Here is a 71,030-nt window from a genome sequence, read left to right as displayed (position 1 = left end):
TTCTACCGCATACCAGACGCCGTGGTTGCCTTCCTGCCAAAATCTCCCTCCAGCGATTTGTTCCCGTAGGTGGAAACTGAATGTAGGTCGTGGAACAAGGAACATACAGAGATAGAGAAAAATGTTTGTGCCTGTGGAGGATAAGGTGGGGAAACTTTCAGCCGGGATCTTGTGCCCGGATCCTACTTGTAGACTTCTGGGGGCCAGCAAAACCTGCCCCCTGTGGCCAGCTGCATCCACCCAGCAATCTGGTGCCCGCTCCTCAGCCTTGGGGCGGTGAGTTCCGCAGGATAATTTCAGACCCGCCGAGTGTCCCTATTTTCCAGGGACAGTCCTGGACTTACAGAAGCCATCCTGGTTTCTGATTTGATTGTGGAATGTTTTGGTTTTCCTTGGAGGTCCCTATTTTCATTGGAGAAGTGTTGGAGGGTATGGAGTTATGTGAGCCAAGGAGATAAGCAACTATACAACCTTTAGAGGACATCTGAAGGCAGCCCTGGATCGGGAAGTTTTTTTTAAAAAACCGTTTAATGCTTTATTACATTTTTATATATGTTGGAAGCCACCCAGAGTGGCTGGGGCAACCCAGTCAGATGGGCAGGGTAATAATAATAATAATAATAATAATAATAATAATAATAATACAGTCATACCTTGGGTTACAGACACTTTGGGTTATGTGATTTCAGGTTGTGCACCGTGCCGGACCTGGAAGTATCAGAATTGGTTAATTCTGGGTTGCGGTGCATGCTCAGAAGCACTAAATCATGCTTTGCACATGCGCAGAAGCAGTGAATCGCGACCCGCACATGTGCAGACGCGGCACTACGGGTAGCGAATGCTGCGGGTTGCGAACGTGCTTCCTGCACGGATCACGTTCGCAACCTGAGTGTCCACTGTAATACAGTAGAACCTCGGTTTTTGAACATAATCCGTTCTGGAAGACCGTTCGGCTTCTGAAACGTTCGAAACCCGAAAATCAAAGGGCTGTCAGAAATTTCAATGGGGGAAAGAGAGAAACACGCTTTGGAAGCCGTTTGAGTTCTAAAAAATGTTCAAAAACCAGAACATTTACTTCCAGGTTTTCGGCGTTTGAGAGCCAAAACGTTTCAAAACGGAGGTGTTCTAGAACTGAGGTTTGGCTTAAATATAAGACGTCCCTATTTTCATCAGAGAAATGTTAGAGGGTATGTTATTTCTTGGCCGCTCCAGGAAGCCTATTTACAGAGCATTCATCCCAATTTGCTCCCACGATGTTTACACACCTTTCTGTCAATCGTTTGTTCCCGCACACCCTTCATTGCATTTCTTCATCCCTTTCCGAATTGCAAAAAGGCTCTTTCTTTCTTTCTTTCTTTCTTTCTTTCAAATGGATTTGCTGCAATCTCCATCCCGCACGGGAGTCTGGGAGCACCTTGGGGGACAAAGGCGGGTTGAGGGAGCTGCCAGCTGCCAGCCGGCAAAGGTGCCCCCATTTCTGTGCCCCAGAGTAAGGGGCGCACGGCGGCAGGAAGCCCCAGAGAAGCTGCGTGAAGTAGGATGTCCAGGGAGGAAACTCTGGCCCCGTAATCCAATTGGGTCAATCCCATTTCCTATCCTTGGGCGGCTTCCCACCAGTGGGTAAGGAGGTCAGGGGCATTGCAAATGGTGCCAGATTCCTCTTTCACAACCACCGTTATGTGTGCTTGTGTGTGTTAAGCAAGCTGTGGGGTTCCTTCTGGCCTTCTTCGAGTTCCTGAGAAAAGACGGAGAGGATTGTTCGAGGGGTGCCATTTTTTTAAGGAGACGTCAACCTGACGGGCAACCGATTGCCCAGGCCCAATTTTCCTTTTGATACAATATCACTATACATTCTTTATATAATATGAAATATATGAAAGCACATAAACAGAAAACTTATGAATCTTTGACTTATCTTTATTTGGTTTTATGTTTTCTTTATAGCACCTCTGATGATCCACCGTTTTAACCACTTCTTATGCATTTCTTAACTTTATATTGCCTTTACATCTCTTAACAAATCGTCCTGCCCCTTCTCCATTTTTGCAATAATTCCAATAATACTCCTCACAAAACTTCTTGCAAACCTACAAATGTTGTCTGATCTTCACAAATACTTTTCAGATAGTCCGTAAATTTACTCCAGTCTTCCGTGAATTTCTGGTCCCACCGGTTTTGAATCCTTCCTGTTAGTTTATCTAGTTCTGCATAGTCCAGTAACTTCATCCTCCATTCTTCAATCGTCGATAATTCTTCTTGCTTCCATTTTTGGGCCAATAATATTCTTGCTGCTGTTATTGCATATAAAAAGAGCTTACATTCCTTTCTATTTATATCACTCCCAACAATGCCCATGGTTTTATGTTTTCAAAAGAATCCATTAAGAGTGCGTATTTTGTGACTTCCAGAGATTCATAAGTTTTCTGTTTATGTGATTTCATATATTTCATATTATATAAAGAGTGTATTTTGATATCGTATCATTGTATTTGGTCATCGTGTTGCCTTGGATATTAGCGACTATTGTTTGCAACACAGGGGTTAAATTGTTTGGTTACCAATTTTCCTTTTGCCAGAATCTCTCCAGAAGGCAGTTCCTAAGGACATAGGAAGAGCCCATCAGCCAATGGACCATCTAGTCACAGAATCATAGAAAGGGAATCCCAAGGGCCATTTAGTTCAACCCTCTGCAATGCAGGAATCTCAATTTTTTCCACGCAGGCATAATTTTATAAGCCCCCATCTTGTTGCCTGTTTACTCTCCTTTCCTCAGCGGTGTCTGAACTTTTTTCAGGGAGGGCTAGATTTGATGAACTGAAGGGCCGTGAGGGCTGACCGAAGGGCCAACCAAAGTTGTTGACCCTTTTTTTAAGATTGAAATTCTTGGGCTTTTTTAAGGATTTTACCTCAGGAAATAAACTGCCACAGGGGCTGGATTAGGTCCCTGAAACAGACTTTGGACATGCCTGCTCTACACATGGGTAGGCAAACTAAGGCCCGGGGGCCGGATCCGGCCCAATCATCTTCTCAATCCGGCCCACGGAGGGTTCGGGAATCAGCGTGTTTTTTCATGAGTAGAATGAGTCCTTTTATTTCAAATGCATCTCTGGGTTATTTGTGGGGCATAGGAATTCATTCATTCCCCCCCCCCCCAAAATAATAGTCCGGTGTATAAAACGTTCAGGGGTAAGCAAGGAAATAATAAAAGAATCAGCTGAACAATGATTAAATTATAACAACGCAACAAGACGGAAGAAGTAAAAATAAAATAAAACAAGATCACAATTGGGTGAAGGGGAACGGGGGGTATAGGGGAATTTGAAATATTATTTATAATATAAAAGCTTTAATATAACATTTCTAACTGTGTTGTATTTGTATACAGCAAAGAGGGGTTTAGAGTAATTAGGTATATCTTAATTTAGTTGTGTAATCGGTTTAAGTTAGAAAATGAATATGGATGGTGAATTGATGTTTGTAATTTTTCTTTTTTCGGATATATATATATATATTTATATATATATATAAAATCCGGCCCCCCACAAGGTCTGAGGGACAGTGGACCGGCCCCCTGCTGAAAAAGTCTGCTGACCCCTGCACTAAAAAGTCCCAGGCATTTCCAGACTCCTGGATCTTGTCCCCATAGATGGAGGCGGGGGGGGGCGGTCTAGGGCAGGGCCCTCCTTGCCCGTCAAGAGGGAGGCAGGCCGGCCCCCTCCCCAGGAAGGATGAGCAGGTGGAAAGCAGCTTAAGGAAGATCGGTCCAGCCCCCTGACCCAGGGGTGGGGGATAGAGAAGGGATTAAGGACAAAGTGATTACCCCAAACTCTCCTCCACTGCCCTTGCTCTCGTTGGATAATGGGATGCTATCCCCCCTTGGCACGGCCTGATCCTGTATGTGATCCTGGCTGTTTTTTTCCCTTGCCAGCTGCGTGAATCTGTGGTTGCACCCACCCCAATCTCCTAGAGAAAAGGGGAATTCTCTCTCTCTCCCCCCCTCAATTTTTTTTATTAGTTTTCACAATATTATAAACAAACAAACAAAAACACAAGACAAACAAACATAAATCACAGCCTTATTGAAAATTCCAGTTATTAACTTTGTTAAGTGACTTCCTTGCTTCCCCTTGGTTGAATTTCATTGCATGTCCTTTTAACGGTTTTCCAAATCCCAATTTTTATGAAATTTAACTTAAACATTAGCATCCTTAGATCTTCACCTTATGGAATTAAACATATTAATTAATCACTTAACATAAGTGTAATGGGAAAAGGGGGCTGCTCGTGCGTAAGCGTTTAAGCCCTCCAAGCTTTGCCATCAGTTCCTAAACTCTCCCAGTCCGCGGAGCCATGGGTGCATGGCTACCTCAATCGCTGGCAGAATCCGTCAGTGGGCGCTTCCGGAATTTACGCCAACATAAGAGTTCTTTGACGGAAACTCTCCTTCTGGATTCTCTGCGTGACAGTTTCCTGCGCGGAGTAGGCGTCCCCAGCGGAGGTCCTGAGCCCTCCCCGCTGTTCTCACTGGAAGCATCTTGGAGCCATTCCTCCGACTGAGTTTCTGCAGGAACTCTCCCTCTCCCCCTGCTGGTTCCTTCCTCCGCATCCGAGGGTCTCCTAGCCTCCTTGAGCCCTTCCACCACCTGACTCTCCGATGGCAGTTCCCTGACATCCACCTCCCCTCCAGGACCCCCCCACCCCCCATTTCCCCCTCTTCTCTGGGTGGTGAGGCTGGGAACCCCCGGAAAGAATCCTCCTCATCTTCAGATGACTCGAAAACCGCTCTCCACCTACTACTGTCCCTTCTTCCCCCATACTCTTCCCCATCTGATTCTTCTTCCTCTTCCTGTCCTGATTCTGGGAACCCCTCGAACTCCTCTTCCTCGTCAGTGGTGCCGAAGGGCTGAGGCTTCTTTGGGTACCGGAGATGAAACGTTCCTACTAAGACCTCATCCTCGACTGTTTCTGCCGGTAACCAGGTATTTTCGGACTCCGGTTCCCCTTCCCATGCCACTAAGTACTCCACCTGTTTCCCCTTCCACCGAGAGTCGAGTATTTCTGCTACATGACTGCTGCGCTCCCTCTCTTCTACTTGCGGTGCCGAGGGAACCTCACCTTCACGTCCCCAAAATTCCCGCCCCTCCCGGTATGGTGATAGTAATGACCTGTGGAATACTGGATGCAGTTTCATGTTGTCTGGCAGCCTGAGTTTAAAGGCCACCGTATTGACCTGCTGTATAACCTCGAAGGGTCCCAGTCGTTTTGGCCGCAATTTTTTGCAACCCCCCTTGAACGGTAAGCCTTGTGTTGACAACCACACCCGGTCCCCCACCCTTATGGTCTCTCCTTCCCTTCTGCTCCTATCTGCCTGCTTCTTGTATTCTTCCTTGGCCCTATCCAAATTCATTTTGAGCTGTTGATGTATTGCTTCCATTTCTTCCACAAAATGTTCCGCTGCCGGTACGCTCCATCTTTCCCCTCCTTCCCCTGGAAAGGCCCTGGGGTGACACCCATAATTAGCCATAAATGGACTCATGCCCATGGACACATTTTCCGCATTATTGTAGGCGAATTCGGCCAGGGCTAATTTCTCTACCCAATCATTCTCTCTGTCATTTACATAACACCTCAGATATTGTTGCAGAATACTGTTTGCCCTTTCCGCCTGCCCATTAGTTTCTGGGTGTCTGGCGGTTGAGAAATTGACCTCCACGTGCAGTAAGCTCATGAGCTTCCTCCAGAACCTGGACGTAAATTGTTTCCCTCTGTCTGAGACCACCCTCAAGGGGGCGCCATGCAACCTAAAAATGTGTTTTACAAACAACCTGGCGGTTTCTTCCACCGTTACCGCATGTGAGCAAGCTATAAAGTGGCACATCTTGGTTAACAGGTCTACCACTACCATTACCGCAGTTTTCCCCTTGGATCTTGGTAAATCCGTCATAAAATCTATGGAAACTGCCTCCCATGGCCGTTCGGGTGTGGGTAATGGTTCCAGCAACCCCGCCGGTGCCGCCCTCTCCCCCTTTGCTCGCTGGCAGCGGTCGCACCCCCTTACATACTCTCGTACATCTTCCCTCACCTTGGGCCACCAGAATTGCCTGGTAACTAACCACATTGTTTTGTGTTGCCCGAAGTGCCCCGCGGTGGGGCTGTTGTGCAGTTGTTTGAGTACTCTACCCCTCAATTCCCCTTCTGGTATGTACAAGGCCCCCTTGTAGTACAACGCCCCGTTCCTTTCTTCAACCCCCCCGGTGTTCTCCCCGGCTCTCCTGAGCCCTCTGAGCTTATCTTGGGCGTATTCATCGTTCTCTGTCTCTTCTACCAGTTCTCGTTGCCCCACCAATGCTGCCCCACACACCCAGTGGTCCTCGGGGATGACATGTCTCTCTTCAGGCGCTCCCTCCCCCTCCATATACTCTGGTTTTTGAGAGAGAGCGTCCGCCCTTACGTTCTCTGGCCCCGGTACGTAGTGAATCTCAAAATGGAATTTGGAAAATTCCTGCACCCATCGCACTTGTCTCTGGTTCAGTACTCTGGCCGTTCGCCAATAGTCCAGGTTCTTGTGGTCCGTGCACACCTGGACCTTGTGCTGCGCTCCTATTAGCAGGTGCCGCCATCGTCGAAACGCTTCATAAATGGCGAGCAGTTCCCTGTCGTACACTGTGTAGTTCCTTTCGGATTTATTCAACTTCCGCGAGAAGAAGGCACACGGTCTCCAGTCCGACGCATCCTTCCCCGGTTGGAGCAGAACCGCCCCTACCGCTCGATCTGATGCATCTGTTTCCACCCTCATCGGTTTCTGTAGATCCACGTGCAAGAGCTGTTCTTCCGAAGCAAACGCTTTCTTTAGCCGTTCAAATGCTCGCTGCGCCTCTTCCGTCCATGCAAATTTCTTCTTACTACTGAGACAATCGGTGATGGGAGCCGTTAAGTGGGCAAAGTTTTTGATGAACTTCCGATAGAAGTTTCCAAACCCCAGGAACCTCTGCACGTCCTTCCTGGTTCTGGGTGTCTTCCATTCCAGTACCGCTTGGACCTTGCTTGGATCCATGGCCAATCCCTTGTCTGACAAACGGTACCCCAGGAATTCCACCTCTCTGGTATGGAACTGGCACTTCTCCAGTTTTACCCACAGCTGGTTTGCTTGCAGCCTGCTTAGGACCTCCTGGACATCTCGGACATGCTGCTCTTCGTCTTCTGAGTAGACCAACACATCGTCTAAGAAGGCCACACAGTTCTTATAGAGCAAAGGTCCCAGCACGTGATTCATGAAGGATTGAAAGCAGGCTGAGCCCCCCTGTAATCCGAAGGGCATAACGAGATACTCAAAGGCCCCCAAGGGGGTGAACATGGTAGTTTTCCATTCATCCCCTTTCCTCATCCGTATCAGGTTATACGCCCCCCTCAGGTCCAGCTTGGTAAAAATCTTTCCCTTCCTCACCCTGGTTAAAATGTCGTCAATCCTGGGCATGGGAAAGGCCACAGGTTCTGACACCGAATTTACAGCCCGGAAGTCCACGACCAGCCTGGGTTTAGTAGTGTCTTTTTTGTCCACAAAAAACACTGGGCTGCCCCCCACCGCTCTTGACTCCCTGATGAAACCTCGTTTCAGGTTCTTGTCTATGAACTCCCTTAACTCCCTTAACTCCTGCATCTCCCTGTCTGACATGGCGTACAGCTTGCCCACTGGTAGCTGGGCTCCCGGGAGTAGGTTAATTTGACAGTCAAAGGGTCTATGCGGGGGCAGTCTATCTGCTTCCTTCTCACTGAAGACGTCACTCAGGTCGGCGTATTGTCGGGGTATTTCTCCCTTTTCCCCCACCGCCATCCCTGCAAGACTGGCCCTAGCCAGCCCCTGCATTCCTCTTCCCTTGCAGTGCTCTAGGCAATGAGCTGACCCAAAAGAGACTGTCCGCTGGTGCCATCCCACTAGCGGGTCATGTAGCGCCAGCCAGCTCATGCCCAAGATGATGGGAGGTCCCGCTAGTGTGGCTACATGAAATGCAATGACTTCCGTGTGCCTTGCCACTCTCATTGTCATGGGGACCGTCTGTTGGTTTACTTCCCCTCCCAGCAGTTCCCTCCCGTCAATCGTTGTCACCTGCAAGGAAGGACTTAAGGGCAGCGTCTGTATCTGGTGCTCTGACGCAAACTCCTTACTCATGAAATTGCAGGAGCTGCCTGATTCTAATAGGGCTTTTATCGTGAGTGGATGTCCGTTGGGTAGCTCTAGCAGCACCTCTACGACGAGAGCAGCTCTTGGGGGTTCAGGCTTGGGCACCTTCACTGATCCTTGGCCTGACTGCTGTGCCCTGTCGCTGGCAGCCAGGCGTTGGCTTTTACCTGCTTCTTAACCCCCTCCTCCTCACTCCCAACAGCCCCCACCATTCCTTGCCATCCCTTCCTTTGCGGGCAGACCCTGGCAAAATGTCCTGGCTGTTGACAGAGGAAACATTTTTTGGCGCTCTTCCCCTCCTTCTTCTGCCCTTCGTTAACATTTGAAGTTCCGCGCGCGCTCGCCGCTCCAATCTCCATCGGTTCCACTGGTGGGGAAGGTTGCGCCGGCATCTCAGGAATGCGGAAATCATTCCAACGCTCTCCTCTCCCTTCCCGCTTCTCCAGAGCCCTTGCCTCCTGGCGCGCACCAATCGCAAGCGCCGCCTTGGTCAGCTGATCCATGGACTCTGGACGGGGCACGCGGGAAAGTTCATCTTTCACTGCTGGGGCTAGGCCTTCTTCAAACAGCATCTGTATCGGGTCCGAAGACAGGTCCCACCCCAATTTATGTATAAGCATGGTAAACTGTGTCCAATACTCTCGGACTGATTGATTTCCCTGTTTGCACGCCATTAACTGTCTGCGTACCACGCCCTGTTCAATCTGGCTGGAAAACGTCAAGTCCATCGCACCAAAGAATTTCCTCAAGTCTTTTAAGGCATCATTATTCGATGCCATCAGGGGCCTCACCCAATCTCTAGCCCCTCCCTCGAGGTGTCCAATCACAAAAGCCACTCTCGATTCCTCATCGGCAAAGTCATCAAACTGCAGGTTCAGTGCATACTGCATCTCTGTCTTAAAGGCTTGGTAGTTCCTTGGGTCACCCCTGAATTTCTGTACCAACCCCGGTACCTTCCTTGTGATGGGGGTGGGTTTCCCCTGTGCATCCTGCGCCCTCCTTTCCTCGAGCCGTGCCGTTAGCAGTGCCAGCTGGTGCTCCAAAGCTCTGTTTCTCTCCTCCAGAGTTGGTCCCTCTCCAGCTCCACCTGCTCCTCCGGCTCCGGTTGGGTTGCTCATGATGCCTCTCCTTCATACAAGCAGCGTCAAGGACTGATGGATTGGTGTAATGGGAAAAGGGGGCTGCTCGTGCGTAAGCGTTTAAGCCCTCCAAGCTTTGCCATCAGTTCCTAAACTCTCCCAGTCCGCGGAGCCATGGGTGCATGGCTACCTCAATCGCTGGCAGAATCCGTCAGTGGGCGCTTCCGGAATTTACGCCAACATAAGAGTTCTTTGACGGAAACTCTCCTTCTGGATTCTCGGCGTGACAGTTTCCTGCGCGGAGTAGGCGTCCCCAGCGGAGGTCCTGAGCCCTCCCCACTGTTCTCACTGGAAGCATCTTGGAGCCATTCCTCCGACTGAGTCTCTGCAGGAACTCTCCCTCTCCCCCTGCTGGTTCCTTCCTCCGCATCCGAAGGTCTCCTAGCCTCCTTGAGCCCCTCCACCACCTGACTCTCCGATGGCAGTTCCCTGACAATAAGTAAAATCCTAAGCCCATTAAGTATCTGCAAGCTATTTCCGGTTAATTTAACTTAACATATTTTACTAAATAATCATTAAATTTATTCCACTCTTCCTGATTCTCTCTCTCTTTTTAAATTTTTATTCATTTTTCTTTTTCATTCATTACACACATCTCAAATTCTTAACATTCACTATATATTCCTCCTCTCCAAGGTTTTCCCCAACTTCCGCTGCTGGTTCGTTTATCTTTTCACCCATTTTACTATCTCTTAACAGAAAATAGTTATTAATAACAGAACATCAAACCTAACGACGTAAAAAAGTACACCATCATCTTTCACTGTCTTCTAATGCTAATAACGTGAATGTTTATTTCAATCCTGCCATCAAGTCTATTGACTTTCTTTGCTTCTGCAAATATAATAGGAATGGTTCCCAATCTTTTTCCAAAGTCTCTGTTGTCTTTTTCTCTTAGCCTGTCATTTTTGCCAGTTCTGCATAGTTCATCAGCTTCTCTTGCCATTGTTCTTTCGTTGGTATTTCCCCAGTCGAGAAAAAGGGATTCTCAACAGATACCTCAGACTTACTCTGGAGGAGAAATTGGAAGTATACATGAGCAGAAGAACGCAAACCTATACAGTGGCACCTCGGGTTAAGTACTTAATTCATTCCGGAGGTCCATTCTTAACCTGACACTGTTCTTAACCTGAAGCACCACTTTAGCTAATGGGGCCTCCCGCTGCCGCCGCACCACCGGAGCACAATTTCTGTTCTCATCCTGAAGCAAAGTTCTTAACCTGAAGCACTATTTCTGGGTTAGCGGAGTCTGTAACCTGAAGCGTATGTAACATGAAGCATCTGTAACCCGAGGTACCACTGTAATGGGGCACAGTTGGGGGTCTGCCAGCCCCATTGGGTGCCATGGTCCGAAATCCTGGCAGAGTCCCTGTTTCCAGCATCCTAGAGCCGCTCCATCAGTCTGAAAGGGTAGATTTCCAGCCATCGTGCGCCCCAAAGCTAAGCATTTAATAACAGCAGAAAGAGCAGGTGCTTCAGTTTCAAGAGAACGATGAGCAAGTTATCTCTCTTTTTTTGTATATAATTTTTATTGAATTTTCTGTTTGTTTTACCATTTAAAGTACTCCTTTTCACATCCTTTTTTTTTTTTTTAAAAAAAGAGTTTATTAGACAAACAGGTTCTTAAAACACATGGAATACAAACAAAACAACATTCACTATGTTATAAAGATTATAAATATAAAAAGGAAAGAATGGAAAAGAACAGAAGAAACAAAAAACAAAGAGAAAGAAGAATGAAAGTGTGAATAAAGGCAAAGACATAATGTTATTCACTGTTTGAATCAGGAAAGAAAGGAACTTCCGACTATGCCCATTGTACTACCGTAATTTACAATTAAACTATTATTTACACAGTTGCGTGAAGTTGTTTTTTGTTAACTTAATTTAACTTTATCTAACAAATACTTTTTATTGCATGGCTCATTCAATATCAGCCAGAAAGCATTTATTATTGCAGTACCCTTTGAGTGCCGCTGTGGGTTAAACCACAGAGCCTAGGACTTGCTGATCAGAAAGTTGGTGGTTTGAATCCCCGCGACGGGGTGAGCTCCCGTTGCTCGGTCCCTGCTCCTGCCAACCCAGCACTTCGAAAGCACTTCAAAGTGCAAGTAGATAAATAGGTACCGCTCCGGCGGGAAGGTAAACAGCGTTTCCATGCGCTGCTCTGGTTTGCAAAGAAGCGGCTTAGTCATGCTGCTCACGTGACCCGGAAGCTGTACGCCGGCTCCCTCGGCCAGTAAAGCGAGATGAGTGCCGCAACCCCAGAGTCGGCCACGACTGGACCTAATAGTCAGGGGTCCCTTTACCTTTACTTACCCTTTGAGACCCTCAGACCCCAGACTTCATGACTCCTTGCTTCCTGACCCTCAGACCCCTGACTTCGTGACTCCTTGCTTCTTGATCTTCGGACCTCTGAGTTTGTGACTCCTTGCTCCTTGATCCTTGCACCCCTGCCTTCGTGACTCCTTGCTCCTTGATCCTCAGACCCCTGCCTTCGTGACTCCTTGCTCCTTGATCCTCGGACCCCTGCCTTCGTGACTCCTTGCTCCTTGATCCTCGGACCCCTGCTTTGGTGACTCCTTGCTCCTTGATCCTCGGACCCCTGCCTTCGTGACTCCTTGCTCCTTGATCCTCGGACCCCTGCCTTCGTGACTCCTTGCTCCTTGATCCTCGGACCCCTGCCTTCGTGACTCCTTGCTCCTTGATCCTCGGACCCCTGCCTTCGTGACTCCTTGCTCCTTGATCCTCGGACCCCTGCCTTCGTGACTCCTTGCTTCTTGATCCTCGGACCCCTGCCTTCGTGACTCCTTGCTCCCTGCCTTCGTGACTCCTTGCTCCTTGATCCTCGGACCCCTGCCTTTGTGACTCCTTGCTCCCTGCCTTCGTGACTCCTTGCTCCCTGCCTTCGTGACTCCTTGCTCCTTGATCCTCGGACCCCTGCCTTCGTGACTCCTTGCTTCTTGATCCTCAAACCCCTGACTTCGTGACTCCTTGCTTCTTGATCCTCGGACTCTTGGCTTCTTGACTCCTGGCTTCTGGACCCCCATTCCTGCTCCCACCCCGTCATCTTGCCCCTGGTCCTGACATCCCCAGCTGGGACTTTGATCGCCTGTGAACCGGACCGTGACAGCATTGTGCGCTGTTGCTGGCCTCTCCGCAGCCGCCGGGGCAGCGAGGCGTGCAGTAACCCCGCTGCCCCTCAGGGATGCTGTGTGGTCCGTTGCCAGGGAGACGCAGAATCTAGAACTCTGAGTGGCATCTCAGGTGAGAAGGATGCTGTGTGCAAGCGTGACTCCAGCTTGTCTACGAGGCTGGCTGTGCTGGGGTGCGGGAGAAGAGGGGAAGGTGTTCAGAATGTGACTTTCTGGACCAGAGTGCCAGAGCTTCTGAATCATCTCACAGATTTGGCCCGGGAACCATAAATCTACTGATGGAGCAGCCTCCAGACAGTAAGGAAGAGGGGTGTGCTTTGAAGGTCAGAGAGAGGGAGGGAGAGAGAGAGAGAGAGAGAGAGAGAGAGAGAGAGAGAGAGAGGGAGATGGGATTGTGTTTGGAGAGAGGTGTCGTAGACACTGACGATGGTGATGAATTGAATTTGTATACTGCCCTGTACCCGTAGATCTCAGGGCGGTTCATCATGTAAAATTGCAACAGCAAAATCACAAAATAAATAAGTAAGTACCTTGGGTTAAGGGACGCGGGTGGTGCTGTGGGTTAAACCACAGAGCCTAGGACTAGCTGATCACAAGGTTGGCGGTTCGAATCCCCGTGACGGAGTGAGCTCCCGTTGCTCGGTCCCAGCTCCTGCCAACTAGCAGTTCGAAAGCACGTCAAAGTGCAAGTAGATAAATAGGTCCCACTCCAGCGGGAAGGTAAACCGCGTTTCCGTGCGCTGCTCTGGTTGGCCAGAAGCGGCTTAGTCCTGCTGGCCACATGACCCGGAAGCTGTACGCCGGCTCCCTTGGCCAATAAAGCGAGATGAGCGCAAAACCCCAGAGTCGGCCACGATGGGACTTAATGGTCAGGGGTCCCTTTACCTTTACCTTGGGATAAGAACTTAATTTGTTCTGGAGGTCCGTTCTTAACCTGAAACTGTTCTTAACCTGAAGCACCACTTTAGCTAACGGGGCCTCCCACTGCTGCTGTGCCACCAGAGCACGATTTCTGTTCTCATCCTGAAGCAAAGTTCTCAACCTGAGGTACTATTTCTGGGTTAGCGGAGTCTGTAACCTGAAGCGTCTGTAACCCGAGGTTCCACTGTAATAAAAATAAGAACAAAGACAACCCAGGAACACCCCTTCTCACAACACGTTTAAGAGGGCATCGGGTAGGTGAGGGGTCAGCAGCCTTTTTCAGCTGTGGGCCGGTCCACCGTCCCTCAGACCATGTGGTGGGCTGGACTATATTTTTTGGGGGGGAAAGAATGAATTTCTATACCCCACAAATAACCCAGAGATGCATTTTAAATAAAAGCACACATTCTACTCATGTAAAAACACGCTGCTTCCCGGACTGTCCGTGGGCTGGATTTAGAAGGCGATTGGGCCGCATCCAGCCCTCGGGCCTTAGGTTGCCTACCCCTGGAGTAGGCCCAGATTTTGTCTTTCCTGCAGGCTCAGAGCTGAAATGCTCTTTAAGTTTGTTTTGCACCTCTGAAAAGGTTTCTCTGCTGCCTCCAGCTGCTGTCGCATGATCTCTGCTGCCCCCTGCTGGACACAGTGGCAAATGCAGACATAGTCCCGGACTGCAGTTGGACAGTTATCCCTGTAGGGCCGGCACACTGTCTCAGGCGGCCGGATCAGTAGGGGCAGCAGATCTTTAACTCCCCCCACCTTTGTTCCTGATGTAGATCTTAACTCACCTTTCTTCCTTGGTGGCAGGGGCAGGGGGGCAGGGGGAGATGTGGGGGTGCAGGGACAAAAATTTAATAATAATAATAATAATAATAATAATAATAATAATAATAATAATTTATTTATACTCCTCCCATCTGGCTGAGATTCCCCAGCCACTCTGGGCGGCTTCCAATCAAGTGTTAAAAACAATACAGCATTAAATATTTAAAACTTCCCTAAACAGGGCTGCCTTCAGATGTCTTTTAAAGATAGGATAGCTGCTTCTTTCCTTCACATTTGAAGGAAGGGTGGGCGCCACTACCGAGAAGGCCCACCTTCTGGGAACTGCCAGAAGGCCCTCGGCGCTGGATCTCAGTGTCCAGGCAGAACGATGGGGGCGGAGATGCTCCTTCAGGTATATTGGACCGAGGCCATTTAGGGCTTTCAGGGTCAGCACCAACACTTTGAATTGTGCTTGGAAACGTACTGGGAGCCAATGCAGATCTCTCAGAACCGGTGTTATGTGGTCCTGGCGGCCGCTCCCAGTCACCAGTCTAGCTGCCGCATTCTGGATTAATTGCAGTTTCCGAGTCACCTTCAAAGGTAGCCCCACGTAGAGCGCATTGCAGTAGTCCAAGCGGGAGATAACTAGAGCATGCACCACTCTGGTGAGACAGTCTGTGGGCAGGGAGGGTCTCATCCTGCGTACCATTTGGAGCTGGTAGACAGACGCCCTGGACACAGAATTGACCTGCGCGTCCAAAATGACTCCCAGGCTGTGCACCTGGTCCTTCAGGGGCACAGTTACCTCATTCAGGACCAGGGAGTCCCTAACATGAGGGGACCGTTCAAGAGTCCCACCCCCACCCTGCCCCCCTATGCCTGAGAGTTGCATCCAGCCCCCTCCTTGACAGGCCAAGGAATCGTGAATTGGGTGGCACATAGGAAGCTGCTTGGTCCTGAGCTATTGTTCTGCGTAACCCAGTGTTGTCTACCCTGGCAGGCAGCTGCTTCCAGGGTGTCAGGGCAGAAGGCCATCTGCAGATGCTCCTCCACTGAGCTCAAGCCCTTACCCAAACAGGCACACCTGAAGATGCCTGATACTCAGCCGCCCATCATCACAGTGATCCATGCGACGGTCCCCTCCAGGCTTGACTACTGTAATTCGCTCTACGCGGGGCTGCCCTTGAAGCTGTCCCAGAAACTCCAGCGGGTACAGAATGCTGCAGTGAGGCTCCCTGCCATGGGAGCATATTCACCCAGTGCTTTTCCAGCTGCACTGGCTCCCGGTGGAGTACAGGGTCAGATTTAAGGTGCTGGTTTTGACCTTTAAAGCCCTTCACGGCCTAGGACCCTTGTACCTATGGGACCGCCTCTCCTGGTCTGCCCCACGGAGGACCTTAAGGTCCATAAATAGCAACACCCTAGAGGTCCCAGGCCCTAAGGAAGTCAGATTAGCCTCAGCCAGAGCCAGGGCCTTTTCAACACTGGCTCCAGCTTTGTGGAACGCTCTGTCTCATGAGACCAGGGCCCTGCAGGATCTGATCTCTTTCCGCAGGGCCTGTAAGACAGAGTTGTTCCACCTAGCCTTTGGCTTGGAGCCAATTTGATTCCCTTCCCTTCCCTTCCCCTCTTTCTTTTTCCTTTTTCCTTTCTCCTCCTGTGATGAGGCTGCATTTTAATATTTTATGTTTATTTTAATCTTGTTTTTAAGTTGTATTCATTCAACTTGTTTTTATTATTGCTTGCTAGCCGCCCTGAGCCCAGCCTTGGCTGGGGAGGGCGGGGTATAAATAAAAATTATTATTATTATTTATTATCTAGCTCAGTACTGTCTAAACTGACTGGCAGCAGCTGTCCAGGGTTTCTGGTGGGGAACATGCCCAGTCCCACCTGTGGACTGAACCTGAGCTATATCCCTTCCCAGATAGGAACGCGGGAATCAATGTTGAGTCCATGTAGCTCAGTATGGGCTGCTCGGACTGGCAGCAGCTCTTCACGGGAAGGAAAATACCTTGAGCATTCTGTAGTTCCAGGCTGCCATCCTAGTTTAGGCTAAGAGGCAGAGACTACCCCGGCCACCACCAGCCAGGTGGATTTAAACCCCGGCCTCTCCCAGGAGGTCCGCGCGGGTGCTTCGAGTTTGCGTGCCGGGTGTTTGTGTGTGCCCAGTTGGGGACAAATGTGGGGCTGGGCTGTGGGTCCCGGCTGGTGCTCAGCTTGCTCTCCTACCGTTGGGTGTGCGTGCCAAGCGGACAACGCCGCCTGCTCCTTGGTGCGCGTCGATTCGAGCGCTTGCGCTTGGGAATAGCAGAGCTCGCCAGATGGGAATGCGCATTTCGAGCGCTGCGCGCGTGTCTGGGGGCATGTCTGAGTGCCGGGAGGTGGGGGAGAGCCACGCGCTGATGCTCCCCGGCTCGGGACATCTGCCAGGATGTGCGAGTGTATGCGCTGGCCCCCTGCAAAAGCACAGGCGTGTGGGTGGCTCTGAAGTCGTGAGGTTTTAACCTTTGGCTAAAGAGCAGGGCTCGCCAGAAACGCCACGGCCGGGTGTCCATCTATGTGCGCGTTTTGCGCTTTGTTGCGAGTCCTCCACAGCGGTTACGCGCGCGGAATGGCGAGCCGGAGACGCCTCCGATGTTTCCCGCTGGGCACCCGGGCGGCAAAAAGCTTGGCAGAGCGCTCCTGGGTACCGATTTCCAGCGCGCAACGGAAAGCATCTTTGGGTACCGGCGCGAGCGCGCCAAAGAGGTGTCGCGTTTGGGTTGCGCCAGCCCGGGTTGTGAGGATGGGCTCCGGGTAGCGCCAGCCCTCTGTCTCTCTCTGTGTGTGCGCCTTCCGCCAGCCTGGGGGTGGGCCCTGCCTCCTCCCCCTCCCCCGCCTCCTGCTTCCCCCTCCCCCCCTGCGTCTGCTTTTTCGCTCCAGAAACAGCCATGGAGGCAGCTGAGACGCAGCTGCTTGGGAGGCGGACGGAGAGAGCAGGTCAGTGATGGGGGGGTTGATGGAGAGGAGGGGGCGCAGCCCCAGCTCCCGCAAGGACCTCCGCAACCCCCCTGCTTCCCTCCCCTTGCATCACCGCAGCCTTTCCGTTGCGTCCCCTCCGTCCATCTCCCTTCCAAGCGCCTTCACCTCTCCAGGGTCTCTTCTTCCTTTCCTCCTTCCCGTACCCCCCCTCTTTCTCCTCCCCCTCTCCACTTTCCACCTGTGGCTGCCCTTCCCCCCACCCCGCCGTCCTGTGCCCATCTTCAGGGGCACACGCAGTCCTCCCCGCTGCGACCCTTCTCCACCCATCTCTCTCTTTGCAAAAATATAGTCACACCTTGCGCTGATGACATCACGGGCGGTGGTTATGTCATCCGGCGGGCGAGGAGGGTACGTGGTGGAAAGTCCAGTCTCTTTGCTACCCGAGACCCTTTCCCCAAATATACACCTCTTGAGGAGTCCCGGCCCCGCTTGGAGAACGGGATTTGGGGGCAAACCGGTGGAGAAAAAGGAATGCAAAACGGGAGTTTTCTAGAGAGTGCGCGTCCTGGGGTAGGGGGAAGTGGGGTTTTTTTGGAAATGCGGCTAAATTGTGTGTCTCTAACACACACACACACACACACACACACACACACACACACACACACACACATACATACACTGGACGCTCCATCCTTGCGATCATTGAGGAGTTAGTCCGTTTTCCTGCCCCCATTCCCCGGTTCCATCTGGACCCCACCCCCTTGAAATTGTGTCTGAAAGGGCTGCAGCAAGAAAAGGGCTTCTCTTTGTCCAAGAGGAATTGAATCTCTCTCTCCGCCCCCTCCAGCTGCCCACCCGATTTCTCTCTCCCCCCCCCAATTGACCCAGTTACATAACCCTCCAAGAAAGAAGCGAGGATGCGATCTTCGGAGACTTGTGGGGTTGTGGAGGCCTTAGGAAGAATGTATCCCATTAGGGATACATGCGTTGGGTGGTCTGTGCCCCATAACAGAACGCTGGTGGGGCTTGGGGGCTGTCCAGCTCTCCCCACCCTCACCCCAGATTGCCCCACTCTGCAGACACTGCAGCAGGCAGAAGTTCAAGGGGCAGATGCACGAAAGCCTTTCTTCACGCAGTGCAGTTAACCTGTGGAACTCCCTCCCACAGGGATTTCAGAGAAGGTTAGACAAATTCATGGAGGAGGAGAAGAGGGTTATAGAGGCAGCAATGCTTCTGAATATCAGCTGCGGGAGGGAAGAGGGCTCTTGCGGTCGGATCCTGTTTGCGGGTTTCCCACAGGCCTCTGGCTGACTGCTGTGAGAAGAGAGTTATTGACTCGATGGGCTGTTGGCCTGACCCAGCAGCCTTGTCTTGGAATCATCGAATTGGAGAGTTGAAAGGGACCCCCAGGGGTCATCTAGACCAACCCCCTGCAAGGCGGGACTCTCAGCTAAAGCATCCAGGACAGAGGGCCATTCAACCTCTGCTTAAAAACCTCCAAGGAAGGAGGAGAGTCCACAACCTTCAAGGGCAGACCGTTCCACTACCAAGCAGCTCTCCCCCCCCAAATAATATTTATTACTTTTAAAGTTTACAAAAAAGGAAAAGGAAAAGAGAAAAGAGAAAAAAAAAGAAAACAAAAAACAACAACAATACAATACATAATATAAACAATACACAACACAACCTTAACACGTTAAACTAAGCACATTAAACTAAACAAAATGCTATCCCTGACCCTAACCCCAAACTGAACAAAACAAAAACAATTTAAAAACATACGTCACACCTTTTCCAAACTCTATTTTCATTCCCTTGTTTCATCGACCTCCTCTCACCTCCCTTTTTGTATTCTGTTAATTATTTCAGCAAATCCTTTCCATCTTTCTCTGTTTTCTGTCATACTATAGATATCTTAACATATTTTTAACCTTATTTTCCATTAAAACTAGAATACTTATAAGCTTAACTCCTTATAACATTTCCACTAAGGCCATAAAATTTCATTCCAACATTTTTCTATCATTCATTAATTTTACAGTATTCCTATAAATAAACTTTAAATTTCCCAATCTTGTTCCACCATCTCTTCTCCCTGGTCTCGGATTCTGCCAGTCCTTTCCGTCAATTCCATATAGTCCATCAACCTGGAGATCTTATGTCAGAGGCTCTTAACTCTTTTCCACGTCCCTTCTGCGGTTCTTCATGTTCTTTAATGCTAGAGAGCAGATCTCAGGGAGACTCACTACCAAACAGCTCTTACCGTCAGAAAATTATTCCTGATCTTTAGCCTGAATCGACTTTTTTGTAACTTGAAGCCATGAGTTCAGGTCCTACATCCCAGAGCAGGAGAAAAAAACGTTCTTACATTCTCATAAGGTGCTAATAATAATAATCATAAAAATAAATTTTTATTTATATCCTGCCCTCCCCAGCTGAAGCCGGGCTCAGAGCGGCTAACAACAATAAAAGTAACACAGCATTCTAAAATCAATTCATTCTAAAATCAATTCAGAATCAAATTAATGGCAACCATTGAGCTGGAGTTCTGTGAGGATTACCGAAGGAGGGGGTCAGACTGTGCCTTGGCCAAAGGCCTGGCGGAACAGCTCCGTCTTGCAGGCCCTGCGGAAAGATGTCAAGTCCCGCAGGGCCCTAGTCTCTTGGGACAGAGCGTTCCACCAGATCGGGGCCATGGCCGAAAAGGCCCTGGCTCTGGTTGAGGCCAGCCTAACCTCCCTGTGGCCTGGGACCTGCAAGATGTTTTTGTTTGAAGACTGTAAGGTCCTTCGTGGGACATACTAGGAGAGGTGGTCCCATAGGTACGAGGGTCCTAGTCCGTAAACATGTGAATGTATAAAGCCCTAAATGACTCAGGCCCCAGAGGGGAACCTCTTGAGAGTTCCTCCATCCTCTGAGGCTCAGAGAGAAAGGGCCTTTTCTGTGGTGGCCCCTAATCCATGAGACTCCCTCCCCACAGAGGCATGTCTGGCACCTTCATTGCACAGCTTCTGGAGGATGCTGAAGACACTTGTCCCTGGCCTTTAACCCTTCAGGTGCATGTTTTTTAGGACCCATCTTATTTCTGTAACTGCAAGTTATTTTAAACTGGTCTTAACATTTTGGGGACACGGTGGCGCTGTGGGTTAAACCACAGAGCCTAGTGCTTGCTGATCAGAAGGTCGGTGGTTCGAATCCCCACGGCGGGGTGAGCTCCCGTTGCTCGGTCCCTGCTCCTGCCAACCTAGCAGTTCGAAAGCACGTCAAAGTGCAAGTAGATAAATAGGTACCGCTCCAGCAGGAAGGTAAATGGCGTTTCCGTGCGCTGCTCTGGTTCGCCAGAAGCGGCTTAGTCATGCTGGCCACATGACCTGGAAGCTGTACGCCGGCTCCCTCGGCCAGTAAAGCGAGATGAGCGCAAAACCCCAGAGTCGGTCACAACTGGTCAGGGGTCCCTTTACCTTTACTTAACATGTTAATGTTCAAAATCTTGTGAGCTGGCCTGGGGGAATATTAATAAGAATAATGAGCTTGCCAGGTCTCACTTGACTTGCAGGCTCTGTATTAAGGGGCAGATCTTTATTTCACAAGAATTCTCTGCTGTTAAGAAATATTGCCTGCCACAAGCTGTTGTGGAGATGGCAGGTTGGAAACGGAATTGTCGGGTCATTCTAGCCACACCTAGCCAGGTAGCATCCAACTCTGATTCTGTTCTCGCTTGCAAAGAGAATCAGGGAGTCTGAAGAGCCTTTTCCCTGCCTGCCTCGTTCCCCAGGGGGCTGCTGTCGGTTAGAATAAAACAGGCATTATGAGCAAATGCTCTGAATAACGCAGCTTCTTTGCCCCCGTTGAGAATGACAGCAAAAACTTCTCACACCACGTTGCGTATTTGATTTCTCTCTTATACTTCTTGGCCTCTTAGAACAGGGCTGCTGTTTAGCATTTGTTTAATTAACAAAATATAGATGCATCTTACTAGACAAAAGACCTTTAGAAGATGATGATGATGATGATGGTGATAATAATAATAATAATAATAATAATAACAACAACAACAACAACAACAACAACAACAACAATTTATTACTTATACCCTGCCCATCTGGCTGGGCTTCCCCAGCCACTCTGGGCGGCTTCCAAAAAAATATTAAAATACTGTAATACATCAAACATTAAAAGCTTCCCTAAACAGGGCTGCCTTCAGATGTCTTCTAAAAGTCTGGTAGTTGTTTTTCTCTTTGACATCTGCTGGGAGGGCGTTCCACAGGGCGGGGGCCACTACCGAGAAGGCCCTCTGCCTGGTTCCCTGTAACTTGGCTTCTCGCAGTAATGGAACTGCCAGAAAGCCCTCGGTGCTGGACCTCAGTGTCCGGGTAGAACGATGTGGGTGGAGACGCTCCTGCAGGTATACTGGGATGAGGCTGTTTGGGGCTTTAAAGGTCAGCACCAACACTTTGAATTGTGCTCGGAAACGTACTGGGAGCCAGTGTAGATCTTTCAAGACCGGTGTTATGTGGTCTTGGCGGCCGCTCCCAGTCACCAGTCTGGCTGCCGCATTCTGGATTAGTTGAAGTTTCCGGGTCACCTTCAAAGGTAGCCCCACATAGAACGCATTGCAGTAGTCCAAGCAGGAGATAACTGGACCCCCTTTCTTTTATTTCTAACCTTAAAATTGGGCCTGTGGCTCAGCTGCTGCTCAGAGGTTTGCAGAACGGAGTGCAAATTCATAAGAAATTGTTGCTGATGCGTTAATTTATATAAAGCATAAAGCCAGGATAGCTTTGCAAGCGCAAAAACCAATTGCACAAATATTAAAATATAAAAACCCATAATTAAAATGCACAATAAAGCAATTCCATTAGAACATTACAGTATAGCACCCATAATTAAAAGAGGCAAGGAAGTAATTCCGTTAGAACAACGCGGTAATTAAAACAGAAGTCTGGGGTGGAGAACTCGAGGGAAAGCCTGCGTAAATGGAGGGTTTTTTTTTTTTAAAGCCGGCAGAATGACAGTGTAGATGGGGAAGAGCAGTAGTGCATGCAGAAGGCTCCGAGTTCGATTCCTGGCACCTCCAGGTAGGACTGCGAATGCCCTCAATCTGAAACTCAGGACAGCTGCTGCTGGCTGTGGGAATGTTCAGGGATGCAGGAGAGGATATATTGTTTGATTATACCCTTTTCCAACTCGTGTAAACAAGTTCCACAATTTAGCAGAGTAACATTTCCCTTTTTAAACTTGCAGTGGATGCGTTTGCTCAGGCTTGCTAAAGCCTCTATAATAACTGTTGTGGATACCAGTAAAAACATTAAAAACAAAACAAAAACAAAAACAGTTGAGGAAGGATATTAATAAACAATATATCCTCTTCTGTTTCCCTGAACATTCCCACACATCTGCCTCCTCCTGAAGTTCTGCTTGTCTGCCAGAAGGTGGCGAAAGCTGCTTGCGTTAACATGGTGGGCGGCCGACTCTCCTTTCTTAGAGGTTTTTAAGCAGAGGTTGGATGGCCAACTGAAAGGGATCCAGTACTCTCAGGGGGTTGGACTAGATGACCCCCGGGTGTCCCTCCAAACTCTACGATTCTCCTCTCCCGTTCTGCCTTTTGCTGACAGAGGCATGTTTCCTCCCAGGTGAGGTGGAGACCCCCAATGTCGAAATAAACGAGTTGGAGGAGGAAGATGAGGAAGATGAAGAGGAGGAGGAGGAGGACGACGACGAGGTGGAGGTCAGGAACTTGGACTCTTCCGACGACGAGAAAGAGCCGGACGAGGAGAAGCAGCTGGAGTTGAGAGCCCAGGTGATGCGTTTGTTGGACGAGCTGGAAGAAGTCCGGGAGGTGGCCCTCAAGCACGAAGGGGATTCCCTCGAATTGCAAGGTGGGTGTCTTGCCTCAGGGCTGCGGGGTCCCTGGAACCTGCCAATTTTTTCAGGTCGTGTCAGTTTCCTCCAGACGACCCACTTGTGGAGCGATCTGCTTGCACAAATCTTATGCAGAAAGTTAGATCATATGTCTGCTCTTCGGTATGCGTTCGCACAGACTGGCTTATGGTTCTGAAAGTGGGTGTTAGCCCCCCCCCCCGGGGGGGGTCGGTGAGATTACCAGGTGGTGCCAAGGGATCAAGGGGGAAAGCAGAGAGGAGGTCAGAAGTGTAAATGATGCTCAGGCTATGAAAAGTTGGATCAAGTCCATGCATTTTATGCCCATCATTAAATTACCGTATTTTTCGCTCTATAAGACGCACCAGACCACAAGACACACCTAGTTTTGGGAGGAGGAAAACAAGAAAAAAATATATTCTGAATCTCAGAAGCCAGAACAGCAGTGAAAGCAGCAATCCCTCTTGCTGTTCTGGCTTCTGGGATAGCTGCGCAGCCTGCATTCGCAGCCTGCATTCGCATTCGCTCCATAAGACGCACACACATTTCCCCTTACTTTTCATTAGGGAAAAAGTGAGTCTTATAGAGCAAAAAATACGGTAAGTTGCTCTAATTAAGTTATCTCTTGTTAGTCCAAGTTAGCGCTTGGACTACTGCAATGTGCTCTGCGTGGGGCTACCTTTGAAGGGGAACCGGAAACTACAACTAATCCAGAATGCGGCACATTATTGTGAAAATCTGGACAGAAAAGTTTAGCCAATTTCTGCCTGGACACTGCTTTCATCTGCAGTATTCCGGGTATGTCTGGGAAATTCTGGATGTATGGCAAGCCTAACAAGGCGCCATCCAACCACCTTAAGGACTCCACTCTGGGTTTGTGTAGGAATTTCTCCTGAGCCTCTTCTTCCTCAGAATTTATCCCACAAGGCAGCAGGTAGAATTTAATACAGTGGCACTTTGGTTCTCAAATGCCTTGGTACTCAAAAAGCTTGGAACCCAAGCACTGCCAACCCAGAAGTAAGTGTTCTGGTTTGCGAACTTTTTTCAGAAGCTGAACGTGCTCTGTTTTGAGTGCCGCACTTCCGTTTTGAGTGTTACGCTGAGGTCTGCATGTTTTTGCTATTTGTTTTCTGTTTTTGCAGTTTTTTTGTTTTGGTTTTGTCAGAGGCAGAGCTAGCTGCTCCGGCACATGGAGCGGCACACATGCTGTGCTCCTGCGGGCAGGGCTAGCCGCCCATGGGGGCCAGGGTGAGGGACAAGTTTCCTGGGGGGGGGCACCCATGGCGACGTCGCCCCCCCCCCGGGATGACACCTCGAGCGGATTGCACTCCCTGCACCCCCATTCCTCCGCCAATGGTTTTAATGACTGTGTGGAACCCAGTTCAGCTACTGATTGATTGTGTGACTGCAGTACATTGTTTATTGCTTTCGTTTTATGGATCAGTGGTCTTGTTAGATAGTAAAATGCATGGTAATTTGCTGTTTTAGGGGTTGTTAATCCATTCATTCATCCATTCATCCATTTTGCATTTCTTTCCATGGGAAAGTGCGCCTCGGTTTTGGAACGCTTTGGTTTTGGAACGGACTTCCAGAACGGATTAAGTTGGAGAACCAAGGGACCACTTCAAATGGTAAAGGTGCAGGCAGCTTTTAAGCAACATTGCGCAGGGACTGCTAAGCTCAGCCTTGGTTCCCCAGCCAGGAGGCATACGCCTGGTTTTGGAACAGACTTCCAGAACGGATTAGGTTTGAGAACTGAGGCACCACTGTAGGTCCAGGAAATTCTTTGGAATCTTGTTTGTATGTTGTATGTTGGATATGCGACAGCAAAATTTTAATCTGAAAAACCAAATACAGTGGTACCTTGGTTCTCAAACGCCTTGGTACTCAAACAACTTGGACCCCAAACCCTGCAAACCCAGAAGTAAATGTTCTGGTTTGCAAAGGTTTTTCAGAAGCCAAATGTGCTCCGTTTTGAGTGCTATGCTTTCGTTTTGAGTGTTAGGCTGAGGTCTGTCTGTTTTTGCTAATTATTGTGCGTTTTTGTTTTTGCAGCTCTTTTGTTTTGTTTTGCCTTTGTGACGGTGTGCAAACCAGTTCAGCTCCTGATCAATTGATTGACTGTGTGACTACAGTACATCATTTATTGCTTTCATTTCAGTTGTCTCGTCAGAGAGTAAAATTCATGTTAAACTGCTGTTTTAGAGGTTGTTCCTAAAAGTCTGGAACAAATTGATCCATTTTGCATTGCTTTGTATGGGAAAGCGCACGTTGGTTTTGGAATGCTTTGGTTTTAGAATGGACTTGCGGAACGGATTAAGTTTGAGAATCACGGTACCACTGCAAATGGTAAAACTGCAGGCAGCTTTTAAGCAACATTGCGCTGGGACTGCCAAGTTCAGCCTTGGTTCCGCAGCAAGAAGGCATATGCCTGGACTTCCAGAGGCTGAGGTGAATTTCACTGTGCTTCTGTAACAGAAGCCAGGGTTTCAGAAAGACAGCTGTGCAACACAGAGGAGCCATAGCAAGGAAGGTGATCTGCACGTTGCTTTTGAGAAGCTGAAGAGAGGGAACTCCTGGCTCTTGAATTTGTGGCTGCCTCCTCAAGAGGGTCAACAGTTTTTTCTGCTTTTTCTCTCTGTGGCAGGGTTGCTGGAAGACGAGAGACTTGCCAGTGCTCAGCAGGCCGAGACCTTCACGAAGCAGATTCAGAGACTACAAGGTCAGTCCTGGCCTCTGTGTGTGTGTGTGTGTTTGTTTGTTTGTGCGTGTAATGAATTGATTTACTGAACTAATGCAATTTTATTTAATGTGTAAATATGCCACATTTTCCCGAGCTGGGATTCAAGGCAGCTCCTGACATTTGAAAACTTCGCTATAAAATAGTGGTAAGCCAAAAAGACACAACACGTAAGGAAAAAGGGATGGGGTTGGAGAAGGAAAAATAAAATGCAAGCGTAGGCATCTGTTATTAACAGTTAAGGTTCTTACTGGAACCAGCAGGGGTGGGAGTGGTTCATGGAGCCCAGCGTGTTTTAACTGTTTACAATTATGAATTTTAAATTGTTATAACCTTCCCTGGGACCTCCTGGTGGAGAGCGTGGAATAACTTTGATGCTGGGGATGATAATTGCAAAGTAAGAAAAACTAGTTGAAAAGGATAGCTAAAATGTGTCAAAGCACATTTAGAAGCAGGAACTGAAAATATAATTTACTCTGACAGCAGCCCAGGAGGCATCAGCGTTGTCTAGACATTGGTTTCCGAAGACCTGGCTGAACTGGAAGGTCTTAGTCTGCCAATGGAAAGATAATAAAGAGGGAAAATTCTAATCTCTCCTCAATATGGGAGCAGCTGCAGAAAAGGCTCTGTCTCACGTTGAGAGGCTGAAAGGAGATTCTAAAGGGCACTGGCATAGATGTGAGCCCGTCACTGTTGCCAGGGTTTGATTTGGTCTAAAACTGCTCCGTTGTGTCTCGGAAGCCGTTTCCTCCTTCCGTAAGAGCTCAGGCAAATTGGTGGGGGACTTCATTGGTGTCAGAAGTGGGATGTATCACTGGAGGGAAAGAGTCCCTTGCTCAGCCCCAGGCGGGGAGGACTCCCTGGTCCTGAATGGGGTACCTGTGCCCCTGAAGGACCAGGTGCACAGCCTGGGAGTCATTTTGGACTCACAGCTGTCCATGGAGGCACAGGTCAATTCTGTGTCCAGGGCAGCTGTCTACCAGCTCCATCTGGTACGCAGGATGAGACCCTCCCTGTCCACAGACTGTCTCGCCAGAGTGGTGCATGCTCTGGTTATCTCCCGCTTGGACTACTGCAATGCGCTCTATGTGGGGCTACCTTTGAAGGTGACCCGGAAACTATGACTAATCCCGAATATGGCAGCTAGACTGGTGACTGGGAGCGGCCGCTGAGACCACATAACACCGGTCTTGAAAGACCTGCACTGGCTCCCAGTACATTTCCAAGCACAATTCAAAGTGATGGTGCTGACCTTGAAAGCCCTAAATGGCCTCGGTCCTGTATACCTGAAGGAGTGTCTCCACCTCCATCATTCTGCCCGGATGCTAAGGTCCCATACAATTCCAAAAATTGCAAATTCAATTGCTACAATTCCACAGGCACTCACACACGTAAATGGCAAATGTAGAAGAAAATCCTACGGATACTAGAGAGGACCCGCAAGTGGGTTAAACACCTGTTTGTAGCACCGTAAATGCAAAAAATAAAGTAAAAAATAAAATCATAACTGCACTGTAAAATATGGGGAAAGCAATGAACGACATTAGAATTAATTGCACAACGGTCTCAAACTCTCAAATCAGCAGCAAAAATATTTTTGTCCCTTCTTACCGTATGTCTGTTTTGGCAGCGATACCGTGAAAGCCAGTTTTTGCAAGGTCGCGAATTTAAGCGAATTTAAGCATCACACGGAAACGCCATTTACCTTTAACTTTTTCGGAATTTGGGGGGGAACTGCGCCTTATATTTGGGGCCAATACGGTAATATTCTAGTGTAGATCATTTTGGCTTTGTAATTGATCTTCTGGCCCCATTCCAAACGCAAAAGTGGGGTTGGGCTAGATGACCTTTGGGGATCCCAACCAGAACTCTACAGTTCTGCGAAGGGTCACCCCTTTGTCCCCGGTTGCGGCCCCTCTCCTCCCACAACTCTCGCTTTCTTCCTCCCCAGTTCGCTCGCCGGCCTTTTGATGTATTTATATATATATATATATATATATATATATATATATTTACAATAATATTTATTAATTTTCAATAGACATAACAAAAAAGAAAATATGCAACAACACAATAGAGAAGTGAAAGAGAAGAAAAAAGAATAACAAACTTAAAATACCTGTCAGGGAACTGCCATCAGGGCCGGAGGAAGAGAGCAAAATCCGGAGGGATTCCAGAGAGTGTCCCGGGATTGGGAGAGGCAGCCCATCTGCTGGGGAAGAGAATCAGCGTAGCACCAGTGGAGAAGGGGGACAGATGGGGGAAGTGGCGAGGCGGTCCCATGACTCCTTGCCGGGGACCAGCGGGGAGAGTAGGGGTCCTCCGCTGCCCACACCCTCCCTGCGCAGAAGGCTTCCGCGCAGGGAGAGTAGGAGGAGACTAGGCGTCAAGGAGCTTCTTTGCTGGAAGAAGTTTAAGAAACACCCACTGACGGATTCTGCCAGCGATTGAGGCAGATACGGGCGAGTGGCTGTCCGGACAGAAAAGGTTCACTCAGGCAACCCAGCCAGGTGTTGGCACCGGCTTACGCACAAGCAACCCTAGAACCATTACAGCAATCCACCAGTCCCTGACGTTGCTTGTGCGCAGCCCCGGAGAGACAGCATGATGAGCCAAACAGGGCCGGCCAGAGAGACAGAGCAAGAAAAAAAAGAAACTCAATTAATTAATTAAAATTCATTTTCATAAACATTTTAGTTAACTTCCTCTAATCTCCTCCATCTGAATTTCCTCTTAATTTGAATGTAGCAGTTTCCAATATCATTATTTCATAAAACAACATTACAGTTGTATTCGAATTTCTTTACCTTTCTTATAGTACATTTTCTTATTTATATATTTAAGTCCAATTTAGTCCTAGGCCTGTTTGGTTCTTTCAAGTGGTTACATATCTTTAATATTAGAATATTTGTTCAAATAGTCTTTAAATTTCTTCCAGTCTTCTTGGTAGTCCTCTTCTTTCTGGTCACGGACCTTTTGATGTATTTATAGGCCCAATAACTCAGCTCCTTCTCGTCAAGCGAGTGTTAATCTGTGCAGAATGCTGCTATAAATAGCGTGGGCACTGTACGGAGGACGCCACGTGTCCCCGGAGCGGCAGGTGGCGAGTCTATATGTGGCGATGCCGCCTGGGGCTTGAGCAATCCATGGGGACCGGGGATGGGTTCAGCCTCGAAGGGCTGGGGCAGGGAGGGACAGCAGGCAGGCAAGACGCTGGGACAGCCTCAGGACAGTTTGGGGTTCAGAGGAGGCCAACTGGTTCTTCCCCAGGGTTTTTTTTTGAACCGAGCTTTGACCGCTAGGCACTGCTGCCTCTTCTCGCTGCAACCTCCTGGCAGTTGTGAGAGCAAAGCACTGGGAAAGGATCTGGAGGTAGGAGTGCACCTCGCGGCCTTGTTAAGGTAAAGGGACCCCTGACCGTTAAGTCCAGTTGTGGACGACTCCGGGGTTGCGGAGGGAGCCGGCGTACAGCATGACGAAGCCGCTTCTGGCGAACCAGAGCAGCACACGGAAACGCCGTTTACCTTCCCGCCGGAGCGGTACCTATTTATCTACTTGCACTTTGACGTACTTTTGAACTACTAGGTTGGCAGGAGCAGGGACCGAGCAACGGGAGCTCACCCCGTCGCGGGGATTCGAACCGCCGACCTTCTGATCGGCAAGCCTTAGGCTCAGGGGTTTAACCCACAGCGTCACCCGCGTCCTGCTTTTTCAGGTTAAAGGTAAAGGTAAAGGGACCCCTGACCATTAGGTCCAGTCGTGGCCGACTCTGGGGTTGTGGCGCTCATCTTGCTTTACTGGCCGAGGAAGCCGACGTACAGCTTCCAGGTCATGTGGCCAGCAGGACTAAGCCGCTTCTGGCGAACCAGAGCAGCGCACGGAAACGCCGTTTACCTTCCTGCCGGAGCGGTACCTACTTATCTACTTGCACTTTGACGTGCTTTCGAACTGCCAGGTTGGCAGGAGCAGGGACCGAGCAACGGGAGCTCACGCCGTCATTGCGGGGATTCGAACCGCTGACCTTCTGATCGGCAAGTCCTAGGCTCTGTGGTTTAACCCACAGCGCCACCCGCATGAGAGCAAAGCACTGGAAAAGGATCTGGAGGCAGGAGTGCGCCTTGCCGTCTTGACACCGATGCAAATTGCGGACATCTACACCAGATGGAGCTCATCTCCCATGCAAAGGCAGATGCCGTCCATCAAACCAACTCACAAATCTCCAGCATGGCTTTTGTTGGAAGGGCCCTCTTCTCTCTTCACGTCCTGCTCCGGGCTGCATTCTTTGAAATTTCAGTAAATCATAGGATTGGGACCCCAGGGGTCATCTAGTCCAACCCGCTGCAATGCAGGAATCTTTTTCCCCCTCCAATTTTTTATTCTGTTTATAACACAACTAAACAACACAAACAGAAAAACAAACCATACAAACAATTTCTTGTCTTATCCTTATTTTCTCTAAACATTGTTAGGGGGGCTTCCCCAAATCCCCCCCATCCGATTTTCATTTTACCTCATCTTTAGCAGTTTACATATATCATAATTTCAAACCATTTTTTAAAATCACGCTTACTTTTACCATAAAAATCTTCACATTTTATCACTTACTTTAAAATAGTACTATTTTAAAATACATTGTCTTCTACTTCTAATCCTAGAGCCTATATCCACTTCCAAAGCTATTCTAACATTTAAATATTAACATAACATATTTTTTTTCAAATATTCTTTAAGCTTCTTCCAGTCTTCTTCCACTGTCTCTTCTCTCTGGTCTTGGAGTCTCCCGGTCACTTTGGCAAGTTCCATATAGTCCATCATCATCATCTGCCTCAATGCAGGAATCTTAGCTAAAGCGTCCCTGACAGGTTGGCTGTACAAGCTCTGCTTAGAAAACTTACAAGGAAGGAGGGACTACCATCTCTTGAACTAGTCTGTTCCACTGCGGAACAGCTCTCGCCATCAGAAAGCTCTTTTTCTTGACGTTCAGTTGGAATCTCCTGTCTTGTAACTCGGAGCCACGGGTTCGGTTCCTACTCTCTGTTGCCGGAGAAAAGAAGCTCGCTCCATCCGCCATGTGACAACCTTTGAGATATCAGTTGAATGAAAATAACAGGAGGACAAGTACACAGACCAAAAAGCAGCGCAGTATATCTGGAAGAGACTTGGGTCAAATAGGCAGAGGACGCTAGACCTTTAGGAAAGCCGAATTTCACATTGTACCACAAAGAGGGAGTCCTGTGTGTCTGTGTTTGTACACATGTAAGATAAAATCCAAGGTACGCGGGTGTCGCTGTGGGTTAAACCACAGAGCCTAGGATTTGCCGATCAGAAGGTCGGCGGTTTGAATCCCCGTGATGGGGTGAGCTCCCGTTGCTTGGTCTCTGCTCCTGCCAACCTAGCAGTTCAAAAGCAAGTCAGAGTGCAAGTAGATAAATAGGTACAGCTCCGGCGGGAAGGTAAACGCCGTTTCCGTGCGCTGCTCTGGTTTGCCAGAAGCGGCTTAGTCCTGCTGGCCACATGACCCAGAAGCTGTACGCTGGCTCCCTCGGCCAGCGAAGCAAGATGAGCGCCGCAACCCCAGAGTGGGTCACGACTGGACCTAATGGTCAGGGGTCCCTTTACCTTTACCTTTAAGATAAAATCCTAAGTGACATTGAGTTGCTTAGGTGCACCATGGGTCATGGGTACAGACTTGTATTTCTAAATGATGACCTCCTGGCTTTATCTTTTTTATAAAAACCCCGCCAACCGATTACCCTGATGATGTCCCAGTTTACTACCTGCAGGGAAGATTTTTGCGTGCGCGTCTCTACGCTAAGAAACATTCAGAACAACGCTGCCACCTGCAGTCTGAAGTGGCATAGGTAAAAAGGTAAAGGTAAAGGACTCCTGGACGGTTACATCCGGTCAAAGGTGACTATGGGGTTGCGGCGCCCCTCTCGCTTTCAGGCCGAGGGAGCCAGCGTTTGTCCACAGACAGCTTTCCGGGTTCATCTGGCCAATATGACCAAACCGCTTTTGGCGCACGAAGGACCATGACAGAAACCAGAGCGCACAGAAACGCCATTTACCTTCCCGCCACAGCGGTACCTATTTATCTACTTGCACTGGCGTGCTTTTGAACTGCTAGGTTGGCAGGAGCAGGGACCGAGCAACGGGAGCTCACCCCGTTGCGGGGATTCGAACCGCTGACCTTCCTGGATCCCTTGCCTCAGGCATTACCTGAACCAAGTCTGGGTTCCTCAGACAAGCACCAGCTGGGCCGAGTCGGGGGCCTGAGCCTGCCCTGGCTCTAGATGCAGGGATGACCTTGTTGCCTTCAGCGGGGCCATCACTTACAGCTGCTCCACTACCGGTTTGGTCAGGAGAGGCTGAGGCGGCCTCTGGGTCTAGTAACCCACCAGTGTCTCCCGAGCTGCAGAGACTGAGGTCTGAGAGAAGGAGAGGCCTGAGTACTCACAGGAGGAGTGCTCGCCTTCGAGCGAGACAGGGAGGTGAGTCGCCGGGGGATCAGGACCGGCCGTTACCCCGACAGAGATAAAAGGCGGTCGGACCCCGCCCCAGGTTGCGGGAGCAACGTTGCTGTTTTCCAGAACCTGCCTGAGACCCTGTGCCTGACCTAGCCTGGTTTTCTGCCTTGACCCTGTTGTACTGACTCCAAGTGGAACCCTTGGATTCGGGACCGGACCTGGACCGCGTGGCTCGGGTTAACCCCCAGCACACCACTCTGTGCAAAGTGGAAAGGAGCTGGCCCTCTGCTGGTCTTGGGGGCCAGCCGGGCAGATGCCCAGTCTTGCCACCCTCTGGGTACAGCCACCACACCTCATTTTGCAAAACTTGTAGTATGGCTCTACCAGGAATCAGTCGCTTTGGAGAAGAAGTGTGGAGTGACTCCCCAGGAGAGCATAAAGTAAAAGGTAAAAGGACCCCTGACCATTAGGTCCAGTTGTGGCCGAATCTGGGGTTGCGGCGCTCATCTCGCTTTACTGGCCGAGGGAGCCGGCGTACAGCTTCCAGGTCATGTGGCCAGCATGACTAAGCTGCTTCTGGCGAACCAGAGCAGCGCACGGAAACACCGTTTACCTTTCCGCCGGAGCGGTACCTATTTATCTACTTGCACTTTGACGTGCTTTCGAACTGCTAGGTAGGCAGGAGCAGGGACTGAGCAACGGGAGCTCACCCCGTCGCAGGGATTCGAACCGCCGACCTTCTGATCGGCGAGTCTTAGGCTCTGTGGTTTAACCCACAGTGCCACCCGCGTCCCTTCCAGGAGAGCATACTTCTGAGTAAATGAGGAAAGGTGATTTCAGACCTCTTGAAACCAGCCCCGATCAACTTTCTTCTTGGTAAGATGCTGTCTGCAAAAAGACTTTCCGAAGCCAATTTTATCAAAGTAGGGTTGGTGAGCCAGACCCAATAGTTTTGGAGCTGTAGATTTTTTTAAAAAACGTACTGCTTTTTTCCTCACTTGATATTTATAGACCGGCTTTTAACAGAAGGGGGCTTGCAAGGTGTATTTAAAAATACAGTTTTAAAATGACATTCCGGCAGCAGCAGAGATGCAGGCTGATCCCTATGTTCTGTGTGGCTGGGGTTTTTTCCCCTGCCCTCCGACCTTTGGCAAAAATGCCAGGTTTTCTTGCTTTATGCAAAAATCTTGGCATCTTTGGAGAAGGGCTGGGAAAAACCTGTGTCTTGAACATAGACAGTGTGGAGCCAGATGGACAAAGGATTTAACTTGGCTGAAGGCAGCGCCCTGTGACTTTAACAGTCATGCCTTCATGCTGTTGAAGAGAGAAAGAGATTAAGGCTCTGTTCTGGGGCTCTCAAATCCCTTGCTACAAAAACGCAAACTTTTGAGATCAAAACAGACACATTTCCCTGTAACCTAGGAATCACATGTAAACACTGATGATTTTGATTATTGTTGAATTGCTTGTTTTGAGTACTCGTGATGCTGGCAGATTTGACAAGGATAGTAATATAGAGAATTTCATGGGTGGGGGAAAGCAACATGAGTATACACCTGAAAAATGGAACAGGTCTTTTTATTTTTATTTTGCAACCATTCTGTTCATTCAAGTGCAAAATGACATAATAGGATGTTCCAAAAAGCAGCCTCATTAAAACTGCTGCTGCTATTATTATTATTATTATTACTATTTAAATCAAGAGCAGCAAAAGCTTCAGATCTTGGGGTCCCTTGGGAAAAAAATGCCTACAGTAGACCCCCTTCTTGCTCGCCCTTGTACCCTATTACAGCACTGCTTCCAGAAACTTGGACATTTTAGACTACAACTCCATGATGGGAACTGTTTGGTCTGGGTGTTCATCAATGTGCGGATGATACCCAACTCTACCTCTTTCAAATCAGAACCAGTGAAGGCGGTGAAGGTCCTGTGTGAGTGTCTGGAGGCAGTTGGAGGATGCATGGCAGCTAGCAGATTGAGGTTGAATCCTGACAAGACAGAAGTACTGTTTTGGGGGGACAGTAGGCGGGCAGGTGTGGAGGACTCCCTGGTCCTGAATGGGGTAACTGTGCCCCTGAAGGACCAGGTGCGCAGCCTGGGAGTTATTCTGGACTCACAGCTGTCCATGGAGATGCAGGTCAATTCTGTGTCCAGGGCAGCTCCACCTGGTACGCAGGATGAGACCCTTCCTGCCCACAGACTGTCTGGCCAGAGTGGTGCATGCTCTGGTAATCTCCCGCTTGGACTACTGCAATGCGCTCCATGTGGGGCTAACTTTGAAGGTGACCCGAAAACTAAAACTAATCCAGAATGCAGCAGCTGGACTGGTGACTGAGACCACATAACACCGGTCCTGAGAGATCTGCATTGGCTCCCAGTATGTTTCCGAGCACAATTCAAAGTGTTGGTGCTGACCTTGAAAGCCTAAACGGCCTCGGTCCAGTATACCTGAATGAGCGTCTCCACCCCCATCGTTCTGGCTGGACACTGAGGTCCAGCTCCGAGGGCCTTCTTGTTCCCTCCCTGCGAGAAGTGAGGTTACAGGGAACCAAGCAGAGGGCCTTCTTGGTGGTGGCACCCGCCCTGTGGAACGCCCTCCCACCAGATGTCAAAGAGAAAAACAACTACCAGACTTTTAGAAGACACCCGAAGGCAGCCGTGTTTAGGGAAGCTTTTAATGTTTAATGGGTTATTGTATTTTAATATTCTGTTGGAAGCTGCCCAGAGTGGCTGGGGAAACTCAGCCAGATGGGCGGGGTATAAATAATAAATTATTATTATTACCCAAAACATCTGGAGGGCACCAGGTTGGCAGAGCATGACTCAGAGCAATTTGGAGAATTCCTCTGGTGCAGAATTTGGCAGCCAGTTTGCTCACAGAAGCAAGATACCTTGAGTGTAGTACACCGATCTTCGCCCGACTGCTGCCTAGTTTCTGGGGCTGATTCAAAGTGCTGGTGTTGACCTACAAGGCCTCAAATGGCTCAGGACCACAACCCCTCAAGGACCGCCTCTCCCCATATGAACCGACCCGGACCCTGCGATCATCTTCGGAGGTCCTTCTTTGTGTGCCCCCTCCATGAGAGGTCCAGAGGTTGGCAACAAGAGAACGGGGCCTTTTTAGTGGTAGCTCCCCATATGTGAGATGCTCTCCCCAGGGAGGCTCGCCTGGTGCCTTCATTACATCTCTTTAAGTGCCAAGCGAAAAACACTCCTCTTCTCGCAGGCCTTTTCAGCAGGGGGCCGGTCCACTGTCCCTCAGACCTTGTGGGAGGCCGGACTATATTTTGGAAAAATAAATAAATGCACAAATTCCTATGCCCCACAAATAACTCAGAGATGCATTTTAAATAAAAGGACACATTCTACTCATGTAAAAACACACTGATTCCCGGACTGTCTGCGGGCTGGATTTAGAAGGCAATTGGGCCAGATTTGGCCCCCGGGCCTTAGTTTGCCTACCCATTGACAACTTACTCCTTAACTTAAAGAAAACAAAAAAGATTATTGTGGACTTTAGGAAATGTAAACTGAATATTCAGCCACTTATTATTGAGGGGAAGTGTGTAGAACAGGTCTCGGTGTTTTGATTTCTGGGAATGGAGTTGAGAGATGACCTAACCTGGGGAGAAAACAGCAAACACCTGATGAAGAAAGCACAGCAGAGGTTATATTTTCTGAGAATCTTCCAGAAAAACAATCTCTCAAAGGATCTGTTGATGGCAGTTTACCATTGTACTGCTGAGAGTGTATTAACTTATGGTCTCTGTGTGTGGTTTGGGAACAACACAGTCAGGGAAAAAACAATGCTGTCCGGGGTTGTGAAGACTTCCCACCTTGGATCAAATCTACGCTTCCAGGCGCCATAAGAAAGCTGCAGAGATAGCGCAGGATCGTGCCCACCCCGGAAATGATCTCTTTCAGCTTCTGCCTTCTGGAAGAAGGTCCAGGGTTATCAAGACTAGGACTAGCCGCCTGAGAAACAGTTTCTATCCAAATGCGATTTTGGCTTTAAACACAGTGTAAGGAGTCTCTATGGGAGTATATTGTGTTTAAAAATGGGGTATCACAATTTTTAGGGGGCTAACCAGGTTGGGATAGCTGGGATAGCAGGCTTGTTGGTTTCTGAATGTCTGGTGTAGATTTTTTCAATTTCGTTGTTCTGTATGGGACAATGACAATAAAGATTATCATTTACAGATAGGTAGCCGTGTTGGTCTGCCATAGTCAAAACAAAATAAAAGAAAAAAAAATCCTTCCAGTAGCACCTTAAAGACCAACTAAGTTAGTTCTTGGTATGAGCTTTCGTGTGCATGCACACTTCTTCAGATACACTGAAACAGAAGTCACCAGACCCTTCTATATAGTGAGAAGGTGGGGAGGGGTATTACTCAGAAGGGTGGTGGGATTGGGTGATTGGCAGATAGCTGTGATGAGCCTGTTGACGACTCTTAACGACTGCAATAGGTTATCATATTATTGTATCGTATCGTATGGACTACCGGTAATCAAACAATGTACGGCTTTTATGGTTTGTTGTTTCTGTTTGTTACTATGTTACGTCCATTTTGTGTTGTTGTACTGTAAACCACCCTGTGACCCTCGGATATGAAGGTGTGATAGGAATTTTATGGTCTTAGATATATATTAAATGTTCATAAGTATACCAACCAAGCACGTACATAGATCAGCACAGGAAGACCAACCTGGAACCATTTTGATTCCTAAACTGAGCAAATGTTTTCTCTGCAAGGTCAAACTGGAAAAAGCCTCCCCATTGTCTTTTCCTTCACAAATCCTGTCTTAAGGACACATTTAAGATATGAATAGGGTGTGAGCCTGTGACCTGGCCCAGGAACTAAGTATTTATCATTACAAAAGACTGGCCAGGCTCCCCAGGAAATACAATCAAGTGACCATTAAACAGGTAACCTGTCAGACGAGATAAACAACGCACTCAGATTTCTGCTGTAGACCGCCCTTTCTGTGATGTAGGTGTGATGTATCTGAGGGGTGGTCTTAGGTTACACCCCTTCTGTGATGTATGTATGATGTTTCTGGGGGTGGTCTTGATCTACAGGGTGGCAATTTCAAAAGTCTTTATAAGGCCTTGCGCACCATTTTTCGGGGTTCCTCCTCCTCTCCTGCAGGTGAGGGGAGCACCCTGTTGCAACAGATCAATAAAGATCCAGCTTACTAGCTGCTTTGCTTCTCAATATTCTCTGCTTGGCCTCTGTTATCTTCTCCAACCAATAGGGAACCTATGTAGGGACTCTATATGGGCTCTTGGGTACCCCATTAGGGAAAAGGGGCAATTTTTGTTTACAACAGAAGCATCCTTGGACTGGTGTAGCATCCAGACCAGAATTGCCCGCTCCAGTCTTACCCAACCTTGGTGACACCCAAACATTGTTGGACCCCCCCCCTCCAACACCCAGCATGTCCAGAAATTATGGGAGTTGTAGTATGACAAAAAGCAGAGGGCGCCAAGTTGGGGAAGCCTGACCCGCTCTGACTGGTTGTTTCCAGAAAGGTCTTCTGCTGCAACGAAAATTCAGGCAGATCTCTTCTCTGGCTGGCCTCTGTTATCTTCTCCAACCAATAGGGAACCTATGTAGGGACTCTATATGGGCTCTTGGATACCCCATTAGGGAAAAGGGCAATTTTTGTTTACAACAAAGGGCAGTATAGAAATTCAATAAATAATAAAATAACAAACAGCAGGACCAATCCTGCCCGGCTTGCGCCACCACCCTTTGCTCAGTAGCCATGTCAGGGCTCTGGCCTAGCCTGGGGGGTTCCGAGGTGCCGCCGCTTTAAGGGCCCAAGGGGCCCCCCCGAGCCGAGCGCAGGGGCCGGGTGTGGTGGTTCCGTGGGGCCCCCCAAACTGTGGCCATGGAACTGGGACACTCGTCTTCTCTTGGCTGTGAGTCCCCCTGGGCCTGAGATCAAGGGGTCTGAAAGCCCACGCGGGGCGTTGCCATGGCAGCCAGGCCCCAGAGCGGCACAACTGCCAGGAGCGGCTCCCGCAGCCCCCTTGAGACAGGTCTGGGGCCGGTCCTGCTCCCTCCCCAAAGTCTCCAGCCTCCCCCAGGTGTGGGCCTGGGTTTTGGGGTCACCTGACCTGCACCCGGGGCTGAGTGGAAATGCCCTCCCGACCCCGGCAAGGGTTGCCAACTCTTTCCGCTGCCTCTGCTCCTCTGCTTTTAGTAATAACTTGATTTTCAAGTTGCCTTCTCTCCCTCTTCACTGCCTGCCCCCCTACCCACTCTTTTTATGGGAGGATCAAGCCGATGTCTAAATAATAATAATAATAATAATAATAATAATAATAATTACATATTTATTAATTGTCCGCCTTTGCACCTAAAGGGCAGCTTACAGTGTCCCTGTTTCCTGATTTACAAAACTGATCCCGGCTTCTGATTTGATCCTGGAATGTCCCGCTTTTCCTTAGGACGTCCATATTTCCATTAGAGAAATGTTGGAGGGGATGGAGTTATCCGACCCCCGAGCCATCTGAAGGCAGCCTTGTATAAGGAGGTTTTGTAATTTTTAATGTTTTATTATGTTTTTACATATGTTTGAATCTGCCCAGAACGGCTGGGGCAGATGGGTGGGGTATGAACAGTAAAATAATAATAATAATAATAATAATAATAATAATAATAATAATAATAATAATAAATATGACATCCCTGTTTTAATCGGATAAATGTTGGAGGTTATGCATCTTTGATATGCAGAAATGAGTCTTTCGGATGACGATGATGATTTATGAAAGGCATTTTACAACATAAAAACAGAAAATGTGCAATATAATGATTTAAAACACAACTCCCCGCAGACACATTGAAAAGGCCATCAATTGTTTTAATAGCCAAAGGCCTGGTTGAAGAGGAATGTTTTCACCTGGTGTGTAAAGATGTAATGAATGCGCCCGGTGAGGCTTCCCGGGGAGAGCATTCCAGAGATGGGGAGCCACCGCAGAAAAGGCCCCGTTCTTGTGTTGCCACCTTCCAGACCTCTTGTGGAGGAGGCACACAGAGAAGGGCCTCAGAGGATGATCTCTGGGTCCGGGGCGGTGCAGATGGGAAGAGGCGAAGCTTGAGATGTTGGTAGTGATTTTTTTAATCTTTATTTTTTGTATATAATTTTTTAAATTAAATTTTCTGTTTTACAATGTACTCATTTTTACACCCTTAAGATATCAGTGACTTCCCTACTTCTCTTTCCATGGTTCATTTTACATATCATAAATCCCTGCAAATTTTACAAAAACTATACTATTCAGTATTCCTTTATTACATCCATCAAAACTGATTTACACTGTTGAATGTATCTTAATGCTGGCAGTGTTTTCAGCTGTACAAGTAGTGATATCTATCATCTATCTATCTATCTATCTATCTATCTATCTATCTATCTATCTGTCATCTATCTATCTACAGTATCTATCTATCTATCTATCTATCTGTCATCTATCTATCTACAGTATCTATCTATCTATCTATCATCTATCATCTATCTATCTATCTATCTATCTATCTATCTATCTATCATCTATCTATCTATATCTATCTATCTATCTATCTATCTATATCTATCTATCTATCTATCTATCTATCTATCTATCTATCTATCTATCTATCTGATCTATCTATCTATCTATCATCTATCTATCTATCTATCTATCTATCTATCTATCTATCTATCTATCTGATTTATCTATCTATCTGATCTATCTATCTATCTATCTATCTATCTATCTATCTACAGTATCTATCTATGTACTGTATCTATCATCTATCTACAGTATCTATCTATCTATCTATCTATCTATCTATCTATCATCTACCTATCATCTATCTACAGTATCTATCTATCATCTATCTATCTATCTACAGCATCTATCTATCTACCGTATCTATATATCATCTATCTATATATCTATCTATCTATCTATCATCTATATCTATATCTATATCTATCATCTATCTATCTATCTATCTATCTATCTATCTATCTATCTATCTATCTATCTATCTATCATCTATCTATCTATCATCAACAGTATCTATATCTATCTATCTATCTATCTATCTATCTATCTATCTATCTATCTATCATCTCTATGTTGGAAGCCAATCAGAGAGGCTGGGGCTACTCAGTCAGATGGATGGGGTACAATTATTATTATTATTATTATTATTATTATTATTATTATTATGCTTACTGCTCCACCACCATCACCTGACCATGGCAAGAGGCGGCTGGAAAAGGAAGTCATAAAGAGGAGGAGCGGGTTCAAAGAGCGCTCTGGTCAAATTCCTTAAAAATATCAGGGCCTGTGGCCCCCGTAATGGCAGTTTCAGAAGAGAATGTGGCCCCCGGGCTGCAAAGCGCCAAACTCAGTGACTAATCGAAAGCCCCCGGCTTCTCCCCCGTTTGCCTCCTTCTCCCCGCCCTGAATCCAGCTCAGATGTGTTCGTTGAAGGAAGAGTTTGACTCGCTGCAGGAGGTGAAAGATGTGGAGCTGGACCGCTTGGAGCGGGAGCTGCGGGAGGCCAACGAGGAGATCCACAGCCTGCGCTTGGACGCCGAGGAGGCGGCTGCCTTGCACGAGAACGAGGTGGCTGGGCTGCAGGAGGAGATCTGCCGCCTGAAAGCCGAGCTGGAGCGTGTGCAGAGGGTCCGGAACGAGTACGACATGGAGGTCACAGCCCTGCGGGCCGAGATCAACATGAAGCGGCCGGGCACCGGGGACAGCCAGCCTGCCCCAGAGATGTTGGTGGTGTCCCACTTTGACGACCGTCTCACCTGCACCTCGGAAGAGGTGGCCAGGCTCCAAGGTACAGTCATGTCTCGGGTTACGCGCACCGCGCCGAACCTAGACGTACTATGTGATAAGATTTTTAAGGTCTTAGATATGTAATAAATGTTCATAAATGTACCAAGCAAACACGTACATAAATATATAAAGCACATGTCTGAAAACCCCACAGAAAAAAAGTACTGAACAAATTGACCTCAATTATTTCTCTGTAAGGTCAAAGTATGAAATCTTCCCATTGTCTTTTTCCTTCGCGAATCCTGTCTTAAGGGCACATTTAAGATATGAATAGGACACGGGTGGCGCTGTGGGTTAAATTACAGAGCCTAGGGCTTGCCGATCAGAAGGTCGGCGGTTCGAATCCCCAAAACAGGGTGACTTCCTGTTGCTTGGTCCATGCTCCTGCCAACCTAGCAGTTTGAAAGCACACCAGTGCAAGTAGATAAATAGGTACCGCTCCGGCGGGAAGGTAAACGGCATTTTCGTGCACTGTTCTGGTTTGCCAGAAGCGGCTTTGTCATGCTAGCTACATGACCTGGAAGCTGTACACCAGCTCTCTCGGCCAATAAAGTGAGATGAGCGCTGCAACCCCAGAGTCGTCCACGACTGGACCTAATGGTCAGGGGTCCCCTTTACCTTTACCTTTACATGCAGCAACAGTGTTTTGTGTTGTGTAGACTCCTATGATGTAAGTCATGGGTCCCGCCTGCTCCCTTGCTCCCTAGAATATCCCTGCTTTGCTCATTTCTATATATAGGGTGCCTACCGGAACGGGTTACTTCCGGGTTTCAGCGCTTGTGCAGGCGTAGAAGCGCTAAATCGCACTTTGCGCAGAAGCGCCGAATCGCAACCCGCTTTGAAAGCAGCTGGTCTCTTGTGTGGCCTGGTCCTCTTCAGTGGAGCCCCGCTCTTCAGTAGGGCTGACCCCCCAAGCGAATGTGCATAGGACCATGGTTGTGAGCAGGGCAAGATTGAGGTTCGATGAGGCCCTAAGCTACTGAAGGAAACGGGGCCCTTTCTATGTCCAGCTGTCCTTTGTCAGCAACAAATGGTTGCTGTTTTTTGTGTTGAATAGATGCTATATGGTAATTGATGGACCTAATAGGTATCTCAAGCCATTTGCACATATGGCCATGCGACCAGTCCATGCAGAATGTAAAGGTAAAGGTAAAGGGACCCCTGACCATTAGGTCCAGTCGTGGCCAACTCTGGGGTTGTGGCACTCATCTCACTTTACTGGCCGAGGGAGCTGGCATACAGCTTCCGGGTCATGTGGCCAGCATGACTAAGCCACTTCTGGCGCACCAGAGCAGCGCACGGAAACGCCGTTTAGCTTCCTGCCGGAGCGGTACCTGTTTATCTACTTGCACTTCGACGTGCTTTCGAACTGCTAGGTTGGCAGGAGCAGGGACCGAGCAACGGGAGCTCACCCCATGTGGGGATTCGAACCGCCAACCTTCTGATCGGTAACTCCTAGGCTTTGTGGTTTAACCCACAGCGCCAACCACGTCCCATTACCCTATATATAGAAAGGAGCAAACCAGTGATATTTTAGGGAGCAGACTAGCAGGCGGGGCCCCTTCCTTACATCCTAGGAGCCTACAACACAAAACACTCTTGCTGTATGTAGGTTTTATTTTATTTGTTTTTTATTTTATATTTTGGAAATGTACATCCATGTTTTTTCCCCTTTAATTATTTTGGGGCCCCCAAGAGAGAGGTGCCCTAGTCTATAGCTTGTTTAGCTTATATGTAAATCCAGCACTGGTTGTGAGCATATTGGCCTGTTGACTGGGTCTGATAGCAATTGTTGGGGGTTTCCAAAGCGGCATTTATTGTGCGACCGGCACTCATCATACTAGGTGCTCATCATACTGTGTTTCCTGCATTTCCTTCCCGTTTAATATGTTTTTGGTTTTTTTCCTTCCTGGGGAGAACCAGTAAGTAAAAAAATGAGCAAATGACTTATTTCCAAATTAAACACCCTTAAGGCTCACCCTCACTTTCACCACGAGCTTTCCCTGTTGTTCCATGGCTGTGCCTTGCGAAAATTCAGCATCACCGTCTGACTCAGATCTTGTCGGATGCACAGAAAATCCGAAGAGAGGTTTTGCTTAACCGGGCGTCAATTCAGCGTGGGAAATTGGATTTTTGCAAGGCACAGCCACGGAACCATGAGAAAAAGGTCTCGGACCTGGCAGGGAAATAATTGGTACCCAATGCAGAAAGTCCACAGTTTACGCGCAGTTAACTTGGGTTAAACCACAGAGCCTCGGCCTTGCCGATCAGAAGGTCGGCAGTTCGAATCCCTGTGACGGGGTGAGCTCCCATTGCTCAGTCCCTGCTCCTGCCAACCTAGCAGTTCGGAAGCACGTCAAAGTGCAAGTAGATAAATAGGTACCATTGCGGCAGGAAGATAAACGGTGTTTCTGTGTGCTGCTCTGGTTCGCCAGAAGCGGCTTAGTCATGCTGGCCACATGACCCGGAAGCTGTACGCCGGCTCCCTCGGCCAGTAAAGCGAGATGAGCACCGCAACCCCAGAGTCGTCCGCGACTGGAGCTAATGGTCAGGGGTCCCTTTACCTTTACCTAACTTTTGCATACGTTCTGTTTTACGCACTTGGCAGAAAACTTTTTAAAAATAAGAAGGGAGTGGAAGGAGGGCGGGCATCCAGGAGAAAAAATACTTTGGCAATCTTACCCACCAAACCTTGAATCAGATGGAATAATCTTCCTGAAATGCGCTGCTCGGCTGCAGCACATGATCTTTCATCCCGGTGGCTGTGCTTTGCAGAGGATCTCCGGACGCTGAGAATTAAGTACCAGGAACTGACCAATGAGTACCAAATCCTGCAGGAGAGCAACAAGATCATGGTCAACCAGCTGGAGAGACTGGAAGCCCTGAAGTACAGGTGAGTCTCGATGTCCCGGGATTGCGCATGGCGGCCAATGGCTTGTGGCAGGACCCCGAGGGGCCGGAACATTTTATTGGATTGCGTTTGTATTCCACCTTTCCTGCAAGGAGCTCAAGGCGGCCTGCCTTGTTCTCCTCCCTCCCAGCTCGATCCGCACAACAACACTGTGAGGTAGGTTTGGCTGAAAGACTATGACCAGTCCGAGGCCACCCAGACAGCTTCATGACCGAGTGGGGATTTGAACTCTCGTCTCCCATGTCCTAACCCGGCACGCTGTCTACTAAACCACGCTGACTCTCTTGCCTCCGCAAATAATCAGCTTTAGAGCAAGGATTTTTTGCCGGGAGCAAAGTGGGAGTGGGAAAGAGTTAAAGTCCCTCCTCAGCCCTGCTGCGCTTCTAATCAATAACCTTGCGGCCGTAGTTGCATACATACCGTATTTTTCGCTCTATAGGACGCACTTTTTCCCCTCCAAAAATTAAGGGGAAATGTGTGTGTGTCCTATGGAGCGAATGCAGGCTCCTTGGCTTCAGCGAAAGCAACGTGAAGCCTCCGAAGCGCAGAGGGAGTGCTCCCTCCGCGCTCCGGAGGCTTTGCGTTGCTTTTGCTGAAGCCTGGAGAGCGAGAGGGGTCGGTGCACACCAACCCCTCTCGCTCTCCAGGCTTCAGGGATAGCCTGCGGAGCGCAGCGCGAGTTCCCGCTGCATTTTGGAGGCTTCAGGTTCCTTTTGTTTTTTTAAATAATATTTATTAAAGTTTCAATAAGAAAAAGGTTACAAAAATAGTAAAAAGAAAATACAAAAAATACAGAAACCAGAAAAAATAAAAACAGTTAAAAATAAATCCCTCTTTCTATATATTACCATTCATTTACTTATTTTCATGACTTCCTCACACTTCCAATTTAAATAGTTAGTTCAGCAAATCCATACCCTCTTTGTTTTCTCTTAGTTCTTTATCTTCACATATTATAACTTCGAATTTTCATCTAATATCAATCCATTTTTACATATTCCTATTTAACCTTATTGCTAAAACCGCTTCATTTCATTCCAACGTCATTTTAACATTCAATAATTTTACAGTGTTTCTGTAAATAGTCTTTAAATTTCTTCCAATCTTCTTCCACCAACTCTTCTCCCTGGTCTCGGATTCTGCCAGTCATTTCTGCCAATTCCATATAGTCCATCACCTTCATCTGCCATTCTTCCAGGGTGGGTAGATCTTGTGTCTTCCAATACTTTGCGATCAGTATTCTTGCTGCTCAGGTTCCTTTTGCTGAAACCGGGAGAGCAAGACTCTCCTGGCTTCAGCAAAAGGAGCCCGAAGCCTGCGGAGGGCAGTGGGAACTTGCACTGCGCTCTGAAGGCTTCAGGGATAGCGGTGCGCAGCCCCTCCGGCGAGGAGAGGCTGCACATGGCTATGGCTTCTTTAGCCCCGCGCAGCCTCTCCCGGCTGGAGAGGTTGCACACGGCTAAAGAGGAAGCCAAGACAGCCAGCGGGATGGATCCCGCTCGCTGTCTTGGCTTCTTTGCTCTTTGGGGCTGGGGGGGGGGGGGGGACAACCCAGGCTTCCCCTGGCAGCCCCAGCAGCTCTGGGAGAAGCTGAATAAGAATTTTTTTCTTGATTTCCCCCTCTAAAAACTAGGTGTGCCCTATGGTCCGGTGCACCTTATGGAGCGAAAAATACGGTAAATATTGGTCTGACCGTTCTTTTTATTTCCTCTGACATGATACCTAGGAGAAAGGATTCTATTGTTTTTTTCCCCAAATGAGAATCTAAACATCTTTTTCAGTTCATTATAGATATTTTCCCAGAATCCCAGTATCTCTTTGCACTCCGACCACATGTATAGAATTCTGTTCTCATTCTGAAGCAAAGTTCTTAACCTGAGGTACTATTTCTGGGTTAGCGGAGTCTGTAACCTGAAGCGTCTGTAACCCGAGGTACCACTGTATCTCCCTCTCAGTCCTTTCCCCCCAAACAGAGCAAGGAGCAAGTCGGACGACTCTCCCTCCCTCGACTCGGACTCCGAGGGGAGCACGGACCACCCCCCGTCCATCAATTGGCGGGCCACACCCCACGCCAGCGGCAGCGTCTCCTTCAAGTCCGTGGAGATGGCGGGCACAGCCAGCGAGGGAGACGAGGAGGAGAAGCTGTCGAAACCAGAGAGCGAGGCTGACCTGCGCTACCAGGTGAGGAGGGAGGAGAACGCGGCGGATCCGGGCCAAGCGCAGGTATGGGGAGAGGTTTTTTAATGGTGTATAATGTATAATTTATTAAAGAAGAAAAAGAGCTCTTTTACATTCTTAAGGCAGCCAGAAAAAGCTGCCTCCTCCAATCAGGGGTTTTCCAGATATTTCAGATATTTCCAGCTGGCCTCGCCACCTGGGGCTGATGGGATCTGCAGCCTAATAATAATAATAATAATAATAATAATAATAATAATAATAATTTATTATTTATACCCCACCCATCTGGCTGAGTTTCTCCAGCCACTCTGGGCGGCTCCCATTCGGCTCCCATTTCTGTTAAAAACAGAACAGCATTAAATATTAAAAACTTCCCTAAACAGGGCTGCCTTCAGATGTCTTTTAAAGATAGGATAGCTGCTTATTTCCTTCACATCTGAAGGGAGGGTGTTCCACAGGGCAGTCTGGTAAACGTCTGGTAGTTGTTTTTCTCTTTGACATCTGATGGGAGGGTGTTCCACAGGGCAGGCGCCACCACCAAGAAGGCCCTCTGCCTGGTTCCCTGTAACTTGGCTTCTCGCAGGGAGGGAACCACCAGAAGGCCCTCGGAGCTGGACCTCAGTGTCCGGGCAGAACGATGGGGGTGGAGACGCTCCTTCAGGTATACTGGACCGAGGCCGTTTAGGGCTTTCAAGGTCAGCACCAACACTTTGAATTGTGCTCGGAAACGTACCGGAAGCCAATGCAGATCTCTCAGGACCGGTGTTATATGATCCCGGCGGCCGCTCCCAGTCACCAGTTTAGCTGCCGCATTCTGGATTAATTGCAGTTTCTGAGTCACCTTCAAAGATAGCCCCACATAGAGCGCATTGCAGTAGTCCAAGCGGGAGATAACCAGAGCATGCACCACTCTAGCAAGACAGTCCGCAGGCAGGTAGGGTCTCATCCTGCGTACCAGATGGAGCTGGCAGACAGCTGCCCTGGACACAGAACTGACCTGCACCTCCATGGACAGCTATGAGTCCAAAATGACTCCCAGGCTGCACACCTGCTCCTTCAGGGGCACAGTTACTCCATTCACGACCAGGGAATCCCCCACACCCACCCGCCCCCTGTCCCCCAGAAACAGTACTTCTGTCTTGCCAGAATTCAACCTCAATCTGTTAGCCGCCATCCATCCTCCAAGTGCCTCCAGACACTCACACAGGACCTTCACTGGTTCCAATTTAAAAGAGAGGAAGAGCTGGGTATCATTCACATAATGGAGAACACCAGCCCAAACCCCCTGATGATCTCTCCCAGCGACTTCGTATAGATGTTGGAAAGCATGGGGGAGAGGACGGAACCCTGAGGCACCCCACAAGTGAGAGCCCAGGGGTCTGAACACTCATCCCCCAACACCACTTTCTGGAAACTTTCAGGAAGGCTCCCCTTGGTCAGAGAAGGCCGGTAACCCTCCCTGCAGGTCAGAAACAACAAGGCACAGAGTTTTTGGATGGAGAGCACAGCTTGACCCTCTTGCCCTCTGTGCCCCTCTTCTTGCCCTGGCAGAGCGACCAAGCTCCACACAGCCAGCGCAGGACGGAAGACAAGGACCATCTCGACCTCCCGGAGTGGGCAAGGAGAGCGGAAGAGCGGAAGGCGGGAGAGGCAGCAAGAGCAGGGAGGGAAGACGGAAGTGAGGTAGGCATTATGTATAGGAACAGGTGCTGATCAGGAGTTTGGTGGGAAATCCATGTGCTTCAGCTCTGCGTTAGCAGTACAGTGTCCTTCCTTACAGGGTGGTTTTAAAGCGTCCAGTAAAATATGCATGCAAACTGCAGGAGTCTGGGCTTGGTTGTTGTTGTTGTTTAGTCGTTTAGTCGTGTCTGCCTCTTCGTGACTCCCTGGACCAGAGCACGCCAGGCACCCCTGTCTTCCACTGCCTCCCGCAGTTTGGTCAAACTCATGCTGGTAGCTTCCAGAACACTGTCCCACCATCCCATCCTCTGTCGTCCCCTTCTCCTTGCGCCCTCCATCTTCCCCAACATCAGGGTCTTTTCCAGGGAGTCTTCTCTTCTCATGAGGTGGCCAAAGTCTTGGAGCCTCAGCTTCAGGATCTGTCCTTCCAGTGAGCACTCAGGGCTGATTTCCTCCAGAATGGAGAGGTTGGATCTTCTTGCAGTCCATGGGACTCTCAAGAGTCTCCTCCAGCACCAGAATTCAAAAGCATCCATTCTTCGGCGATCAGTCTTCTTTATGGTCCACCTCTCACTTCCCTACATCACTACTGGGAAAACCATAGCTTGAACTATATGGACCTTTGTTGGCAAGGTGATGTATCTGCTTTTTAGGCTGCTGTCTAGGTTTCTCATTGCTTTTCTCCCAAGAAGCAAGCGTCTTTTAATTTCGTGACTGCTTGGGCTTGGTAGCCAAGTATTAAGTTTTCACCCGCCAGCTTCCAAATCCAGTCCAGCCGCAGACTGGTGTTACAATATTGTATACATTTATTAATATGAATCTTCTTTGGGAGCCAGTGTGGTGTAGTGGTTAAGAGCGGTAGTCTCCTAATCTGGGGAACCGGGTTCGCGTCTCCGCTCCTCCACATGCAGCTGCTGGGTGACCTTGGGCCAGTCACACTTCTGTGAAGTCTCTCAGCCCCACTCACCTCACAGAGTGTTTGTTGTGGGGGAGGAAGGGAAAGGAGAATGTTAGCCGCTTTGAGACTCCTTAAAGGGAGTGAAAGGCGGGATATCAAATCCAAACTCTTCTTCTCTTCTTCTTCTTCTTCTTTGGAGAAGCACGGGCTGCTCTTAGGGTGACCTGCAAACCGGATCGCTTGCAGGGAGATTAGACCACGGTTGGCTATTTAATGGGCACTCATTCTGGGGAAGCTAGATGATGTGATGTCAAAGCAAGGGCCAGTCCACACTGTCCAGTGTGCTCTCCCATCACTTTCCTTACTGCCATCAGTCTCCTTTCTTGTAACTTGGAAGCCACGGATTCGACTCCTACCCTCCGGAGCAGGAGAAAACAAGCTTGTTCCCTCTTCCATGAGATATTTGAAGATGGCTCTCATATCTCCTCTTGGTCTCCTCTTTTCCAGGCTAAACATACCCAGCTCCTTCAATGGTTCCTCATCAGGCTTAGTTTCCAGATCCTTGATCATCTTGGCTGCCCTCCTCTGCACACCTTCCCGCTTGTCAACACCCTTCTTAAATTGTGGTCTGGACACAGTATCCCAGGTGTGGTCTGACCAAGGCAGAATAGAGCGGGACTATGACTTCCCTTGATCCGGACACTAAACTTCTATTGATAAAGCCTAGAATAGTGTTAGCTTTTTTTGCTGCTGCATCACACAAGGCCCCTTCCTCCCCACTACGGTAACTGCACTACCTGAATCTGAGGGGTTGCATCTGCAGAGCCTGGTCCTGTATGGGGAACTGCCCCACCAACCTTAGTCTGGCCCTGACCTGTCTGCCTTATTTTTGACCACCAATCCAGGGGGGTAGCCCTGCCTGTCAGATTTCCCCTCCTTCTTCACTCCAGGACTTCTGCCTGCTAAACTTAGCAAAGGGGAAGAGGATGGGAACGAAACTAGAATCAATTGGCAGTGCTGTTGCGTTCCAAAGGCAAAGGAAGGATTGGACCCTGATTAATAAAATACACACGAGGCTTGGCCAGCAAGACTGTGGGAGGAAGTGCCAATAATAATCTGTCACATCCTGGCCCAGGTCCCTTTTATTAACAAAAGAACTTTTAACAAGCACTTGTAAGAAGCAATCATATTTCCCCTGAGCATTTCGAAAAAACCACATGGGACAAAGTTAGATCAGAGAAATCCTTTTAACTACAAAGAACTAATCTGAGCATGCGTACATGTTCAGGCTAAATAAAACAGGAATCAAGGAGGAATGCATTTAGCAAACCCTGAAGGTCATAAACAGGAAAGGAAAGGACAGGCAAGGAAATAAAATAAAAGTTAGTATTTACCATCTCCTTGTGAACTCTGTTCCTGGTCCTTAAGATCTACCTAAAGATTAACAAACTACATCAATGTAACCTACTATCTTTATGTACTGAGGATGCCTGATGAACAATTGGCCTGTGTATTTAGAATGCTTATAGGTGCCTGTCAGGCGTAGAGAAAGCAAATGGCAGAGGTGCAGAGGCTTGTGGGATTTGATCAGAAATTATTGTCAATGAATCAAGCCCAGTCAACGCAATGCGTTCATTGCAGACGCAATGGCTTGCTCCATATTTCATAATTCCTCATAGCAATCCCACCTGACCACTACACCACCACGACTCAAGATATTTGGGGCCTAAGTGGCGGCTGAGAAGGGGTGTGGGTGCAGCAAAATCTACATCAAGGCCAGCGCCGTAGCGTGGGTTGTCAGCACCCGGGGCAAGGCAAGTAATTTGCGCCCCTAACCCCTAACCTGCCGCCGCTGCCAGCTTCTTCTTGCTGCTGCCTGGGCTGGGGTATTTACGGTAAGGTAGCCACGGCGGCGGCGGCGGGTCCGTGTCAGGTGATCTGAGGCGAGTTGCCGCTGGCGCTGCTGCCCAAACGACGCCGCTTGCCCGGAGGAGGAGGAGGGCAGAGAGGCGAGGAAAATGCAACATGGCCCAGCAGCTGCAGCAGCAGCAGCAGGGCTGTGAGGAGGGGCTGCCTGGCACGCCCTCCGCAGCCTGGACGCGCGCACAGCTTGTCGGTTCCGCGAGACATGGGGCTCTGCTACAGCCTGCGCCCGAGGCTCTTCAGCGACTCTGGAGGTGGCGAGCGCCCCCCCAGATGTTGCGCCTGGTGCGGCCTGCCCCCCCCTGCACCCCCCACGCTACGCCACTGATCAAGGCTACCTCCTTATCTTATGTACTGAGGATGCCCGGTGAAGCAATTGGTCTGTGTTTTAGAATGCTTATACTTGCCTGTCAGGCAGAGAAAATGGGCAGTAGAGAAAATGGGGCAGAGAAGCAGAGGCTTGTGGGATTTGATCAGAAATTATTGTCAATGATTCAATCCCACTCAAGCAATGCTTTCATCGCTGACACAACGGCTTGCTCCATTTTTCATAATTCCTCATAGCAATCCCACCTGACCACCACATTGTGCCCAGCCAGTGGCTCTGGCGCCACCTGCTGTTGGCCTCCGCGCCTCCTGCCCTATCCAGTCCCACCAGCTGCTCCTGGATCCCACTAAGGCCCCATGCCTTGGAAAGATACCCGAAGGGATGCCCGGCTTGTCCGCTGATGCTCTGCTCTTCCTTCTTCTCTGGCAGCACGACCAAACCCAGGACATCCTGCGAGAGATGGAGAGTAAGTGTTGGCTCAGCCAGAATGAACGGGAGCAGCTGCACGAGGAATTGCGGATGTGCAAGGAAGAGATTGAGAGACTTAACGGCACCATCCCCATCGGAGGACGGGTAAATCCTCAGAGGTGTTTGGGCGTCTGTGTGTGTGTGTGTGTGTGTCGCAGGTTGCTCTGCTCGGTCCAGTGGGGAGCTGCGGGCTGGAGCAACCTTTTCCCTTAAGTAGGGGTGATTGACTAATTGATTGATTGACTGATTTCATTTCTATGCCTCTTTCCGTTCAAACGAATCCCAAAGCGGCTTACAAGCAACAAACAGCAATAGCATGAACACCACAAGTGCAGCATGAATCAGATAATAACGGGAAATTTGCTTCAAGTTTGAATTTGGGCGCAAAACATTTCCGAAATGCAGCTGTCCTCTCCAGATAGGCTTTTAACAACCAGCCGCCTCAATGTCTTCACAGGGACATATTAATCGTTTTATTTGTTTATTTCCTAAATAAATTTATGCACCGTTTGATTGGGGGTGGGGGTGAGGAGAGACATACCTCAATGCGGTTTACAAAGAGAAGGGGAAAATAAAATTAGCGGTAACAGCAATTCTTTGAAATGTTCAAAAGGTAAAACCAGGAAGAAATTGAAGGCAGGTTAAATCGCACATCCGCGTTCTGCATGTTTGGGTAAAGGTAAAGGGACCCCTGACCATTAGGTCCAGTCGCGGCCGACTCTGGGGTTGCGGCACTCATCTCGCTTTATTGGCCGAGGGAGCCGGAGTCTAGCCTCCGGGTCATGTGGCCAGCATGACTAAGCTGCTTCTGGCGGTCCAGAGCAGAGCACGGAAACACCGTTTACCTTCCTGCCGGAGCGGTACCTATTTATCTACTTGCACTTTGATGTGCTTTCGAACTGCTAGGTTGGCAGGAGCAGGGACCGAGCAACAGGAGCTCACCCCGTCGCAGAGATTCAAACCGCCGACCTTCTGATCGGCAAGCCCTAGGCTCTGTAGTTTAACCCACAGCGCCACCCGCGTCTGGGTAGGCTTGACCAAACAGAAATGTTTTTAGCAGGCGCTGAGAAATACACAGGGAAGGCAACTGCCTGATGTCATTGGGCTGGGAGTTCGAAAGTGTAGGTGGCGTCGCACAGAAAGATTGATTCCTTTTTTTTTTTTAATTAATTTTTATTCAAATTTCCAATAAACCAATTCATTTATAATTTAACATCCAATTTAACTTATACATTCTTTTTGACTTCCATCAGCCTATCTGACAATTTTCATATTTATCACAACTTCTCACATTTCATACATTTATGTTGCACTTTGACATTCAGAAAGATTGATTTCTTACAAATGCGGAACAGGTATCACACGGCACGTATAGCAGTGCCAGATACCACGTGGGGATCAGTCGCCGGGGCACTTGTGGGGGTGCTGTGCCCACAAACGCCAGACAACAGGGTTCGAGAGACACAGCAATTCCTGCACAACGTCTCGTGTGGTTGCTTTTTTAAAACACACACACGCACACACACACTGACTGCAATTCCAGCACAATCGTAATTCTGAGCATTCCCCTTTCTCGGTGGGTGGTAGGAATTCTGTGTAGCCAGCTCCTTCCCAGACCCCCAAATTTTTGGGTGCAGAGTCATGGCACGCAGGCTGCTCTGAAGCAGGATCCGGGCCCGAAATTTCAGACCCCTGTCCCACAGGGGCAGCCGAGACACCCTGTGGCCTAACTTCTTTCTTTCTCTCTCTCTCCTCTCTCTCTTTCTCTCGTCCCCTGCCTCGGCTCATCTCCCCTCTGTGGTGTTTGTGGCGTCCCCTCCGCCCTCCATCCCACGCTCTCCCTCCCCACACCGCCCCCCGGAACCCCACAGGTCCCCCACGCACCCGAGCCTCCCGCCATCATCTCCCTCCCTCTCATAGGACTGGTTATCATAGTAGCCCTGCTTTGGTGCTGGCGGGCTGAGATGTCTTCCTAACGCCCCGAATCAGGTACTGGTATCATCTGCTTGGTCTGCTAGGCTGCGCTTGGCTCCTGCATGAAGCAAGGACACACATTCCCCGTCCCCAACATTTGGTTGCTTTGTCGTTGTCGTTCCCCCCCCCTTGCAGTCACACCCATGCACCTGCCCTGCACCCCCCCTCGCCTCCTTCCCCAACCCATCGCCTGCCACACACCCTGTTCCCCCTTCACAACAAATCATCTCCCCATGCTTGCATTTCCTCCTCCAGTGAGGCAGAGCAGGAACCAACCAATTCCTATTTTTTAAAAAATAGACTTTGGGTTAGGGACGCCTTTCCAGAGGTTTTCCTGCTGGGGCTGATGGGAGCTCTAGGCAGTGGGCAGATCCAGTCTCCTTCTGCCAAACCCACAAACCTACTCCAAAAGAGGTTAGGTAAAGGTAAAGGGACCCCTGACCATTAGGTCCAGTCATGGCCAATTCTGAGGTTGCGGCACTCATCTCGCTTTATTGGCCGAGGGAGCCGGCGTACAGCTTCCAGGTCATATGGCCAGCATGACTAAGTCGCTTCTGGCGAACCAGAGCAGCACACGGAAACGCCGTTTACCTTCCTGCCAGAGCAGTACCTATTTATCTACTTGCACTTTGACGTGCTTTTGAACTGCTAGGTGGGCAGGAGCAGGGACCGAGCAACAGGAGCTCACCCCGTCATGGGGATTCGAACCGCCGACCTTCCGATCAGCAAGCCTAAGAGGCTCTGTGGTTTAGACCACAGTGTCCCAAAATATTACTTTGATAAAATACATATTTTGTTATGTGCAAATGGCTTTAGATACCTATTAGGTCTATAAATTACAATCTAGCATATATTCAACACAAAAAACTGCAACCATTTGTTGTTGACAAAGGGCAGCTGGACATAGAAAGGGCCCCATTACCTTCAGGAGCTTAGGGCCTTATCAAACCGTAATCCGGCCCTGGCTCTAGGGCAGAAACACCTGGAAGGGTTAAGAGGCGCTCCCTACAACCTCCCTTTGTAAAACCCAGCAGCCAGGTTGCTCACCTGTTTGAGCATATAATGCCAATTACTTTCCCAGCTCAAAAGTGCTGCTTTTGACCTATAAACCTTAAACTGCTCAGGACCGCAATGCCTCAAGGACTGCCTCCAACCATATGAAGTGACCTGGACCCTGAGATCGCCCTCTGAGGCTCATCTTCACCTGCCTCCATCACGAGAGGCCCAGAGGGTGGCAACACAAGATGGCTCAGTTGGTTAGAGCGTGGTTCTGATCACGCCAAGGTTGCAGGTTCGATTCCCGTATGGGGCAGCTGCATAGTCCTGCAGTGCTTGGTGTTGGACTGGATTATCCTCACTGTCCCTTCCAACGCTACGATTCTGTGATTCTAACAGGGCCTTTTCTTCAGTGGCTCCGTTTGTGGAATGCTCTCCCCAGGAGAGGCTCCCCTGGCACCTTCATTTAGGCATAATGACGGCAATAATAATAATATTAACTAGGCGAAAACATCCCTCATTTGGTTGATTCAATTTACATCCTATGCCCTTTTAAAATATATATTTTTTGGGGGGGCGTATTGGGTTGCTGTTTTTATTTTTATTAGTATTTTGTGGTTTAATATCTTGATTTTATTCTGTGAACCGCCCTGAGACCCACTCACCCCCCAGATATAGGGTGGTATATAAATTCAATTAACAACAACACTTTACCGTGGTACCTCAGGTTAAGTACTTAATTCGTTCCGGAGGTCCGTTCTTAACCTGAAACTGTTCTTAACCTGAAGCACCACTTTAGCTAATGGGGCCTCCTGCTGCCACCGCGCTGCCAGAGCACGATTTCTGTTCTCATCCTGAAGCAAAGTTCTTAACCTGAAGCACGATTTCTGGGTTAGCGGAGTCTGTAACCTGAAGTGTATGTAACCCGAGGTACCACTGTATTTATTTATATGCCGTCCATCTGACTGGGTTTCCCCAGCCACTCTGGGCAGCTCCCAGCAGTCAAAAACATTCAACCAGGCCTTTCTCTGGCTTTTGACAGAATCATAGAGTTGGGTCCAACGAGGGTCATCTAGTTCAACCCCCTGCAATGCAGGAATCTTTTACCCAATGCGGGTCTCGAATCCACAACCCTGGCATAGCTACCGACTGAGCTATACCAGCTTGTAACTACTGATGGCTTTCCAGAATAAGGGAGGGTGTTTTAACGTACAGTGGTGCCCCGCAAGACGAACGCCTCGCAAGACGGAAAACTCGCTAGACGAAAGAGTTTTCCGTTTTGGAGGTGCTTCGCAAAACGAATTTCCTATGGGCTTGCTTTGCAAGACAAAAATGTCTTGCGAGTTCCTGCGGGGTTTTTTTCCTCCCCCCCCCTTTTTCTAAGCCGCTTATCCGCTTATCCGCTGGGGGGCCGATAAGCCGATAAAAGCCGCTAAACCGCTAATAGCGCTAATCCGCTAAGCCGTCAATGGGCTTGCTTCGCAAGACGAAAAAACCGCTAGACGAAGAGACTCGCGGAATGGATTATTTTCGTCTTGCGAGGCACCACTGTATTTCTCCCACCTGGTTTTAATGCATGTCTTTTTGATCTTTTCTTTTTGTAAGTCGCTTTGAGTTGCCCTGGCAAAAAAAATAAAAAAAATAGGGTGACTAATACATTTACTAAATAAATAAATAACTGACCTACCAGCTCAGAAATAAATAGATAGATAGATAGATAAATGTCTGAGCTACCAGCTCAGAAATAAATAGATAAATAAATAAATAAATGACTGAGCTACCAGCTCAGAAATAAATAGATAAATAAATAAATAAATGACTGAGCTACCAGCTCAGAAATAAATAAATATGTAAAGGGGAAAGGGACCCCCTGACCGTTAGGTCCAGTTGCGGACGACTCTGGGGTTGCGGGGTTCATCTTGCTTTATTGGCCGAGGGAGCCGGCGTACAGCTTCTGGGTCATGTGGCCAGCATGACTAAGCCGCTTCTGGCGAACCAGAGCAGTGCAAGGAAACGCCATTTACCTTCCCGCGGGAGTGGTACCTATTTATCTACTTGCACTGTGATGTGCTTTCGAACTGCTAGGTTGGCAGTAGCAGGGACCGAGCAACGGGAGCTCATCCCGTCGCGGGGTTTCGAACTGCTGACCTTCTGATCGGCAAGTCCTAGGCTCTGTGGTTTAACCCACAGCGCCACCCACGTCCCTAGATAGATAGATAGATAGATAGATAGATAGATAGATAAATGAATGACTGAGCTACCAGATCAGAAATAAATAAATAGATAGAGATAGATAGATAGATAGATAGATAGATAGATAGATAGATAGATAGATAGATGGCTGGCTGAGCTACCAGCTCAGAAATAGATAGATAGATAGATAGATAGATAGATAGATAGATGATAGATAAATGGCTGAGCTACCAGCCTTCCTAGGAATCACCTTCATAAGAACGTAAAAGGCTACAGGATCAATCCAATGGCCCTTTAGTCCAGCACCCTGTTCTCACGGCAGCCGACCAGATGTCTGGTGGTGATCCAGCAAGCGGGATTCAAACACGAGCCCCCCAACCCCACCGCGTGCCGAAAGCGCGGGTTGCGATGCACGCCTGCGGATGTCCGTGTGGTTCAATTAAAACTAGTGCATGGAGTGGGGTTGGAGCAAGGCGGGTGGGTTTTAAGGCTCCGCCGCTGACCCCCCTTTCTCCTTCTCCTCCTCCCCTGCAGGTCCCAGCTGGAGGGATGAAGCCCCTCGCTCTCTTCGCCGTCCTTGCCGGGGGCCTCCTCCTCTACCCCTGCGTAAAGAAATACACCAGCAGCTGGACGCGGCCCTAAGGAGCCTGCACACCTGGACACCCGCCCCTCGAAGAGGGGGCCCCTTGTGCCACGTACCCCTCCCCACCCCAACTCTGTGAGGACTGAGCACCTGTCCCCCCCCACACCGCCCCCCATTAACCCAACCGCTGCTCGGAAGGCCGGTCTCGCCATCAGCCGCGCCAAGCGAACCTTCACCCATCATCAGTTATCCATTCCCCTCCCTTCCCTGCTTCTGCTGAGGATGAGCCAAGGCGGGGGTTTTTTGGAGGGGGGGGGTCTTGCAACTGGGCTTCCAGCTTCCCACCTGCCCTGCCCCCTCCCCTGCCGCCAGGGACCTCTGGGGTGCAGTCCTCGGTCTCCCCATCAGTGGTCCCAACCTGGAGGAGCCCAGGCGTTGGCTGGGAGGGAAGAGAGATGGCGATTTTGAGTCCGTCTCACCTCCTGGTGGCCCCCCCTGGAAAAAGCAGGACCTGGGGACCCCATGGTACCTCTCCCCTCTTTTACCCCCCCCCCAGCTCTTATTTGCCAGTCCAAGGGAGCAACCGAGAGCAATACCTGCCCTCTGGGTGGCCGACCTCTGCAATAACCGGAAGGGACCTGATGCACTTTCCCAGCAGGAAAAGTTTGCAACCAGGGTCAGGATGAAGAGGTGTGGGGAGCTGGGAGGGGGGCAATTTCCTCTAGGCAATATTTAAAGTCTGTTTCGACACACTGTGAATGGGAAGCGACTTCCGGAGGGGCCCGGAGCAGAACGGATCGACCTGTGAATTTCTTTCGTCCTCCACTCCATCAGTGATAACCTTTCTCGCTTATCCCCAGCCCAGGCCGGATCCTGAATCTATGCATTCCACCCCTAGCTCTGTCCCCCCTCCTCTTTCTCCATCGTGGTCTCATCCCACAGCTGCGCACCGTTTCCTCCTGGCCCTAGGAATGCTCACAGAGTTTGTGTGTGTTTATATGTGTGTGTGTGTGTGTGTGTGTGTGTGTGTCCCTCTTTGCACTTTTGACGCAGGTATGATGGTTCGGGGACCACTAGGATGCAGAAAGGTCCCTTAAGGCCTGTTTGGTTCCCCCGGGACTGTCCTCGTCCGACAGCGCTTCCAGCAATCGAGGCCCCACCCAGGTAGCAACGGGTGGGGGAGCCACGGCATGTGGACTGTAGCACAGCCTTCCGGGATCCGGGGCGCCAAATCCTTGCCCTGCATGTTTCGTGGGCACCCGTCCTCCGTCACCGCACGGTCCGTCGCCCCCTCCTCACCTCTTCCGCATCTCGTTCGTCGAGCTCTGCTCCCGACTTCCGTCCGAGAAAGGGGCCACCCCCGAAAAGCCGCTGGAGACCGTCTGCAGATCTTTCTCTTTCGTCTTTGTTCTATGTTGTAACTCAGTAAAAAAAAAAGGAAATGGGGAAAAAAAGACATTTCTAAATACATGAGGCTTGGCTCTGTTCTGTCCTGGTTGCGTTATTCCGTGTGAAGGCAGTGTGGGAATGTTCAGGGTGGCAGGAAAAGATATAAAGGTAAAGGGACCCCTGACCAGTTGTGGCTGTTTCTGGGGTTGCGGCGCTCATCTCGCTTTACTGGCCGAGGGAGCCGGCGTACAGCTTCCAGGTCATGTGGCCAGCATGACTAAGCCGCTTCTGGCGAACCAGAGCAGCGCACGGAAACGCCGTTTACCTTCCTGCCGGAGCGGTACCTATTTATCTACTTGCACTTTGATGTGCTTTCGAACTGCTAGGTTGGCAGGAGCAGGGACCGAGCAACAGGAGCTCACCCCGTCGCAGAGATTCAAACCGCTGACCTTCTGATCGGCAAGCCCTAGGCTCTGTGGTTTAACCCACAGCTCCACCCACGGCCCAGGAGAGGATATATTGTTTATTAATATCCTTCCCGACTTGCGCTAGCAAGTTCCTTTACTTAGCAAAGTCCGTTCCCCTTTACACAGCAGAAAATTAGTTGCAAACTCGTCTGAGTTTCTTAAGACAATACGCAATTCAATCTGGCTTGTCCACATTGAACGGTGTTCCAATATTTTCCCTCCTAAAAGAATAAAGACACAAAGCACAGTGTGATCCCCGAAAGCAGGGTTTAGGCTTACATGGACCACTTATAAACACAATCTCCAACTCCTTGAAAGATTCCATCAACGGTGTCTCCGAAAAATTTTACACATCACTTGGGAAAACAGGCGAACTAATATCAGTGTATTGGAAGAAGCAAAGATCACCAATGTTGAAGCAATGATTCTTAAACAGCAACTTTGTTGGACTGGTCATGTTGTGCGGATGCCTGTTGATAATCTTCCAAAGCATCTACTCTATTCCGAACTTAAAATTTGAAAGCGTAATGCTGGTGGTCAACAAAAGAGGTTTAAAGACTGCCTCAAGGCAAATCTAAAAAAATGTAGTACGAACACCGACAACTGGGAATCACTGGCCTGCGAGCGCTCCAATTGGACCTCTCTACTTGCAATTCTGCTATGAAGCGGATTCTAAAAACTGCACGATATAACAAAAACGTAAGAGCGTTGTCACGCTGCAGTTCGCATGGCTGCCGGAAGGTGCGCCATAACTACAGTATGACAACAAACTGGGCTCTTGGCAACGGAGGGTGTGGAAGGGGGGAGTTGGAGCTGGGGTAAGGCGAGTGGGTGGGCAGTTGGCCCAACAGGCAGGCAGGAAGGCACCCCAGGAGAGCTGCAAAAGTGGGGTGACGAGGCGAGTGCATTTGGAGAGCTTTCGGGATAGGAGGTGTTTTCTGATCAAGGCGGAAAGTGATGGGATGTGGGGACGGGTGAAGCGATTCGGACCAGGGTTCAAATCTCCCAAATCAGCCATGAAGCTCAGTGAGTGACATAGCTGTCAACCTTTTCCTTTTTTAAAGGGAAATTCCCTTATTCCGAATAGGATTCCTCGCAAGAAAAGGGAAAGGTTGACAGCTATGCTGAGTGACCAGCCACTACATCACTCAGCCTAACCTACCTCGTAGGGTTGTTGTTGTTGTTGGGGAAGGGTTCAGTGAGGAGCGAGGAAGAGCCACAAATGTCACCTTGAGCTCCTTGGAGTAGGTGGGGTATCAGTACAGTGGTACCTCGGGATAAGAACTTAATTCGTTCTGGAGGTCTGTTCTTAACCTGAAGCACCACTTTAGCTAATGGGGCTCCTGCTGCCGCCGCACGATTTCTGTTCTCATCCTGAAGCAAAGTTCTTAACCCAAGGTACTATTTCTGGGCTAGTGGAGTCTGTAACCTGAAGCGTATGTAACCCGAGGTACCACTGTATAAGCAATCCACTAAAAAACCCAGCAAAGAGTTGTCCGATCAAAAAACTTAAAACAGTGCCATAGGCATAGAAAGGTCTAGAACATGGTTAGGCAAACTAAGGCCCGGGGGCCGGATGCGGCCCAATTGCCTTCTCAATCTGGCCCGCAGACGGTTCAGGAATCAGTGTGTTTTTACATGAGTAGAATGTGTGCTTTTATTTAAAATGCATCTCTGGGTTATTTGTGGGGCATAGGAATTCGTTTTTATTTTTATCTTCAGAATATAGTCCGGCCCCCCACAAGGTCTGAGGCACAGTGCACCGGCCCCCTGCTGAAAAAGGTTTGCTGACTCCTGGTCTACCCAATGCAAGGTCTTTTCCAGGGAGTCTTCTCTTCTCACGAGGTGGCCAAAGTCTTGGAGCCTCAGCTTCAGGATCCGTCCTTCCAGGGAGCACTCAGGGCTGATTTCCTTCAGAATGGAGAGGTTTGATCTTCTTGCAGCCCATGGGACTCTCAAGAGTCTCCTCCAGCACCAGAATTCAAAAGCATCCATTCTTCGGCAATCAGCCTTCCTTATGGTCCAGCTCTCACTTCCATACATCACTACTGGGAAAACCATAGCTTGAACTATACGGACCTTTGTTGGCAAGGTGATGTCTCTGCTTTTTAAGATGCTGTCTAGAAGCAGGCGTCTTTTAATTTCGTGACTGCTGTCACCATCTGCAGCGATCATGGAGCCCAAGGAAGTCAAATCTCTCACTGCCTCCATTTCTTCCCCTTCTATTTGCCAGGAGGTGATGGGACCAGTGGCCATGATCTTCGTTTTTCTGATGTTGAGTTTTTTTTGATGTTGAGTGTATGTTTTGAATTTATTATTGGCTCTCCTTATATTCTTACACATTGCGGGCATTAACGATGATTTCTCGCTTTTGGGGATCACACTTGACCAGACCTTGCTTGGGCAGCATGAAATAAAAAGCCCTGGGGCTTTTGAGGGGCGGCAGAGAAGCGATGTGTCTGGGTCTCAAATGAGCCAGCAGGCTCCAAAAGGTCCACGTGAGTCACAGGTCTATAATTGCTGCCCCAGGTGGCCGGGGAAATGAGATGGGTACCCGCCAGAAGTGCCCGCTGGGACGGCTGTGGCTCAGAACGCTCACCCACCTCCCAGCCTATTCCTCAGTCTCCCCCTCACAAGAGGCGAAGGGGCCGCTGCTTCTCTCCAGCGCATGACCTGCTTCAGAGCGTCTGGAGCACAAACTGTTCTTGGGGGCCCCGCATGTGCTGTGTCTTACTCACAAGTCCCTTTTTGAGGCCAGGTGCTCTGGGACAGAACCTCATCGGCTATATTGAGCGAGGAGCGTGGCCTCTGGCCAGCCCATCACCCTGGCCAGAGAATGAAATGTGTGTGTGTGTATTTGGGGTGGAGAGGAGGAGGGAAAAGAAGGGGCGAGTTTTAGGGGGCTTGCGAGGGATGCGGGTGGTGCTGTGGGTTAAACCACAGAGCCTAGGACTTGCCGATCAGAAGGTTGGCGGTTCGAATCCCCGCGACGGGGTGAGCTCCCGTTGCTCGGTCCCTGCTCCTGCCAACCTAGCAGTTCGAAAGCACGTCAAAGTGCAAATAGATAAATAGGCACCGCTCTGGCGGGAAGGTAAACGGTGTTTCCGTGCGCTGCTCTGGTTCGCCAGAAGCGGCATAGTCATGCTGTCCATTGTTATGTCATTTATCAATTTATCGAAGGGAAACCATATTTCTCCTTCCAGTGTTTCAGTATTAGTCTTTTTGTATATGTCAGGACATGGAAAATGCATTTACGTTGACCGATTGCCAGGACCCATATATTCGGTATAATTATTAGCGCTTTTCCCACCATGATATTTATATACCCTAATACTTCCTTCAGGGACGCAGGTGGCGCTGTGGTCTAAACTACAGAGCCTAGGACAGCAGCCCTGAGCTCTCCCAGGGCATGTGCCCTCCAGCGTGCCCCCCTCGCACCTTGCCACCGCCACCCGGTGGAGCCTCCCCTTTGCTATTGGCCCTTGAACAGCACCCTCTGCCTGCGCCGTCTCCTCCAGGCGACAGGTTGCGCATCTTGGTGCATGTTGCAAGCGCTGCGGCTGCATTCTGCATTCTGCATTCTGCATTCACCCTCTGTGCAAGTTCTGCATTTGCTCCACCCTGGGATGTGCCTCTACTCTGGCTGCCCAGTCCACCAGGGCGGAGCAACACTTGCCCTGCCCCGGGCACCAGCAACCCACGCTACGTCACTGCCCGAAACCATATAAATTCTGGCCCTCCTCATTCTCCCGGCACCACCAAAAGACCGTGGACCTCACAAACCGCTTTGCTTGTGCCCATTTTTTCTTCTTTGCTTATTTCTTTTTTTTTAGTTTTTATTAAATTTTATTTAACATAATTATTACAAAATACAAGCAAAATGCTGCAAATACATACATATATATTTTAGATAAGCACACATATATAAAAAAGCACAAAAAAGAAAAAAGGAAGAAAAGAAAAAGGAAAAATAAGAAGAAAAATTGGAAGAATTTCTTCCAAATTTATTCTACAAATATCTCAACAATGGAATTTAATGGATTGATTTCCATCGCTTACACTGCACTTCCTATATACGTTTTAAGCAAAATTGTATCTCTTATTCCGTATTTTCCCCATGCAACCTCATACAAATATTCTAATCAAGATGTTTTCTCAATCTTTCATAAACACAAACAACTCCTTACACTTAATCCTTGTCTACATAAATAACCATTTAAACATTTCCATTATTTTTGGTTTTTGTCTTTATCTTCTTTGCTTATTTCTCTTGTTTTAGGACAAGCTCCCCCCGCCCCCCACCCCCGCATTTTGCAGATATGGTGGAGCGACAGACAACCCCAGATGGGTCCTGGGAAAAGACTGCGACTCATGAGGCTGCTGGCCCTGCAGGGGAGAGGAGGAGAAATCCTGGCCTTTGCCTGCGTCCGCCCCCCCCCCCCGACTCGGCACGATATTAATAGATTTCCCCCCTCCCACGTTACCCCTGAGCTCGGCCATTCAGGAATCCCTGGACACAGCTGCTGCCAAGATGCCTTTGTCATGCCCACCCTCTTTTGCAGAGAGATCAGCCCGCGGCAGAGAGAGGGGCCCGATCCTTTGCCTCACGGGGCCCGATTCGGAGCGGATGCAGCCGTTCCCCACTCACCCGGTGGATTTATGTATACGCTCAACAAGCTCTAGCTTAGGGCACCACTCTCTTGGGGGCCCCAAAAAATTTAAAGGGGAAAAAACCTGGATGTACATTTCCAAAATAGAAGATAAAAAACAAAGAAAATAAAAACTACACACAGCAAGCGTGTTTTGTGTTGTGCAGGCTCCTCTGATGGAAGTCATGGGCCCCACCTGCTCGCCTGCTCCCTAAAATATCACTGGTTTGCTCCTTTCTATATATAGGGTGCCCACATTCTGCATGGACTGGGTGCATGGCCACACAGTGGTGCCCCGCAAGACGAATGCCTCGCAAGACGAAAAACGTGCAAGACGAAAGAGTTTTCCGTTTTTTGAGTCGTTCCACAAGATGAATTTCCCTATGGGCTTGCTTCGCAAGACAAAACGTCTTGCGAGTTCTTGCGAGTTTGTTTCCTTTTTCTTAAAGCCGCTAAGCCACTAATAGCCGTGCTTCGCAAGACAAAAAAACCGCAAGACGAAGAGACTCACGGAACAGATTAATTTCGTCTTGCGTGGCACCACTGTATGTGCAAATGGCTTGAGATACCTGTTGGGTCCATAAATTACCATATAGCATATATTCAACACAAAAAACAGTGGCCATTTGTTGTTGCCAAAGGACAGCTGGACATAGAAAGGGCCCCATTACCTACAGGAGCTGAGGGCCTCATCAAACATAAATCTGGCCCTGTGCAGGAGGGAGGAGAACCCTGAATAATGAATAATGGTGCACAAGCCCTTATACAGACATTTGAAGTTCCAGTATTAACCATCGCAAAAGAATGGCCGTGCTGTCCAGGTAAAGCAATCAGTGACCATTGTCAGGTATCCTGGCAAACAGGATTTCTGTTGTAGACCTGCTTTCTTCTGTGATGTATGTATGATGTTTTGGAGGGTGGTCTTGGGTGACAGGGTGGGCGACCCCCTGCTTGGAAACCTCCAAGGTAGGAGAGCCTGCCACTGTCCCCTGTCAATCAGCTTTTGCTGTCGGAAAGTTCTTCCTGATGTTTAATGGGAATCTTCTTCAATGTCATTTGAAACCACGGGTTCGAGTCTTCTCCTCTGGGGCAACAGGAAACAATCTCTCTCCATCTTCCACTGGACAGCCCTCCAGACACTTGAAGATGGATCTCGCCAAAGACCCAGCGGTGTCGGAAGAGCTTTGCTACATCTGTTTTTGCAGTTGCCTCCTTCCTCGTCCAAAATCTCCGCTGGACGTTGTTCCCACCTCACCACCATTTTAAATTCAATTAATAATAGGCCCTATGCATGCAACACAAACTCTAAACAACCATGCTAATATAAGCAAGAATACCAGATTATGTGACATATCCTATAATAGAAACCTTTCAAGATCCCTATGATGGGAATACAAAACCCTTAATGTCAAAGTTATGTATTTTTAAATATATCATGAAACGTGTATTAAATATCAATCTATTTTTCCTTAATTAAATATGTGAGCTATCTCTAAAATCTAAGCATCAAATACCTGCTTATAAAAGTATTAAATGATTATTAAATAGCTGCTCATAAAAAAATGTAAAAAAATAATAATCCTTTTATAGCTGGCCCCTGCTATAAGGTAAAGGTAAAGGGACCCCTGACCATTAGGTCCAGTCATGACCGACTCTGGGGTTGCGGCGCTCATCTCGCTTTATTGGCCGAGGGAGCCGGCTTACAGCTTCCGGGTCATGTGGCCAGCATGACTAAGCCGCTTTTGGTGAACCAGAGCAGCGCACGGAAACACCGTTTACCTTCCCACTGGAGTAGTACCTATTTATCTACTTGCACTTTGAGGTGCTTTTGAACTTTGGCAGGAGCAGGGACCGAGCAATAGGAGCTCACCCCGTTGTGGGGATTTGAAGCACCAACCTTCTGATTGGCAAACCTTGGCTCTGTGGTTTAACCCACTGCGCCACCCGCGTCCCTGGCCCCTGCTATAGTGCATAATAAAACATTAAACATGGAAAAAACCTTCCCTATGCAGGGCTGCCTTCAGATGTTTTCTAAAGGTTGTGTAGTTACTTATCTCCTTGGCTCAGGAGTGACATAATTCCATACCCTCCAATGTTTCTCCAGTGAAAATAGGGACGTCCTAAGGAAAAGCCGGACATTCTGGGATCAAATCCCTGGAAAATAGGGGGACTTGGAGGGTCTGCGAGGGCCTTTTGAGCCACAGCCAGCACATGCGTGACTCATGTTTGTGCATAAATGTGTGTCTGATGGGCAGGTGGGGGCAGATTGGCCGCTAGAAGCCGTCCCTCGCTCCAACTGGCATGAGAAAGCCGAAGGCAGCACATAGCATTCGTCAGGAGCTTTCCTAGATAGAAATAGCCCACTAGGTCAGTCCAGCCTGAATCACAGCCGGCTAGAATATCAGACCACGTTTTCTCCAAAGGACAAAGGACACCGTGTCTGGGCACCCATCACTGCACACATCGTTCTGTCGGAGAGGAGTAGATCACCGGGGACAACACTCGACTCACCCTGCTCTCCGGCCTCTAGACATTCCCTCTGCAATTCCTGTTTCAAACAAACAGGAACTGGAAAGGATTGCTGATATTTTTTCGAGAAAGCACTCCCATGAAAGAAAGGCAAATAAAATATTGGGCTGGGGTATTCTTTAAGGGGGGATGTTGGTGCCCTCAGTATCAATTATTGTTGTTGTTGCTTAGTCGTTTAGTCATGTCCGACTCTTCGTGAGTCCATGGACCAGAGCACGCCAGGCCCTCCTGTCTTCCACTGCCTCCCGCGGCTTGGTCAAACTCATGTTGGTCTCTTCAAGAACACTGCCCAACCATCTCATCCTCTGTCGTCCCCTTCTCCTTGTGCCCTCCATCTTTCCCAACATCAGGGTCTTTTCAAGGGAGTCTTCTCTTCTCGTGAAGTGGCCAAAGTATTGGAGCCTCAGCTTCAGGATAGAATCATAGAATCATAGAATCATAGAATTGGAATAGACCACAAGGGCCATCGAGTCCAACCCCCTGCCAAGCAGGAAACACCATCAGAGCACTCCTGACATATGGTTGTCAAGCCTCTGCTTGAAGACCTCCAAAGAAGGAGACTCCACCACACTCCTTGGCAGCAAATTCCACTGTCGAACAGCTCTTACTGTCAGAAAGTTCTTCCTAATGTTTAGGTGGAATCTTCTTTCTTGTAGTTTGGAACCATTGCTCCGTGTCCGCTTCTCTGGATCTGTCCTTCCAGTGAGCACTCAGGGCTGATTTCCTTCAGAATGGAGAGGTTTGATCTTCCTGCAGTCCATGGGACTCTCAAGAGTCTCCTCCAGCACCATAATTCAAAAGCATCAATTCTTTGGCGATCAGCCTTCTTTATGGTCCAGCTCTCACTTCCATACATCACTACTGGGAAAACCATAGCTTTAACTATACAGACTTTTGTCGGCAAGGTGATGTCTCTGCTTTTTAAGATGCTGTCTAGATTTGTCATTGCTATCTATTATTAGCATCTTTGTTTTTCTAGATCTTACGATTTATGTTAAGGTTACCAGATGTTCCCGTTTCCCGGAGACAGTCCCCGGATTTACAAAATCCTATTGTTCCTACTAAAGTTGAAAAGTGTCCCCAGATTCATTGAAAAAAAAATCTGGTAACCTTAATTTATGTTGAGATTGTTCAGTTTTGTCGTGAGCAATCTTGATGTGCTTTCTTCATTGCTGATGACTTACCTTTCCAATTAGGGACGCGGGGGGTACTGAGGTCTAAACCACTGATCCTCTTGGGCTTGCTGATCAGAAGGTCGGTGGTTCGAATCCCCGCAATGGAGTGAGCTCCCGTTGCTCTGTCCCAGCTCCTGCCAACCTAGCAGTTCGAAAGCATGCCAATGCAAGTAGGTAAATAGGTACCGCTCCAGCGGGAAGGTAAACGGTGTTTCCATGCGCTCTGGTTTCTGTCATGGTGTTCCGCGGCGCCAGAAGCGGTTTAGTCATGCTAGACCAGGGGTCAGCAAACTTTTTCAGCCGTGGGCAAGTTCACTGTCCCTCAGACCCTGTGGGGGGCCAGACTATATTTTTTGGGGGGAGAGAATGAATTCCTATGCCCCACAAATAACCCTGCTTTATAGGGACATCCTAAATAAGAATAAGAATAAGAATAAGAATAAGAATAAGAATAATAAGAAGAATAATAAGAAGTGTTTGTGGGAAGCAGGGTGTTTATTGTTTTGCTGTTTTGTTTTTAATTATTTACTTGTTTCTATCCTGTACTTTTTTCAGTGAACTGCCATGAGATCTCATGAGAAAGGGCAGCATATAAAATTTAATCATCATCAGTGCTTTTTTCTAAAAAATAAATCTAGGGGTACCATATTTTCCGGTGTATAAGATGACTGGGCGTATAAAACGACCCCCCAACTTTTCCAGTTAAAATATAGAGTTTGGGATATACCTGCCGTATAAGACTACCCCTCTTCCAACGCACACCAAATAAAATTAAAAAAACCAGTCTCCGGTCCGGCTCGGAAATCCACTCCACTTTCCAGTGGCCGGGGGCTTCTGGGGCCAATTTGCAAGCGTATTTCTGCTTCATCTAGAGAGCTTGGTGTCCTCTGATTTAATTTGCTGTCATTTTATCCTTTGGTGGGGAGTTGCTGCAGGAGCTGCTGCTGTAGCCGGCGTATAAGAGGACCCCCGACTTTTGGGAAGATTTCCCTGGCTTAAAAAGTAGTCTTATATGCCAGAAAATATAGTACTCTCATTTTCCTACTCATATTGAAATACTGCCCCTCAATGAGGCCAAACTTACATTCACAAAATATTTAGGGGTATGTGTATCCCTGCGTCCCCCCAGAAAAAAGCACTGATAATAATAATAATAATAATAATAATAATAATAATAATAATTTTTATTATTTAAACCCTGACCATCTGATTGGGTTGTCCCAGCCACTCTGGGCAGCTTCCAACATATATAAAAACACAGAACTGTCCCTAGAAAACAGGGACATTTGGAGGGTCTGTTGCAGGTTCCGCAGTCCTGAATTAGACTCTGTTCTTTGGCCACGAAAACACTTTGAGAATGAGTGGGGCAGGCGTAAGGAGCCCCCCCTCCTTCATTACCCTTTTTGGCACAGCAGGGTTCTGGAAATGACTTCAAGGATAGCTAATCGGCTGGCCGGACTGTGTCTCTCCCGGCGCACCGTCAAGTGTTTCGCAGATAAAATTGGACATGTTGCTAACATCCCTATTTTCATACGATCACTGCTGCCTAAAAGCACCCCCCCTTTGCCCCCCACGCTCTGACCAGGAAGGTTCTACTTTGTCTCCAGTAGCCTGCCCCATGTTGTTGTAATAGCCAAGAAGCTGTTGTGCATTAAAAAGAAAAAAACCTTGGTAAATTGTCCTGCAACCTGCTTTCCAAAGTTGGCACCAAAGGGCTGTGGCTCAGAGTATGTTTGCAGGCAAATCTCTTCTTCTTCTTCTCTGGCGATCCCTCGTAGCCGAGTAAGATTGTCTTCCATAAACAGGTTTTAACAGTGAGTCTGTAAGTGACTGTGGAGGCCAATTCAGGATCCACACGTCCTTCCACATTGGGGACATGGGTTTCCGGGTGGGAGTTGATCACGGTGAGGGTTTGCCAAGCGTGCCTTCATCTTAGCACATTTCTCCCTTGTGTCCTGAGTTCGAGTGTCTTCAAAGGTGCTGACACCTTTGGTAAGGCTGTTCTCCAACAGGAGCACTCACAGGCCAGTGTTTCCCAGTTGTTGGTGCTTATACTACATTATAAGTGGGTGGCGCTGTGGGTTAAACCACACAGCCTAGGACTTGCCAATCGGAAGGTCGGCGGTTTGAAACCCCACGACGGGGGAGCTCCTGTTGCTCGGCCCCAGCTCCTGCCAACCTAGCAGTTCGAAAACACGTCAAAGTGCAAGTAGATAAATAGGTACCACTCCAGCGGGAAGGTAAACGACGTTTCCATGCGCTGCACTGGCTCACCAGGCACTCCTGTCTTCCACTGCCTCTCGCAGTTTGGTCAAACTCATGCTGGTAGCTTCGAGAACACTGTCCAACCCTCTCGTCCTCTGTCGTCCCCTTCTCCTTGTGCCCTCCATCTTTCCCAACATCAGGGTCTTTTCCAGGGAGTCTTCTCTTCTCATGAGGTGGCCAAAGCATTGGAGCCTCAGCTTCAGGATCCGTCCTTCCAGGGAGCACTCAGGGCTGATTTCCTTCAGAATGGAGAGGTTTGATCTCCTTGCAGTCCATGGGACTCTCAAGAGTCTCCTCCAGCACCAGAATTCAAAAGCATCCATTCTTTGGCGATCAGCCTTCTTTATGGTCCAGCTCTCACTTCCATACATCACTACTGGGAAAACCATGGCTTTAACTATATGGACCTTTGTTGGCAAGGTGATGTCTCTGCTTTTTAAGATAACAGTAGATAACAATAGGCTTTTAAAGATAACAATAGGCTTTTTAAGATAACAGTAGATAACAATAGGCTTTTTAAGGTAACAATAGGCTCTCCCAACTCCTGCTCTGTGATTCGACGATTCCCTGGGGAAAGCGGGTGAGTTGGAAGAGATACAAGTTCTGTGTGGGACGATATCGCTAGCCCATCGGCCTTGCATCAGTTGTCACTCACTGCTGAGGCCTGGAGGTTCTCTGGTGAATAACACAGCATTGCTGGGATAAGTGGATCGATGTCCCAGCGGCAGCCCTGATTGGCCGAGGAAATGGGCCACAAGGAGGTCAAAGTCACTTCGCCAAATAATTCGTCGTTAGGCAGCTGCCATGCAACAACTCTTGCCTGAAGGGCAAGGGTAGGAACTGCGTCCTCGCCTGATCTGAGGACATTTCACCCCGGAAACCCACCAAAATAGTTCACCCAGATTTGGTACCTGCAAATGACAGGAGACGGTATTTTGTCTCAGCCCTCAAAACACGGAGATGCGTTTGAGATAAAGAGAGCAGCCAGGAAGCAGTGGGCTGCATTGCTCAAACCGGCCACAAAAATTGCTTCGGTCTTCCGTATCTTCTGATTTTACTGGATTATGGCAAAACCTTATTAAAAAATCGTTTTAGCTGGTATTTGCTGCAAGGCTGAACTTGCTTGCAGAAGATTAGGGGGCATGTTTGAGCCTATGTTTGAGCCTATGGATCTCCCATAGGTTTGAAGTTTTTTGGTGCTTTTTTTAAAAAAAGAACTGCAAATATTCTGAGTGGAAAAGTGATGTTGGGGCAGGTTTCCAACCCAGAGGTTCCCAAATTTTTTTTGCCTCTGCTACGAAAATCAGGAAATGGAATAGGTGAGTCGAGGAGCAACAGGTGCTGGGGGAATAAAAACCAAAGGAGC

At 48.8% G+C, this 71,030-nt stretch overlaps 1 protein-coding gene across 5 annotated transcripts; it reads left to right on the top strand.

The window, feature by feature from the left end:
- The first annotated feature begins 12,580 nt into the window (after positions 1–12,580).
- CCDC136 (coiled-coil domain containing 136) lies at positions 12,581–58,678 on the top strand. Of its 5 annotated transcripts, XM_081880020.1 has the most exons (10): positions 17,053–17,138; positions 22,736–22,999; positions 25,648–25,722; positions 40,685–41,059; positions 43,834–43,951; positions 45,925–46,150; positions 47,699–47,830; positions 51,406–51,549; positions 53,316–53,433; positions 57,142–57,258. In XM_081880020.1, exons 1-9 carry the CDS (start codon positions 17,090–17,092, stop codon positions 53,418–53,420), a joined length of 1,488 nt encoding a protein of 495 aa, XP_081736146.1. In that variant the 5' UTR covers positions 17,053–17,089; the 3' UTR covers positions 53,421–53,433; positions 57,142–57,258. The 5 variants fall into 5 exon arrangements, with proteins under 5 accessions (XP_081736149.1, XP_081736147.1, XP_081736146.1 ...); XM_081880023.1 differs by lacking the exons at positions 17,053–17,138; positions 53,316–53,433 and adding an exon at positions 12,581–12,770 and having other exon boundaries at positions 22,754–22,999; positions 57,142–58,678; XM_081880021.1 differs by lacking the exon at positions 53,316–53,433 and having other exon boundaries at positions 17,039–17,138; positions 22,754–22,999; positions 57,142–58,678.
- Positions 58,679–71,030: the final 12,352 nt, after the last annotated feature.

This window comes from Podarcis erhardii (genome assembly GCF_964252035.2).
Source record: "Podarcis erhardii genome assembly, chromosome: 10".
NCBI lineage: Eukaryota > Metazoa > Chordata > Lepidosauria > Squamata > Lacertidae > Podarcis > Podarcis erhardii.
The sequence above is the reverse complement of the archived record's forward strand: the minus strand, read 5'-3'. Positions and strand labels throughout refer to the sequence as shown.

Bases quoted from the DNA above. Each gene is read 5' to 3' on its own strand.
- CCDC136 (XM_081880019.1), top strand. From the start codon at position 17,090: ATGGAGGCAGCTGAGACGCAGCTGCTTGGGAGGCGGACGGAGAGAGCA. The intron at 17,139-22,735 runs GTCAGTGATGGG...TTTTGCTGACAG, and splicing joins GAGGCGGACGGAGAGAGCAG to AGGCATGTTTCCTCCCAGGT. The intron at 51,550-57,141 runs GTAAATCCTCAG...CCTCCCCTGCAG, and splicing joins CCATCCCCATCGGAGGACGG to GTCCCAGCTGGAGGGATGAA.